This window comes from Crassostrea angulata, chromosome 6 (genome assembly GCF_025612915.1).
Source record: "Crassostrea angulata isolate pt1a10 chromosome 6, ASM2561291v2, whole genome shotgun sequence".
NCBI classification, from domain to species: domain Eukaryota; kingdom Metazoa; phylum Mollusca; class Bivalvia; order Ostreida; family Ostreidae; genus Magallana; species Magallana angulata.
In genome coordinates, this window is record NC_069116.1 from 46,403,324 (window position 1) to 46,470,690 (window position 67,367).

Consider the following 67,367-nt stretch of genomic DNA (forward strand, 5'->3'; position numbering starts at 1 on the left):
AAATCGTGACCATGCCCCTTTAAAATCCAAAACGAAAATCAGAAATTAAAGACAAGTTTTAACCCCCCCCCCCGATTTATGGATAATAATCCCTTCTTTCTCTGTTTTTAGTACACAAAACCAACAATTATATATGAACGATGAAAGAAGATCACATGCTTTATGTTGATAGGTTACATCCCGATTTCATTAGGTGCGTTTATATACATATTATAAGCATGGATAAATATTTTAAAAGGCATGAATGTCTCGAATATTCATATTTCAATAATTAAAAGTATTTTAAAGTATTATTCTTGCAAAACATAATTATTGTAACTTGATTTAAATATAAGTTTACCAGCAAAGCTTTACACAACTGTAATGTTAGTAATTCAAAAACCATATCCTCCCTTTTGCCTTTAGTTTTGTTTATTTAGTATAAGGAACCACAAAACAAACACAATATCGTCTTTTTGTATATCCTAGGTTCATTGAGCAATTCTCCATGCAAGAAAACTTCTGACTGGAGAAACTACCACATCCGCTGTCCCACCTACCACACGATTTATATAACATAGCATGTTCTGTAGAATCATTAAATATTTACATTTATTACACTACCTTAAGTTTATCATATTATTGTTTTAATGTACTTTAAGACATTTTAATCACCAAATTAAAAAAAAAATTAATTGATACTTTAAAGTATGTACATTATGATCATCAAAATTATATTTAGATATAGGCTTACATGTACATCAATATACAGATGATAATGAATTAATGTATTCATGCACATGCAGTCATTGAATCAAACATGTTCAAATTAAAGATGAACAATATCAAGTTGTGAATTCGACATTAAATTTGCTTTACATTCCATCAGTATAAGTATAACAATTTGTTTTACAACTGGTCATACTTTTTTAGTTTTATAATCAATTAAAGCATTGATTTATTTTACATGTATAATGTATTTAATATTTTGCCCTGGCAGAAAAAAAAATATATTTACCTACCTACCTACCCAACTTCGAAATTTAGAGTCGGGTTAGGGGAAACATAGATATTTTTAATGATGGCCTTACTTAGAATTTATTGCAATGTTTTCTGCGTTATACGACCATCCCACCATACTCAAGTACTAATGCAACATTTATGCAACATACGCTGGTATAAAATCTCAGATCAGCTGTTAAAATGAACAATAATTCTACCAGCTGCGCATGTACCAGAGTTGTCTGTACTTGTTTCTCTTCCGGTTTCGGCCCGTGAAATTTCTGGAAGAAATGTGATGGCGATATAAATCTTGGACGCAATATTTCATTGCGTGGACCCTGAGGTCCACGCAGAAAATATATAATGGAGGTTAAACCGGATGCTATGGGGAAAATTCAGCCTGTGCATGAGCTAGCCTGGTTCCTATGCGTAATGGGTAGCTCAGGGAACGAGGCAATCACACGTTTAGCTGAATCGGGATCGGGATTACATGCCATATGCACACATAAGTTCAAAGGCGCTGTAATTGTAAAGTTGTCGGTAAACAGTACAGAAACAAATTATTCCTTTTAAAGAAATGATCGGCTTGTGATATGAACTGTCAGTATTATGAAATAAGATAATGTTATGCCGAATCTACAACATGCAATGCAGCATCAAATAACATATTTGCACTGTTTTGTTGTTTTCCGAATACACATGTAAGTTAACTTTACTTTTATAGTAGGCGAGGCTAGAGTACTCCCCAATTAATTTTTTAAGCATTTAAGTATGATTGAATAATTATGTCACTGTATAAAGGTTTAAATCTAAAAAAAAATGCATCAAAATATGAAATTAACTTACACAAAGCTGTCACTCCATAGTTAACAAAGTAGTGAAAATCGTAATGTGTGTGTGAAAATACTGTAAACCTACTATTATTCGCGACGACTTTATTTCGCAATTTACTTCTGATAAATTGGTTTGCTACGACTAATGTTCGCGACCAAGCCTTCTCCATACCAGTGTTACTATAACAACCATACGACAACGAATGGTTCGCTGCGAGAAATATTCGCGACAACGAGGCCCTCGCGAACCTCGCGGAATTTTTCGCAAGCGAATAAAAGTTGGTTTACAGTAGTAGAATTCGCCGAATGCCTGATACTATACATGCACACTTCATTAATAGATATATCATAATTATCTTAGAAGTATGAACCCTTTAAATATTATGAGATAAAATGTTAGGGCTATACATAATACGTAATACAACGTACAAATTGAGTGGTTAAATGCAGGGGGCTAGAGTGGGGTGGAATTTCTAATAACCTTAAGGCTTTCACGTTTTCGTTGGAGACACATGCAAATGGTCCACGTATTGTAGTCATTTTTTAAAGGACAGCAACTTGTTTAATTTTATTAACTAATCTCAATATTTTCATAGATGATCGGCGCCATTGATTTTGACAGACTTAGGTGATCAGCGCGTTTGGTGTGATTTAATTAATATCATTAAATATTCAAGAGTAGAAAATTTAATTTCTGCCGAAAGTAGTTTCTTTTGTTCATAGTACTGATAGACATTGCGAACTGAACTGATTTATGTTTACAGTATGTATCAAAAGACAAACATTAATTGCACGATCGTCGCGAGCGCTAGACAATGTATACACAAGCAGAGTATACGAATGTCAATCATTTTCTAACATCCAATCTAGGGCTTCAATTTAGTTGATTGACAGGGGTACACTCACCAGTTAAATTTGAAGACAGTGTTTATTTTCTCGGTCTTTAAGCAATATACAAAATGTATTTATTTTGGACAATGTTTTTATGCAAATACTGTGGCCAATGGGTGATTCGTTATGATTAAGAATGTTATATCAAACTAGCATTAGCAATTTATACGTAAACGCACACTTTCAGAATTAGAAAAAAAACTGAAGTAATTCTTAAGCATGAAAAAATAAATATTATGGAAAAAAGTTTGCCCACTATTAAGTTTAGCCTTCCGATGTTGTTGCGCCAAAGGCACTCAAATTTGTAGTTTGTTATATATTCTTGTTTTAAAGTATTATGTTACAAAGCATTGCATTCATAAATTGGGTCAATTTTAATTGTAACTTTCTAATTATTACTCGTTTTTTTTTTTATAGGAAATCATTTATTTCAAAACTAATAAGGTAAAATTCATGTTAAAAACTGACAAAATCAAATTACAAAACCAATCTAATTAGGTCAACAAGTTGTGTAGGCAGTCTGGTTTAAAATAATTTACTTGCATGTTTTGTTTGTTTTATATTGAAATCTGTCATAAAATGCAAAAACAACTAATTAGCTGATCTAAATGTGATGCATGCAGTCACCAAATGTTGATTTGTCACCAGCTATTAAACGAGTGACCATCTATTTATCCAGGCTATGGGAATTCCTGTCATTTGAATGATTTCCACATTACCAATCAATGAATTTACAAAATTACAATAAACGATATGCTGAATTAGATATATATTCAACTTTTAACAAATAATTTAAAAAACTAACAAATCCTTGATTTCAAATTAATCACGAACTTATAAAAAACATGAAAAAGGATTTTTTTCTATCAAATGATATCTGATTTTAGCAATTGAACCATTTTGAAAAAATATTTCAGCAATTGGACCATTTAAAAAAATAAAAGGGGCAATTAAATTCTTTAAGTTCTGAATAAATTTAAAATCCTATCAATTTTAATTCCTTTTACTTTCAGTTCCTATAACTAAACGTTCCTATTTCTTACAGTTCCTATTATTTTAAGTCCTTTTTACTCGAAGTCATGCCTTGGAGTTCTAATGGCCTCTTGAATGACCTCACAATCATCCCGTTGTTAGGATAAGACTTCGTGTTTTAATTAATCAGATAATTACATTTTTATTTTTTGAAATTATTTTTCATACATTATTTTTTTTAAATTTTTCCTACCAGAAGATAGGAAATAAAATGATATTTCAATGAAATTTCACGTTTAATTCCAGAACGAGCACGAGCAATCAGGAAAAAAATATCCACGTAAATTTACTTTTAATCAGTACTAACAAACTGCAATATTATTTTTAATTCGGAGATGTACTTATAAACTTGGTCTAAGAGAAAAAAAACTTCTTAAACATCTTATAAGAAAAGGAAACGTTCTAAAAATATTTCTTTGTAGAAAAACAACATTGCATCATTTGAAGTTAAAATGATACAGATTTATTTAGCCTTTAAACTTAGTTTAGAAGTTCCCTGCTCGGTCAGATAATACAGACATTTCTAGAATACATTCGAAAACAAATTTCTTTGACTTTTTTTTATCTAATTAACATCACTTAATCTTCAACTATATTTTTGAAAAGGAAACGATAACCTATTTATCAAAATTATATGAAAATTTAAGATTACAACAAATTATTAAAAGCAGAATCATTAATCTATTGGTGAGTTTGTATGTGAATACTCTTAGACAACTATTTCCTTTAAAATATCGAAACTTTGATGTTATGTGCAAAATATTGTTGTTTACAGAGAAAATTCAAATTTAAAAAAAGAACTAACTGGTTTCAAACAAATTTAAAGCTACGACACAATCAAACAATGTCCAAATATACGTGGTTTTCATTTGTTTGGTTAAGAGTTTGAACTTCGTTTTGAGTCTGTAATGGCGTGTAAATAGAATAAACCCTTCTCCGTGCGGAGCTTAGCTTGATGGATCTCAATCTGATTCTTTTTCCTCTCGTTTTTCGGAAGAAAATAAAGTACAAGTCGCTCATCTTTATCTTTTATCCTTATTTCGGCTGAGTTATTTTCTGACGTCCTGAAATGAATTTCGTTTAAATCAACAGACTTAAACTATTTATACAGGTTTTCATATCATAAAACATTTGAAACATAAACGATATTTTTGATATTTTCCCATAAATAAATATTTGATGTATGTGTATATTTTTAATATAAATTACATGTATGTCACCTCCGTTTGCAGTAAATCAAAAGTAGGACATGATGGTTATAAGAAGGATCTGTATCCAGTTTAAGATAGCGCCAGATGTAAATAGGTATTTCCAATAAGAGGGACTCACTGAAAAACAGATAAACGTTTAAACGTTAAATAAGAGTAAAACCAGGCGGAAATATAATCCGAATAAAAGGAAAACACTGGAAAAAATTATAATGTATAAACATTACATAATTTAATAAGAGTACATTCTAATAACAGAATAATTGGTCCAAATTTCTAAATTTTAAACTAATCACCTTCACGTGAACATCCAGACGATTTATATTCTCTGTAGATCAACCCATTGTTTTCATCTTTAATAAATGATTCTGTACTCATAGTTGGTGTTAACATACTTTACTAAAAACACAGTTCCTATGTATAGTACAATATCCTGAAAGAAAAAACGAACAGCTTTTATCTTTTTTTTAAAAGGGAGGGTCTTTGTTATTTGGAGGGGGGGGGGGGGGGGGTGGTTGTTTTTTAAATTTTTAATTATTTTGTTTGGGGGGGGGGGGGGGCAAAAAGATTTTATTGTGTTTTTTGGTTTGTCTAATTTTTCTGTTGATTAGATGAATGTGTAAAGTCAACTTCGCATTTACACATTTGTCTGGTTTCTTTGTAAACTACAATTGATTTTGTATAAATATTAATTTAAAATGAATTAAATGTTGAAGATCAATGATAATATCAATTAAGATTTTCCACGATCTGAAAAAAATGGCGTTCACAAAAAAGTTTAAGAATACAGCTTTGAAACATTTTACTACTACTCTCGATACAGCTCGGCTTAGGTTATACGAGCTCGAGGTAATCTCTGCATATATGGGTACGTCTGCGCAATACAAAAGTATTGATAAGGTACATGGTTTTCTTAGCCCCAGCAAACGAGGAAATAGTCAAGCAAGCAAGTAGTGGAAATATTGTCATCGCAGCTTTTCTTTTTACATAATTATCATACTAAACTACTGAGATGCTCCGGTGACTATATCTATTATATTTCAAAGAACAATGACCTACGTTTCCTCTTAAATTCCCCGTACTCTGAAATCTGAATATTAAAAAACTGTACAATATATATATATATATATATATATATATATATATATATATATATATATATATATATATATATATATATATATATATATATCATACGTGTGGTGTATACTACACATTTGTATATCCATGTGATAACCTTTGCCTTATTAAATGTCTTATCCGGTCCAAACGTTTTTGACACATCCTCTCGCTTCAACGCTTCAGGGACCAAGTTTTCGAATATATTCCTATATAAGCCCCATTACTATTTCTCTTACCAAAAATTGATTTAAAATGGATTTTGTCGAAGATTTTAATTTAATATAATTGAGGGAAAACACATATGTATGTAGATGTAGGTGCAAATCACGCTATAAAAGATCCTGACGACGCGATAATAATAGGAACGGTTCAATGGTGTTTCTATACACCAAAACTTATTTTTATTTTTATTACCACTAGTAAGCATCCTTAATTAATCAATATTTTTACCTTACACGAATCATTAGTATTTGCTTTATTTGAGGAATCATTGATTATTATGAGGGGATAACTTTTGTCGGGCGTGGTCAAATCCAATTAAGTTAAGAGGGCTGTATGACAGATTTGATCACGCCACGACAGTGCCTCGCACGACTTCTAAATCTTACCCTCTGGCGAGACCAGTACAGTTCAAAGCACTCTCATCTCCCTGGGGAGCATACAAGCAGTACTGCCAAACTACGGCGCTAATGCTTTACTTTCACATAACCAGATCGTATCATGTGCTAGGTACCCGTTTTAACCCTTGGGTTGAGAGAGTGCACAAGTAGGCTAAAGTAACTTTCCGAGTGTTCCAATGTTACCACGAAAGCAATAGACTTGACTGGAACATTTGGCTACCGTGTCCAAATCAGTCGACGCTATCAAACACAGGATGAATCTCTGCCATTCCGTCAATTGAAAGGTCACTGAAAGGTAACTGAAATGTGACTGAACGGCATAGCTGTGCCATTCAGTCACCTTTCAGACCATTCAGTAATCATTCAGTTGACCGAATAGCAGAGCTTCATCCTGTGAAATGCCCACCTTTCGTAAGTAGGATTAAAACATATCAGTCATAATATAAAAAAAATATTTTTTCCGCATTCTGTAAAGTATAATTCTGTTTCAAATTTTGTACCAGATCAATTGATAAATTATTTCAGTTATTTAGTTTACCTGCATTTCTAAATATAAAATGAAGGATAAAAAGCATTACCTTTACTGAAAACCTTAATCAGAGCCAATCAAGTTTGATCCCTCCTGTTCTTTTATTGTCAGGTTCTCCGCTTGAACAGAGATATCAACATAATATAAACCAACGTCAGTTTGGATTTTATTTTTCTCTTGAAAAAAGATTTTCTTTTTTCCTCATCCACTTTTAGAAATAAATATGGTACTAGAAGTTAATTAATTAGTGGTCAAAAATACTTTTTCACTTTTAATTATTTTGTGTAACTCAAAAATTTCAAACTTTCCATACATTTTTTACGTGAAAAAATTGCTATCGTTGAATTTAATAAGTTGGTTGACAGATATTCCACACGTGTAACAGATCCAGTAAGGTTACAGGAGCACCCTGCGTTCGAAGGTTTCAAATATACAGGTTGAGTAGAATGTTTGTTCTCATTTTGCGTCTTACAGATATCCTTTATCTAAAAATCTACAAATTAGACAACAATTGTTTAGTTCGGAAACCCCACTTTTTCATTGCATGTCTAAGCAACTGATTCCAAAATATCGTCCTTCTTGAGACTGATGTTGATGTTAGTGGGAACACTAACACCATAGTTTTGAGCGTTTCTAACGCTATGTACACCCGAAGGCAGGGAACATTGGTCTGTCAAAACTATCCCTATTGATTTGCGTTTTTATATGAATCGAGTGATTGGCGGAACAGCCGATGTTTGTATTTCATTCCGACGTTTTCTTGAATAGAGAGTTTACCAATATATCTGAATTCCGATAAATTCATAATTAATTGGTCAAATAATTGTCATATGATACAGATACACTCATAATACATTTACACCTTATTATATAATTATAATTCTTAATTGCTTCAACATTTAAAATATATGACCATTTGTTGGTAATATTAAAATATTTTACATAATGAAAATGTTCACAAACTAAAATAAGAAAACAAGCGAAAGGCTTTTTGTTAGCTTATGTGTTAACAATGTAATTAATGAAGGTGGCGGGAACATAATCGTGTCTTTATTAGCGGCAAATATGATGTTATTAAACATATGATGAAAGATACTCAAGAAGAATATGCCCTTGTTCACTTGTGCATTTTTTTCAGGAAAGCTATAATATAGAAAGTTCTTTGGGAGATGTTTGATTTTTGCAAGGTATGGCACGATCAATTCTGATCAAATGGAAAGGAATAACTACTGATTTATTTTCAAATTCTCATTTTGATTGCTCTAAGCAATTTACATAAACTAATACTATGAGTCAAGTCGACTCAAACGACATACTATAGTAAGCTCAGCTGCAGGCATAACTGCGGTCTAATCAAATATGCATCTCCTACAAGTTTCTATATGATTGCTGATTTACCTTTCCATCCCCGGCCAATAAGAACGCTCTCTGGCTAACCATAGGTCTTATCCTTCCCGTGGTGTCATACATCGGCGTGTATTCCTTGCAGTGCGTTTGCTCGATAACTGTGGGACAACCAACTGCCGGAATCTTCTATCATCATGAAAAGCCGTTTTAAACAAGATACTATTAACTATCTTAAGCTTTTTTAAAATCCGTAGATACTTCTGAACCTCTGAAGATTTCTTCTACACATTTCTTCCTCTGGAACGAAAATTGCGTTTCAAGATTTGGACAACTCGACGTACATCCTCATCTTATAACTGCTCATTGCTTGTTGTTTGTGGTGAGAGTGCCGGTAAGGAATGATTCAACACCTCTTAGTGCCATTGATATCATTAAACGTTTCAATTGCAAAGCTTAATGCTTAAAAACTTGTTATATTTAATGGAATTTTTAAAAACTAAAATAGCACCTTTTTATTTCCAATATTTGAACAGATTCTGCATCTATTAAGAGAGATTTCTTTCGATATTATTCATTCTCTCTCTCTCCCTCTCCCTCCCTCTCTCTCTCTCTCTCTGCTTTTCGAAAACTAACTTGTGCTAAAGTTTTTTTACGTTAATATTTTAGGGAATATTGTTTGGTTTACTTTCGTATACATGTAGCATACTGTTCACACCTCTAAACGATTAAAAGGATCGGATACGAGATAATTATGTTCGCACTTAACAAATACTGTAAACTAACTTTTATTCCGAACGACATTATTTTGCGATTTACCGGAGACACATGTAGAATATTTATTTACCAGAACATTAAATGATTGATCCTCTATAAAACAAAAATTCATATAAGAACTTCCACCTGCTCAAATCTATTCAAACTTAAAATAATAACAGCCAATCATTAGTCCAACAACATATCCAAAGTACAGGAAACTCAATTGAGAGAGAGCTGAGGTATGGCACCTACAATAACCCCTATCCTGCAACATCTACTTTCATTTCGGAATATTTTTTTGAACAGTGGCCTCTTTACGCCATTCCTATTGCGGCTTTAAAGATAATTTTTTTCACTTTTTTAGCCAGTATTTTTTTTCAAACCTTCTTCTTTATATTTTCCATCCATGCCCTAAAAAGAACAAAATTCGCACATTTAGCACCCCTGGGAACTTTTGGAAAAAAAATCGTACATTTATAGAATGGAAATACTTGCGTGGTCAATGAGCACGGGATAAAAATAGTGGCATGTGACCTAAAACACAACTTTTGAGCCAAATATTGTAGAAACATCGGATCTCTTGGGATAAAAGCGTCTACCTTGGCCAATCTAAATGACATATAGTTCAAAGGTCAAGGTCACTCGAAAATCTGTGTATTAATGAGTTTTTATATCTCTTTGCAACATAACATACAACTGTTACAATGGTACAACATAACAAAAATGATAAGGTGGAAAGACCTCGAATTGTACGAAAACAATTAGTCTTTTCTTCTTCTTCTTCTTTTTTACCAAGTCGAACAGCCTTTAAGGATATTGCAACCCATTAGAAAAATCAAGTTAAGTAAAAGTGTGTATTCAACAATACTCTACACGTACAACCACTTCAATTGCCTGTATTGCCGTATAAAAATAAAGTTATTAAGATGATAATTAAGAATCTGAAGTGCTTATGAGGATGAACTTCCCGATGTTGTTTAAATACGTAGAGTTTAAGTTTAGAGGTTTGTGTGAAACGTTTCTCTTTGTACGGCTTGGACTAATTGTAACTGTTTTAAAGTAATGTTATCTTTCGATTAAAATTGATATAAGGTAACTGTCAAATTCATTCTTTTCAGAGAGTCGTGATCCCTCATAAAAATATCACAGTCATGATCGCGACAAGGATAAAAACAATACATTTACCACACTATCATCTCACAAGCTGAATAAAGAAAACATTGAATGCAATTACCAATGCAACTTTAGCAACAAGCTTAAACGACAACAATCTTAGAAATGTGATTAAATTGCAATAACATGATTATTACAAGTATTTTTAGTCTAAATCATGCAAGTTTGTTCTCTTAAAATACCATAAGCTCTGTAATCTAAAATAAACCGACGAGTAACTTCACTTTACCTTTGTGTTATACATTTATACCTTGTTTTATTGATGTTTTTCTCCGTTCTTATGCAGGTTTTATTTCATTCTGAAGAAGGTATGGGTCGTCCCAAAAATTTGACAATTAATCTTTACTTTATTGGTCGTGTTGTTTGCTATCTGTGGTAATCTCATTTTTTAATCGTAAATCTTTCAGATTCAACACGTATATATTGGTTTATATATATATATATATATATATATATATATATATATATATATATATATATATATATATATATATATATATATATATATATATATATATATATATCCTAGATGTAAATATCTCTCTTGAAAAAGGATTTCTTTCTACCGACCTGTACAGTAAATTCACTGACAAACATATGTACCTAAATAAAAAAGCCAGCCATCCTGAATCTACAAAAATATCTATACCGTTTGGACTGGGTATCTGTGCGCGCCGAATCTGCTCAACAGATGAGGGATATTTCAAACAACGGGAGAAAATTAAAACTAATTCAAGCAAATGTGGATATTCCAACAAGGAGGTCGAGAATCAACTGGTGAAGGTAGATAAACTCAGCCGCTAGAATTTATTGAACTACAGAAAAAATAACAATGAGTGTAACCGTGTTCCGTTTGTGTTAAATTATTCCAGAGGACTACCAAATATTCATCAAATATTAAAGAAACGTCAAAAAATTCTCGAAAATTCCGACCGCCTTAAATCTTGCGTTTCACAACACACCTATAGTGGCATTTCGAAGAGACAAAAGCTTGATAGACATATTGGTCCATAAGAAACATAATAACCTCTTCTTTTAGAAAGAACACTTATGCGAGCCGTGTGGTGCAAAAAATGTGTTGTGTGTAAATATATTATTTGTTCTGGCCAATTTCAAGATTCTAAGGGCAAAACGTATCAAGTTAAAAATCATATCGATTGCAAGTCAAGTAATGTTGTTTATGAGGTGTTTTGTAAAAAGTGTAACAAAATTTTATATGTTGGGGAAACGGGTTGACTTTATATTAAAGACATGTTTTAAATTTATCACTGATAAGGAGAGAAACTAACGACCCTCTAGCAATGCATTTTTATACTAACGAACATACTGTTGATGTTTATTCTGTAATAGGTATCGAAAAATTGTACAAAGATGAAACTTACAGAAAATTCAGAGAAAATTTGTGGAAGAAAAAATTAAATACTTATATGCCTTTTGGTATCAACAAAATGTAACATTTTTGTCTTCAGACTACATAAATACTAGTTTGTAGAGACACTTCCTATATTTTATGTCCCATTATTTATACATTTTCCATATATTATTTGTTTATGTACTAATTACGGCTATCTATGTGCTAACTATAGACTCTCACCTTTATTTTATATGTTTTTGGCGCAATATTGTTGTATGACGTCACTTGCCAGGCTGTATTCATATATATAAACACAATGGTAATATACACGTGTAGGCACACGTCAATTGTTTGAGTTAAATTTATTTCTAATTTAATTCAACTCAACAGATACAATCTATCTATAACTAATCTGACTTTTCTTGGAAATTCTAAAAATCCTGTTTCTTACAAAAGGTTGGGTTTTTTTCTTTCGTTAACTAATTATATTTATTTTTAACATTAAATCTAAACGACTTGAACATAACAGTACATAGCTTCAAACCAGGAAGTCAAAACGTCTATTATAAAGGGGAACATTTTCTGGAGTAGAAGTCGCCGTCTTAACAAAACAAAATCTGAGTTTGGTGAGTGATAAAACTTTTACGTTCTTTGCATTATTTTTTAGTTATTAGTTTTCCATTATTTATAAATTGGTTTAGGTATTTACAATACTTTAAATGATAATCCTAATTGAATGCCAGGTGTCAGGTTTCAAGCGAGATACAAAGCTTCAAATTCTTTAGTTAGAAACAAGATTCCTGTAATGTTTTTGTTTACTTGTAGATTGTTGAATATAAGATACCATATTTAGGATTAAATGATATGAGACAAGCCCTTACAACTATTTAATTGTGCATAGAACTAATAGAAATAGAAAGAAATGATTATAACGAAGCTTTTACTAATATGCAACACTCGTTAACAAAAACACGATAAGAACCTTGTTTCAATAACATACGAATGTGAATGTTGTATCCCCTTCTTGCTTTACCACTGACATTAAATTTGTTTGGAAACAAATAAGACAAAAAGTCTATTAAAGTGTTGTAAATATTATTAGATGAAAGTTAATAAAACCCGTTACTTCTTTCAAGTCTATATTCAACTGCTACATGCAATTCATGGTTAACTGAAAATGTTAATTTAGCATTGTAGAATATAAACATATGATAAAACTTAATTATACGTAGTGTAGAATATTCGGACCAGAGGTAAACAAAAATTTTAGAAGCAGAGGATCAAACCTTTTTAAAGGGGCATGGTCACGGTTTTGGTCTTAAATTATTTTTTTTCGATGTTAATGTTTACAATGCTTCAGTAAGGCATTTTTAATAGGCAACCACAATTTGAGGGTCATTTGTTGAGTTATAAGCGAGTTGCAGAGCTTACGATTCCTCGCTATGTAAACATTTACATTTTGAATGTTGAAGTGAAAATTCCCGTTTTAGACCTATAATGAATGTACTAATCGTTTATTTATGCTTACAATGAATAAGAAGATGAACAAATCAGCTTGAAACAGATTTTTCTACTTGTATATCGAACCTATATAAACAAAAACAGGACACGAGCCTTGTTTACATGACGAAGAATTGTGAGCCCTGAATCTTGCTTAAAACTCATCGACTGGCACCCAAATTTCATTTGATCATTAGAAATGCATTTCTAAAACATTTTAGATAATAATAACAGGGGAAAAAAAATTGACCAAAATCGTGACCATGCCCCTTTAAAGATCATTTTAAGAAATGTTCATAAAACGTTTAATTTATAGAATTGGCTCATTTTGACGCCTTTCTTATTGGTCAGAATAAGCATATGTGATATTATTGTATATCATATACCTAGTAGTGTATCAGCCCTGATACATGTGTTTTGAACTAGGTGAGACAGCAACTGGAAGCTAGGGCTGTATCGCCCTCGGGGCTGATATTTCTCTGTCTCGGCCCGTCGTCAAGGGGGTGTATTGCCCTCAAATTTTAAAATCGCTTATTCCCAATATCTTTGCTTTAAATTAAGACTAGTTTGTAAAATAACGATAGCATGACAAATAAATAATACAAAGCATCACCCGAAACGTCTGAATGTTTTTATATATTGCTGAAAATTGAAAAATAATATATCAAAAATAGCGCCAAAGAGTGATATGTATCTAAACAAGGGGGGGGGGGGTAACCTACACAACGGTTGTGTTTTCATAACAATAGGACGCGTTATTTAATATCAATCAACATTTAAATTATGGAGGATATAGAGAAGGTTGCAAGGAGACTTAATCTTAGAAAACCAGAGATTAGACTGTGAAAATTAAGTGATTAATGAACGGACGCGCTTATGCACGTTCTCAAACAACTTGTGCTATAACATTATGGATTTTCATGAATGAAATCTGACAGAAAACTTACGAAATCCCTGTGAAGGAATTTGACTCATTACGAAGTGGCGAAGGATGGAAATTTCTCTCTCGATTATTTTGAATTCTAGAAGATAGTGCTTCATTTCAGACGATAGACTCTCTTCTACTGTATTTCAAACGACAATGGTTTGTCAACAAAGTCCAATAACTCTTACAGTTCTAAACACATATAAAAAAGAATAAAATCGAACGAGTTTTGTAAATCCGAAAAAAATTTATAGCTTCTTCATCATAAATAATATTCCTTATTTGGAATTTGAATAAAAGTCTTTGATTTTTAGATAGATGATATAACAACATCACACTGTTGTTTTGATCTCGTCCCTGGTATAAGCCCTCGGATGGTATCGGCCCAAGCCCGAATACCAACCGCTCGGCCCGATACCAGGGCCTAGATCAAAACAACAGTGTGATATTCTATATACCTTAAATATCCTTTAATGAGGTATCCAGAGCCAGGTGACCTTTAACAGTAAATACAATGTTGTAAACTAAAAACTTTATTTTAAGATCCATTCTTTCTCTTGATATTAGACATAAAAACTAGAATAGGTCCATGATACTCAAAATAAAAACAACGTATGCAAACAAAAAGTCGTGTTTCTTATTAACAAGCACCTATGACTGTAATGACCTCTAATGATTCATCCTCTAATAATATAAAATTGCTTTTTAATCATAAAGGTACTAAGTATAACTAACTACTCAGTCATTTATGCACTTTCGGGAGCGGAACCCTCCCCTCCCCCCGGGGGGGGGGGGGAGTCCCTTTTACCTTTCACATTAATGATATCAACTTCTTCTTCTTAGAGATTGTTATATTAAAGTTTTGATTTTGGCAGACTTCGGGGGAGGGGGTCAGTACCCTAATCCACTTTCTAGATCCGTGCAAGACTTTCAAAATTACAGAACATATGGTCATTATTGCTCATTTACAGTTTTCAAATTTTTTCCTGAGCAAGTATTACTTGTTTTACTTTCCGGTGATAGACAACATGCGTTCAATATCCGATACCTCTTATATTTATCATATATTTTATGTATAATATTCACTATCATAACAATGTTTATTATTTTCAATTGTCTATACGACCTTTTTTGTTATTATTTTATCCCATTTGTTTGTTTTTTACTTTCTTTCTCTGTTCTTAATTCTACATAAATTCAAACTTCTTTAATTCTGCAATGACATGTTTCATATATTATAATAAACTTATTATATTATATACCTGGTATATTTATATAATTGAAATGTAATTAAAATATCAGTCGTTACTTTGATCCTTAGGGAGAGGACTAACATAGACACAGCCTGACGTCCAATCCTATTATGTACTTACATGTATTTGCATAATAAAATATTAGTTAAATATGGTCAACATTCTAATAATATCAAATGAAAACTTATGTAGCACATTAATTGTTTCATGATATGGTTTCTATTGTATCAGTTGGTGGACTTGAAACATCATTTGTACCGCTCTATCTACATCTCTGTTGGCTGAAAATAGTGTGTTCGATGGATTATCAACAAAGAAGGCAATTAAACATAAGTATCTTGTTGACAAATAAACGATGAATCCTTCTATTGCATTAGGTCTAGTGGATAGTCTTGTCTAAATTATCCACAGGACAATTCATGCACTTACATGTATGCATGCCACTCTGTCTGCTTCTCGCTCTGTTGGCTAAAAAAGTATTGGATGATTTATTTAAAAATAAAACAATTTAAAAGAGTACATCATTGACGTTATCACTGATAATATACCTGTATATATGTATATCATTAGTCCTAGCGGATGGTGTTGCCTAATGGACGGATTTCAACAACTAATGGTACACTCTTATGTATGCAGAGGTACATGCAAAATTTGATATTATAGTAATAAAGTATACATAATTGTATTGTTAACAGTTGAAGTTAATATCCTCTAATGCAATAAAAGTTTTATTATTAAAGGTCAACAATGTACTTATTTTGCAGTTTTTTCTTACATCATTGATGGACGAGAATTTTGATCCTTAATGATATAATTTCAAAATTGTATCATAAGTGGACGGTTAGGTAGTTCATAATTTGATGAAATTCATTTACTTTCAGAAATCTGACTACTAAGGCGACTTTATATCATTAGTAGATACTGTATAATTATAAATTGCTACATATCATTATTACAATATCCGTATGAAGTTTTTGACCTCTTGGCGTTTTTATCACAAGTATCTGCTACGATCAAAGAGAATATTCCAGTCCTCTGAAATTTCTTCTGCCTTTTTGGTATAGAATTAGGCGGCGTTGAAGAGCCAGATGAGAAAAAAAATTAATCTTATTCGTTCGGACGAATAAGTTATTTGTTCGGACGAATTAGGATTTGTTCGGACGGATTAGGATTCGTTCGGACAAATAAATTATTTGTTCGGACGAATTAAGATTTGTTCGGACGAATTAGCTATTTGTTCGGACAAATAAGTTATTTGTACGAACGTATTAGGATTTGTTCGGACGAACTAGGATTTGTTCGGACAAATAAGTTATTTGTTCAGACGAATTAGCTATTTGTTCGGACAAATAACTTATTTGTTCGGACGAATTAGGATTTGTTCGGACGAATTAGCTATTTGTTTGGACAAATAACTTATTTGTTCGGACGAATTAGGATTTGTTCGGACGAATAAGTTATTAATAGTGGTACATGTATGAGAGAGAGAGAGAGAGAGAGAGAGAGAGAGAGAGAGAGAGAGAGAGAAATGTCATAATCATGGCTACATAAATGTGAAAAGTCTAATCAGTTTACATGATCATGCGCGGATCCAGAAAAATTTACTGGGGTGGTGGTGGTGGTGGGGGGTATGATAGATAGTTTTGTTTGCGGGTGGGGGGCTCTAGATCCGCGTATAGATGTATGCCAACTCTAGGCAGCGCAGGTTTTTTCTTAATTAACTATAAGTTTTATTTCGCGCAATGCCAGCAGAAATGATTCCAATAGTCATAATTATATGATTCCGCAGGTGGATTTCGATTGTCGATGTTTATATTGAAAATATAGTCATTCTCCTGTTTACTTGGGACACTGGACATACGAAATTATCTTTCGCTTTAACTGTATACATATACATGTATACGATCAAAGTTAACTGATATACTTCGTGGAATTGTAATAATCGCACAGTTACTTAAGTGACTTATAAAACAAACTAATTTTTATTTATACTTTATAATATAAAGTCAGCAAAATAACCCAACATCGTAACTATAATGCAAAAAAGTAAAAAAAAATAGAATTTAATGATAAACATACTTATTGTCCGTCAAATAGACCTCTGATGACGTATTTGCATGTTAAAATTATCATATGGCTTTGTAAAGTTTTCCTATGTTTGGAATCTTAGGAGCGCAAATAAAATATTATCAATAATCATAACTGATTGAATATTCATAACTGGTTGAATCAAGTTATGGGGAAAATTAAAATAATTAGACGATTTAAGGTGAAATAAAAGCTTACAAAACAATTGACAATTTTATACAATATTTTCAAAAGGTTGTATCTCATTTTTCTTAACTATTATTGAAAAATATTGTTTTTGAATCATACTATCGTAAACATCTGACGCCTATTTTCATCGGTCGAATGCGGCATCCAGGTTATTAATAGATAAAAACTGCATATTATGAAAACTAACTTTGATTTTGTATCGACGATTTTTGATGCTATGTCTGATTTTAAAAATGAAATAGATTCAAAGTTGACTAATGAGACAACCATTAAGGTTAACATTAGTTTTAGACTATCGAAAACCCATGGCACCATGATAATATAACTCCAATCCTTTAGATAGATAGAGTTTGAAAATTGAGCTTGATAGCACAATATGTCAGATATTGCATACATGTCAGATAGTATCCATGTAACACCTATGTCTATATTATTAGCAATTTATCATTTGAAGGAAAGGGGTGGCTTGACCCCCCCCCCCTTTCATCTACATCATTACCAGAGCAGATACATGTAGTCTAAACATACATGTAGTCTTTATATTATAAAGTATAAGTAAAAACTAGTTTGTTTTATAAGTCACTTAAGTAATTGTGCGATTATTACAATTCCACGAAGTATATCAGTTAACTTTGATCGTATACATGTATATGTATAAAGTTAAGGCGAAAGATAATTTCGTATGTCCAGTGTCCCAAGTAAACAGAAGAATGACTACATTTTCAATATAAACATCGACAATCGAAATCCACCTGCGGAATCATATAATTATGACTATTGGAATCATTTCTTCTGGCATTGCGCGAAAAAAAACTTATAGTTAGCAAAGAAAAAACCTGCGCTGCCTAGAGTTGGCATACATCTATACGCGGATCTAGAGCCGGGGTGGTCGGGGGGCCTTGCATCCCCACCCCGCAAACAAAACTATCTATCATACCCCCCCCCCCCAACAACCACCACCACCACCACCATCCCCGGTAAATTTTTCTGGATCCGCGCATGATCATGTAAACTGATTAGACTTTTCACATTTATGTATCCATGATTATGACATCTCTCTCTCTCTCTCTCTCTCTCTCTCTCTCTCTCTCTCTCATATACATGTACCACTATTAATAACTTGTTCGTCCGAACAAATCCTAATTCATCCGAACAAATCCTAATTCGTCCGAACAAATAAGTTATTTGTCCGAACAAATAAGTTTTTTGTCCGAACAAATATCTAATTCGTCCGTACAAATCATACTTCGACCGAAAAAATCCTAAATCGTCCGAACAAATAACTTATTTGTCCGAACAAATCCTAATTCGTCCGAACAAATCGTAATTCGTCCGAACAAATCCTAATTCGTCCGAACAAATAACTTATTTGTCCGAACAAATCATAATTCGAATGAACAAATCATAATTCGTCCGAACAAATCCTAATTCGTCCGAACAAATCCTAATTCGTCCGAACAAATAACTTATTTGTCCGAACAAATAACTTATTTGTCTGAACAAATAACTTATTCGTCCGAACAAATCCTAATTCTTCCGAACAAATCGTTATTCGTCCGAACAAATAACTAATTCGTCCGAACAAAACGTAATTCGTCCGAACAAATAACTTATTTGTCCGAACAAATAAGAATTTTTTATTTTTTCATCTGGCCCCTCCACGCCGCCGTATAGAACGACTGCATTGGTAAAATAATATGTTCAGTGGACCTAGTCAAATTGCAAAAGTTTACCATTGATAATAATCTAGTATGTTTTCTTGGGCACCACTGTAATACATTATACTACAGGTAAATCTCGATGGCTCGAACTTCGATCGCTCGAAGATCTTGATCGCTCGAAGTGAGTCTAGGGTCCCGATTTTTCCCCTATATAACTCGTAAGCAAATTTACTCTTGATTTCTTGAACTCTTGATCTCTCGAATCCCTCGATCTCTCGAAGTCAAACTACAGTCCCGTTATTCATAATGTATAGTTTTTTACTCTCGATACCTCGAAGTGGTTCTTTATATCCAAGCGTTACCTAATTAACACCTACTTGGTCATTTAAATGGCTCCAGGCGTTAGACGCGGGACCCGTGTCACGGGTTCTTTATTCAGGCGACACTTGTCCTGCAATGTGATAATTGTTTCATAATTGACCATATTGATACCTAATCTATAATTATATATAATTAACACTGACCGTTTTACGATAATTTGGAGATGCGGTGAAAATTAGAAATAAATTCAGACGAAGAGATAATTTTGAGCAATGGTCAAAATTTTAGAATTATTAAACTATAGAAATATGCTTATCAGTATCATTGGGAATATAATGATTATCGCTGAACAAGTTCTCACCGCTGGTGATGAAAGACCCGCACAGTAGGAATGGGTGATCATGTTGACACTTATGTATCTAATTTACGACATGTGGTCTCGCGGGCAACTTGTACTGAGCAATCGGATCATCATAAAATATATAATTATAGTGTATCATGAAACTATTCAATATTTGTTTGTATATAGTTTTAAAAAATATCCAGGTCTGTATATTGAATTGAAAAGAAAACGTTGTTTAAGCACGTGAGGAAGTTTAGCACAAATAAATGGCTTAATCATTACATCCGGTAAGACTTATTTCAAAACCCGTCGGTCAACCCGGAAAATTCCGAACTCTTGAAAGCTCGAACTCTTGACACCTCGAAGTTTTTCCCTGGTCCAATGGACTTCGAGCCATCGAGAGTTACCTGTATGTCAAAAACTTATTTAAGTTTACATAAACTTAATTACGCATTAAGAAAAATCATCATCCGTGGCAACTCTCTCATCCATATGAACTCGCCGAAAATTGCGATTTTAGGGATATGCCATTGCAAAAACAGAAGTCATGTAAAAAAAAAAAATACAAATGTAACTAGTTATTTGTAGTGATATCTATCTATTAAAATCAGTGTTAATGAGCAGTTTTGTTTTATAATTTATTGCAGGAATAAATCAGAAATTTTCGATAATGTTATAGCCGATTGTGTATTTTGTAACATTTTAAAGTTCGTTTATTTAGACTGTATTACATACTCTGCGTGTATATATGATGTTTATCAAAAGGAAACACTTAAAATTCAAAACGGAAATCTAAAAATTCAAGTTAAACGAAATTTTTCCCTCCGATCTATTAATAAAAACCCAACTCTTCTTTCTGTTTTTAGTACATGAAACCAACAATTATGAACGATGAAAGAAGTTTGATCATTTGCTTTATGGTAGTAGGTTTCATCTCAATTTCAATGGGTACGTGTAATGTATTACATAATATCAGCATGATTAAACATTTTAAAAGGCTGGAATGTTTCAAATTGTTTAATTCCAATATTCAATTGCAAGAGATACTTTTTTTTAGATACTTATTGTAACATAATTGTAATATAAGTATACCAAACGACAAAATATCTAATTTCAAAGCTGTAAACAACTGTAAAGTAAGTTATTTAAAAATCCCGTCGTTCGTTTTTGCCTTTATTTTTTTTATTACGTATAAGAAGTCAAATAACAAACTATACATCGTCTTTGTGTACATCCTAGGTTCATTGAACAATTCTCCATGCAAGAAAACGTCTGATTGGAGTAACTACGTCATACGTTGTCCCACCAATCACACTATTTATATCACAAAGCACGTGATTGAGGATGGTTTTAACACACTTCTAACTCCTGCCCTCGGGTGTAGCGCTAGTGATGCTGTATACTGTGGTGCCAAACTACCTATAAACAACACCATGAATCTCAAGAACCATGGCGTTTTTGAATCAGCTGTGAACGCATGCAATGGACGAACTGAATGTTCTTTAAACAAAAATTATTTTCTAAATGTTGAATCATCTGTCAAAATGTCATGCAGTTCCTTACAAGTACATGAGTTAGAAAAAGCGTCGTTTCGACAAAGCATTTACTATGAATGTAACCAAGGTAAAAATTTCGATACATAACATATTTTTCATTTCCAAAGGTTCTGCATATGTTGATATGTTTCTTAGGGCGAGTTACATGAATTAATCCTTTTTTTTTGTAGATTATCTAATAAAAGACACGTGTTTGACGAGCAGTGAGATCAAAAGTCTATATGGTCACTTGTATCTAAAAACTTCCAGCACCAGTTGTTTGTGTCGTATCACTGGCTCTATTGCTCGTTTAAAGATTTTACAAACAGCATTTTTTACTGTGATGATTCAATCCAATGGGACCAACATTTTTGGTATGGTACAGATAAATGTTTCTTTAAAACATCTTTCGAATCATTTTCTCTTAAGAAAATGATAAAAAAAAATCGATAGAATTTTATAAATATAAAATTCCATATAATGCTAATTGATAAGTAAAAATTAATTGACGAAATGTTAGTTATGTCCAAACAGAAAATGTCGTAATGATAATTGTTGATTTAATTTTAAGAACATCAAAATGGTGAAGTTGGTTTATACGGAGTAGATATTCCAATTCAAGCAGAGAACCTGGTCATAATGCTAATAAATGGATCAAATGCCAGCTTTGCTTTATTAAAGGTTTTTGGTATGTGTAACAATATCGTTTATTCAATTAAACAGTTCCATCGATTTAACAAAATTCAATAATATGCGAATTAATTTGAGAGAAAACTTTCATAAAATTTACAAAAATGAGATTTTTTTCTATTTAGGAAATTATTCCGCTATATGTAACAAATATAGTGTATTGAGTACAACTTCCCCGCAAAACATGACCTTTACATCTACACACTTCCCAGTTCATTCAAGTGGTAGAGGTCACACTCATGCTGACATATCTGCAACAAATCAAACCAAGAGATCTACTACCACACAAACAGCCGAGAATATTTTTAGCAGTATGACGGGACGAGAACCTTCCAGCAGCGACCTAATCGAAAATAGTAAGAACATGTTGTTAAACCCTATAAATGTATAGTAAATGTTTGGCTGTTTGAAATCTAAATGTCTTGATTGTAAAACAAGAGTGATTTTGAGGAACTTAGTGGTTAACGTTGATTGGTGCATGCGTGTGTGTTGAAGGTATGTTACCATTATTCTCTACTTAGATGAAAGCATAACAACCTTTAAGTATTATTTTCGTTAAATCATGTGATTTATCTATTTTAGTTACATCCTGGATATATATCGTGGTTGTGATTTTAGCTATTTTTGTTTCGCTTATCATCTTCCTGATCTGTGTTTATTGCATTAAACAAAGGTAAGACATTGTAGAATATGTATTTGCTGTTTTATTGTCATCCTTAGGATCCGTACACTAGAAAAATTCAAATGTAAGACATTATGTTGGTAGTATATTTGTTATTTACAGAAAAGACAGAAATTTGCTGCTGAAAATACTTCAAAGATTAAATGATGGATGTACCAATATAGATGATTCACATTTCAAAACAGCTAAAATCCCTAATAGTCCATCACGGCCGTCCGATGATGATCCAAACTATCAGGAAATTCCAAACAATCTCCACAACAATCCAACAACAAAACAACACACTAATCCAGGGTACGATACAGACTGCCCTAATACAGGATACGATACAGACTGCCCTAATCCAGGATACGATACAGACTGCCCGAAATCAGAAAACACTGGAAAAGGACAAGACGACGCCGAAGTGACGTCACTTGATGGTAATGGTCAATACTTCAAGCTTGAAAAAAGTTACCCGAAAGAGGTGGTTTGAATTGAAAAGAAATTCTGAATATAAAATAAAGATTGCATCGCTTTTGTTGAACGCACACATTTAAAGCATTTCAATAGTTCTAGATACGGTTGCATTCACAACAATTTTGATTTATTTCATTATCACTGCATAATTACATTAAAACAACACAAAATTTCAGTGTGAAAAAAATGTATGGGATGAGTGTACGTGTATGTTTTCTTCATTAGTGTTTATTGAGCAAGAAATTCTTCTGTAATCTTTATTTTATGTAGATTGAACGGAGAACAAATTATTGTAAAGATTCAAGAAAACATATTTGAAGTGCGTATTTGATGACGATTTAATTTGATGTTTGCATGAAGTAAAAATGAATGTAAACATATAACTGCAGTGTTTTGTATTTGATATTGTTCAGCCTTTTACCAATATACTTATTTTAGACATTGTCTTCGTGCATAATTTTTATCAATGTGATGCTGTTATGGGTCATTTGTTATGATAAAGAATGTTATAACTATCAAGCTTACAAGGGTACATTATAAAATATGAATTGAAGTGATTGTTTTATGCATCAAACATTGAATGCTTATGGAAAATTATTTGCACACTATTAATATCAGCGCTCAGACGCGGTTGCGCCAAAACCACTTAAATTTGTAGTGCGCCATTTATTCTCGTTTTACAGTTCTAAAAAAGAGGGAATTGCATCCATAGGTTCGGTCAATTTCAATTGTTACTAATTGTTCATTATATTGATTAATATAATTCGTTTTTAAAATGAAAAAAAAAAATTTCAGCTTTTAAGGAATTGGTTCAATAAATTAACAAATCCTTGATTTTAAAAAAAGCAGATTAATCACGAACGTATAAATGCATTAAGAGGTTTAGAATCTAAATCAAAAGATATCTAATCTCAGCAACGAAACATAATATATAGAAATCAAACTACTGAAAGTACTGTGAAGCAGTTAGCCAAACTTGTTTTCATTGTTTTGTGAAATAAATACATTAATATTTGATTTAAGGACACTATAGATTTCCAACAAAAGTTTCACCATTAATATTTAAGCTTGAAGTTTTTATCGTGAAGTTGTGGTTAGCCCGATAGGATGTACCTCGGCTTTCTACTAAAATAACACCCAATATTCCCAAACGTATCTTGTACTTAATTTGATTTATCCAAATTGAATTTGAAAGGTCCTTTAATCTATATAATGAATTCGGGAGAAAGCTTATTTTGTTACAATTGCTCAAGTCAACGCTGAATAAAAACTCCAACACGAAACAAAAGTTCAATAAGTTGTATTTTAGATGGTGAAGGTACATGGAATTTCAACGTTAAACGAGTCTTATTCCGAGACAACGACTTAATAAGGTGCGGAAGAAGCACGGACAGTCCAAAGTAAGCCACGTCGATATTACTTTTAAAAATCCGACAGAGTTCAACCAACGCCATATACTCCACTATTTTGTGGGGTTCCAGCAGAGTTAGCCCTCATCTCCAACCCCCACCCCCAAGCTCCGAAAAAAACACCCTTAATGTGCAGCTTTATGAATTTACCCAATTACACAACCAACGAAATTACGTCCCCTACCAGAAATTTTAAAATATTGTCTACCCAAAAACGTCGACCACCTCGGATAAAAATAATTCTACATTAACTACGTTCCTAATACTTACATTTCATATTACTTACAATTCCTATTACTTTAAGTTCCTTTCACTTTGAAAAAAGACAAAAAATCGTGAAAATTCTTTTGTTTTCTAATTACATGTAACAAAGACAATTAGTTCAACCTAGTTTTTTAAGGAAACGATAGTTTATGTAACAAAATTGTAAGAAAATATAAAATTATGATAAATTATAAAAATAATTGTTGATAATATATTGATGAGTTTGTGGTTGTAAAATCTTAAACAAACTATTTTCTTTATAAAAGCCAAACTTTCTTATAGTGCAAAAAATATTGTCGTTAAAGCAAAAAAGCACGGGCATATTTTGAACAAAGAATACTAAAGCTACAACATACAACATTAGGCAACGTCCACATATACTGTGTTTTCATTTGTTTGTTTAACAGTCTGAACTTCGTTTTGAGTCTGTAATGACGTCTAGAGAGGATTAACACTTCTCAGTGCGGAGAACATACAGTTAGCTTGATGGATCTCAATATTTCTCTTTTTCTTCCCGTTTTTTGGAAGAAAATTAAGTACAAGTTGCACATTTTTATCTTCTATCCTTATTTCGGCTGAGTCAATTACTGACGTCCTGAAAAAAAGTTCATTAAAATCTTTAGACTTTAAGTTTCTTAACTATTTATACAGGTTTGATATTTGAAAAAAAATATTTTATATTTTATTGATATTTTTGCATTATCTCAAAATCGTTTTACTAAATGAATGCGTGTGTGTGTGTTTTAAGATTTAAATTTTTAAATTATATTACCTCCGTTTGTAGTAAGTTAAAAGTACTAAGACGATTGTGATAAATATTAGAAGAGTCTGTATCCAGTTCAAGACATCGCCTCGCAAAAATGCTTTATTCGAATAAAAAGAAGGGACTGCATATTGATAATTACAAAAAGTTAAATAAGTAATAAAACTGTATGGCTACATTTGTGAATTTTAAACAAATCACCTGTTTGCTCTCTAAGTTCAATAACTTTGATGGTAAATTCATTTTTTGTTGTCAACTCATTTTGTGTAGTAGTCAACTCATTTGAAGTATTGGTCCAAACTTTTATTGCAGTGTGATAACGCATATCTTACTAATTACTAGTAAATTACTGTTGCTAAGTATATTACAATTTCCTGAAATAAAAATCAAACTGTTTTCATCCGTGGTGTTGCTAAAAAAAACCCCGCATTTTTAGCGGTTTTTTTTATTTGTTTTGTTAAAAAAATTGTCGTAAAACTCATCTTTTTCGTGGATGCAGTTGTAAATTTGACGAAAATATATTAATCGTTTTGATTTATATAAAACGTATTAAGCTTATTTAAATTGTTTCAAAGAAATGTTTCAACAATTTTGCATAATTATATATATTGATTTAAAAACACAAATTACAATTAATCGAACGGTATGCTCTTAAGGTTGTATAGCAATATATATTTTAAAACATACGAAAAAAAGTTGAAAAATAAATTTAAAAAATTAATCAGGCAAACACTAGTATAACCATAAAATATTTAAGACATCGAACGTTAGAGCATTTTTGTGTTGAGTTTAGAATTCTTGTAAACCGTACATATATTTCACTGCGCCGTAATTGAAAACAAAAATCGTATGGCTCCGATTGAGCCTCAAATTTTGTTTAATGAGCTTAAGAAACAAAGTAAAAGTCAGCTTTAATTCATTAACTTACCGAAAATTTTCAATACAACTTTGCTTATGTTTTGCGAGGTCAATGGTTGGATAAACAGGAAAACAAAACAAACGTATTTTCAAAGAACAGGATTATCAATTAAACTCAATTAAATTGTCAATTAAACTCAACGAACAAGGAACCAATCAAACAAATGAGAATTTTAAAAAAAAACTAAGTATATACGGAGAGGACTTAAGTTTCCTTACATATTGTATACAATACAAGAGTGTTCACATAAACATCATACTAAAATACCGAGAAGCTTGTGTGGTTATATATTCCAAATATAATTTTAAATAACAGGGACAAACGATTTAGTCCTGTTTAATTCCTCGTACAATGTCATCTCTTACATCAATAATTGTATACTAAAGTATTGTATTTTTAAACTGTTATCGTATACGCTAAACGCTTTACATCATGTAACCAAAACTATTATGCAACCCGACGCCTAGTCAAAGCGCAACCTATGATGAACCTAAGCGTTGAAAATACTGAAAGATGGGTTAGTTGGTGTGTGTAAAAGATGTCAATGCCATGAACAAATCTTTAAAAAGGTTAAACAGTTCCATTGCAGCTGAGCTTGTTAGAAATGGGGGTGGCTACATTAAGTAAATTAAGTATATTAAACCCAATGATGAGCTGTTGTTTGACAGGGATGGTGTTCATTTGTCTGAAAAAGGAACTGAAATATTTTTAAATACAATTTGTGCAGCTATTGAACAATTTAGATATTGATTGCAATTGTTGAAGTTGTAATATTCTTTTTGAGCCATTTGCTAATTTTTTATGTTCCAAATATTTTCTTTGCCGTTAACCGGAAAGAATAAATTTGCACAGTTGGTTGTTTAAAAATTGTAGATTTTTTAGACAATGATGTGTTTTTGACCATACCCATTTGGTGTCAATGCACTAATGGCATTTCCATTGTAAAATTATGATGTAATTTACAAATACTTTATTTACACATATTTTACTCATTGTCTTGAAGCCAAGACCAAACAATGCCACAGAGGGGGGTAGATTACAACACATGAAAACGGATAAATCTGTTGTAAATCTGATTTGGTGTTTTATTTTTATTATTTAGAGTTCAATATGGCATGTTAGAAAATATGGATTGGTTTTATGAGTGCTGACCATGTTGAGTGTTAGCATGCTTCAGGTCTACAATAACTCTGAACTTTTATTTCACAATGATTGTTGAGTAGAACGGCTATTTCTCTTGAATTTTATCTATATGAGTTAAAAAAAATGTTTTGTAGCCCCATTGTGTCTGAATTAAGTTTTTATTTGTATTCTATAAATTGTGTATCTTGTTTAAGATATATCTTGTAATTTTTGGCCTTGAAAAGTTTAGCATCATATTTTTTTTTGAATAGCCTCATAAATTGTCGTATCATCACCTCCGTCTTCCTTTTCGTCCCTATGAAAGCTCACAAAACCACTACAATACTTTCACCTGTTTCCTTTCTGATTGTTTAGCTTTATATTGAGTTGTTTGCCATATTTTGTATGAAATGAAGTTGTTCTCAAAGACTGGTTGTTTTCTTGCATAACACTTTTAGGTGCATTGTATTTTTCCCATCAGGTCATTGAGATAGGTCATTCGCCATATGCTGCATGATATAAAGTTGTTCTCAAAGACTGGTATTTTTCTTGCATAGCATTTAAAACAATTTCACATGAAATGTTTTTTATTTAAAGTATTGTTTTAATTCCATAAAGTTCTTAGATATTTATTGTCATATCAAATGATAAGAAAAAATCATGTATGTACATGTAAAATGATTTTGCAAATTCTATGTCTTTTTTGCAAAATCTCAATTGCATCGCACAAAAAGTCTTTGTTTAGAAACTAAACACGAGATAAGATGTTCATATTATTTTGATAATATCTAACAGTTTCTTGTCAGCATTATTTCATTCTATACATGCATGACTGCGTTAAGGATAATCAGCAACCCTACACTCATATTATTATGGAGATTTATAGATGAGTTGGTTTTAAAAAAAAATGAAAAAATATATAAACATTGATAGAGCGATGTTTGATTAAAAGTATGTAATATGTACAAATGAACGTTTTTTATCTCTCTACATGTAAAACAATCCTTGTAACAGTACCTATTTGCTATTATCTAAAAGATAATTGTGTCATTAATGTAATCAACTATCTACAGTGTACAAACTTTCCAAAATATTAATTACAAATAAAAACACATATCAAACACAATTCATATCGAACCCGTCTAAAATTAGTTATTTTTTCAGCATTGGACGAGAAGGTAATTTATGATATCAAATAACATCAAGATAGTCATTATTGTTACTTGTCTGATTATTAACCTCGACTTCGTTTACAATTTGTAGAGGTGTGTATGGAGAAGCCGTCTCCTTGCGTTCATTGTTGCTGGCACACATACAGTCTGCTTGGTGGATCTCAATACTCGTCTTCTTCTTTTCATCTTTAGGATAACATACAAGTATCAGTTTCTCTTGTTTGTCTTTTATTCTTATTTCGACTGAATTATGACCTGCGGTTCTATAATAACAATTCATGTATAAAATGAAATATTTCTGATATAGTTAAAACCTGTTTGGAAAACCTATAAAGTAAATAATATCAATCTTTCTTTATTTTTCCTCTTTAAAAAACATCAATGTTTTGTGGGTTTTTTCTTTCTTTGGGGGTTTTTTTCATAGCAGTAATTCAAAAGAAAATTTGAACAATCAAGTTTTCTTTAGAAACTCACCTCTTTTTGTAGTAAATAAAAAAAGCAAAGACAGAAAGGAATATTATCGAAAAGGTCTGTATCCAAATTAAAACACCTTGATTAAATGCAACATCGGAACTTTCTACAAGTAAAAGAAAAATCTATTAAAATGTAATTGAGAATCATTTCAATGCACGTTAAATACCCGGTCATTACCGTATTGTTTAAATTTTAACGGCTTTTGATTCAAATTTCATAATTACCTATTTTTTCTTTAAACACAGGTACTTGATCGTCTGAGGTTGTTTCGATAAACATGCCTGTTTTTGACTGTGTGAATAACGAAGTTCCCATTGTCATTTCAATTTGAAATGCTATTCTAGGAGTGTGAACAGTTGACAGTGATCTTTGAAGAATTCTGTTTTTGTAACAGCGTATGTCTAAATTTTCTGTAATAAAACTATATTCTGACATGGTGATATCAGATATTCATATATAGTTATTAGGATTATAAGATAGATCGTGAGGACAATGGTTTTGTTAATTTGTGTTATCGCAATAAGTACTTTACAGTTACCAATTTTGCAATTATTAATTAAACGAAAATTAACTAGGTCTATCATTCAATTGTTAATGGTTTCTTTCGGTTTTATATATTTTCGGATGGTACATGTAATACTATAGGAGGAAAAAGTGTTACCTTTACTGAGAACTGTCATCAGAACAAAGCCGTTGTTTGATCCCTCTTGTATTCTTATGAATAAATTGTCAGCTTGAACAGGAATATCAATACCATACAAACCAACGTTAGTGTTTTGATGCTCTTGAAAAAAAGTCAAAGTTTCAATTAAACCCTTAACACAATTCATTAGTCATTGTAAATGTGGCACTAGAGATTTACTAACTAGTCGTCCAATATTCATATTTTTTGCATTACTCTTTAATGACATTTCACTTGATCAATATCTATATGGCACTGGTTATCTTATTAGTGGACTTATATGCATATTTATTTATGTATAACTCAGATAAACTTAAGACTATCAGATTGTTTGCTCGTACAGGTATATCAAAGTAGTATACACTAACGAGTGTTCATGCTCTGAAAACTTTCAACTACTTTAAAACTACATCCAACTCTTTTAAAATGATCAAAATATTGTTTCTATATTCAAACATCATTTTTTTTACCCAAAAGGTTGCTGTCATTGGATTGAATCAGTATTTTGACAGACTTTGTCTGTAATATCTTAACACGGGACACAGGTCCAGTAAGACTACAGGTACAATTTGCGCCCAAGGCCTTTAAATACACCGGTTGATAAGAATGTCTGCTCTCATTTCCCGTCAAACACATGTCCATGACCTGAGAATCTACAAATATGTAAAATACACAAGATGAATACATCGTAAGAACCAACTCTTGGGATATAAATGTACCGTTTATTAAAACTCAACATATTTGCACACCCTGAATACATTCATAGTCAATGCTCTGTCGAAAAGTCGCATTCTGTAACTCGGGTCGTAGTGAAGCATTACAAAACTTCTTCAGAGCCGCTTCAGCCTTCAGAAAATATTGTTTGGTCAGATTACACTCATTTCGTCTATTGCATGTATGAGCAGCTGAGTCCAAAATGTGGTAGTTTTTAAGATTGATGTTGTTAGTTGGTAGTTCGACACCACAGTAAACAGCATCACGGTCGCTACACCCAAGGGATGGGAAGGCCAGTTTGGTAAATCCATCCTCAATCACGTGCTTTGTGATATAAATCGTGTGATTGGTGGGACAACGGAGGATGTTGTAGTTACTCCAATCAGACGTTTTTGTACATGGCGAGTTTAACAGTACACCTGAATTCAAACACAAATCTTTTTAATATAAATTCAATTTATACGCACATGATATTACTTCAGAATTTTTTTCAGTTTAAAATTACGACAGCATGATCTGTAAGATGGTGGAAAAGACTTTAGATAATTTGCATTTGATTTTGTTTATCAGAATACAAGGAAGCAAACAAAACACATCTCTCCATCTTGCGATTAATAGTCAAAATCATGCTATACCGTAACAGATTACCCATTGTATCAGGAATGAACTGTAATACCACACAGTATAGAATCAAACACCTTTTCATCGTATCTAACAGCAGTGTAAATAAACTGTTCAATGAAAACAAAAACCTTTTATATTCACATACATATTATATCAATATATGATATGAAATATAAACCGTATTAACAGCCTAAAAAGGACTACATTTCATTCCGTCAGTTTTATCAGTAAAGATTGGGTATTTCATTATGAAATAAGAATATTTAATGGATAAAATTGTTGTAACGGTAATTTCTCAAGATAAATATAAATGCATACATTTTTTTGTATTAACTATTATATAGTACTAATTGAACAGCTTACCTAAACCGGATTTTCATTACAAAACAGGGACAATATGTATCCTAGCTCAATTTAACGCATTTCCTTGAAAATCACATAAATATTGTGATGTTAAAGCGTGGTTATTTTTAACATGAAAAACACATACAAGGATATTTATTTTTTAGGACAAGTACATGCATCCCTTTTGACAACATCATGAAAGGTTTTCAAGAAGTATTATTTTGTTAAAAGCATGCCTTTGTGAAACGAAGAAGTTATCGTTCTCTTGATATACTAGTATAATGATGAAATTCACCCCCTCCCCCCCCCCCCAAAAAAAAATAACCATTTCTGCGCACGGATCTAGGAAGTTTTTATGGTAGGGATTTAAGGGAATGAATATATTTTATATTTTTTGGGTATTTTAATAAGAAAATTTAATAAGTTGATTTTTAAAAAAATTACCAGGGTTTCAGAAATTATATACTTTAAATATTTTGTTCAATTTTTGGGGCCAAGTTTTGACACCATGAAACAATATTTCAGTGAAGCACTGAATGCTTATTTTTTGACGTCGTCGGTTGTAAAACACACCAAGGTTTACGCTAACGCGCGGTATACAACTTGTCTGCACAACGTTGGTGTGTTATAAGACAGAGGACATTCAAAAATAGTCATTCAATGCTCAACCCTATTTATATTCATTTTGTTGTTTATTTGTATGAAGTATTTGTGTATCGTCACTTTAAAGCAATTATAAAGTTAACGCTCTTAGTCAGGGATACGAAACATACATGGAACAGTCATATTAACATGTTATTTAGTCGGCTTCCGCAACTATGAATATTGTGCAAGAAATTTTGTCGAGAATAATCTTTTTTATCAACGAATAGACATGATTTAACGATAACATTAGATTTCATCAGTGCACATCAGATTGGTTCTGTGATATTAAAAGTTTCATTTAATCTTACAATAATAAATATATTCGAAACGCGTGTTGACGTTTATTTTTGTGCTCATGCGCCTAAGTGTTTTCAAAGGCAATTGAACTTCACAGATATCCAATGCAATTATAAGGAAATATAAACACGGAATATAAATAAAGTGTATTGATATCACAAATTTTTGCTGAGTATATCCGATGTTTTTGTGCATGGAGAGTTTACCAGTATACCTAAATTCAAACACAAATCATTCGTTTTAATATGAAATCAATTATCTAACTTCAGAATCATAATTGTTGTTAGTTTTTATTAAGGACAGTATAACCTTTAAAATAGTGAACAAAAATTTAAATAATTTGCATATGATTTTGTTCATTAAAACACAAGGGAAGCAAACCGAAACGCATCTCTTTATCTTTCGATTAATAGTCAAAATCATGCTTTATTTTATTATATATTACCCTATGTATCCGGAATGAACTGTAGTACCACCCAGGAAAGGATCAAACACCTTTTCATCGTATTTTACAGTGGTGTAAATAAATTGTAAAATTAAAACAAAACCTTCCTTTTTATTTACATATATATTATATTGATATATCACATGATATATAAACCGTAATAGTACACTAAAATAGCATTTTATTCTCTTCAGTCACTTTAATCAATCAAGAATATGTATATCATTAAAAAATAATGAATGGTAATTTCTCAAGATATATTTATATATAAATACACATTTACATATACATCTTTGAAATCACTATTATAAAGCCACACTATTTGAACAGCCTACCAAAACCGGATTTTCACTAAAAAACGGTAGTACATGTTTCCTAGCTTAATTTAATGAATTTCCTCGATAATCACATATATTAAAGCTTGGTTATTTTTTTATGAAACACACATACAAGGATATTTATCATTTAGAACAAGTACATGCATCCCGTCTGACAACTATCATAAAAGGTTTTCAAAACGTATTATTTTGTGAAAAGCATGATTTTTGACGAGAAAGTTAAGTACAAATATTTTTATTCAGATTTTTTTCAAATTTTTTCATAAGGAAATAAGGAGGTGGTCGTTCCCTTGATATATGAGTAAAATATATTCTAAAAGAAGAATAACTAATGTTAGGCGCGGGTCCAGAAAGTTTCTTTATGTGAGGGTGAGGGATTTCCAGGGGTAACTGTGTTCAAAGTCGTGCTTGGTAATTCATCATAGACAATTTATAAGTTTCTCTATTTTTAATTTTCCAGGAGGGAGTGGGTGGTTCAACTTTTAACCCCTCTACGTCTGTGCATTGTTACAAAGCACTTTTAAAAAAATATTCACCTTGAAAATTTTTGTTAAAAGTGCGTTAATTCCGAGACTAAATCAATGCACTCTGAAAACAAAACATTTCAAAATGCGTTGATATAATCGATATTTACTCATTGTAAAAACGTTACATGGTTTTATTGAAATACTTTTACTTGATGGTTCTAGATATAATGATTTATTATCATAAAATTGTTAAGTTCAATGTGATATATTACAAAAAATTTGATGAATAAGATACGGTATATCACAAGTATTTGTTGTGTTCATATTATTGTGAGATTTTGTACATTTTCGAATTATAGACATGTGTTTGACTAAAAATGAGAGCAAACATTTTAATCAACCCGTGAATTTGAAGATTTCAGACACAAATTGTTCATGTAACCTTCTTTGATCATTGTCACGTATTGAGATATTTCAGAAAATATCGGTATCTGTCAAACTACACATTAAATCTAACGATAACACATCTTTAGATACAAGTGTGAAATTTATCAGAAGTCGAAAGTTTATCCGACATGCACAAAGAGAACGGAGAGGTAACAACTAAGGAAACAGTTCAATTGCCAGCACATTAATTACAGGAGAGAGGTACCACCCCTGATCACTCCTTGCAAAACATATATTCAGCAAAAATTTGCGATATCAATACACTCTATTTACATTCTGTGTATTTATTATTGTAAGATTAAATGAAACTTTCAAAATCACAGAACCAATCTGATGTGTACTGATGAAATCTAATGTTATCGTTAAATCATGTCTATTCGAATTCGTTGATAAAAAAGATTATTCTCGACAAAGTCTCTTGAACATTATTCATAGTTGCGGAAGCCGACTAAATAGCATGTTCATATGACTGTTCCATGTATGTTTCGTATCCCTGACTAAGAGCGTTAACTTAATAATTGCTTTAAAGTGACGATACACAAATACTTCACAAATAAACAACAAAATGAATATAAAAAGGGTTGAGCATTGAATGATTATTTTTGAATGTCCTCTGTCATATAACACACCAACCTTGTGCAGACTAATTGTATACCGCGCGTTAGCGTAAACCTTGGTGTGTTTTACAACCGACGACATCCAAAAATAAGCAATCAGTGCTTCACTGTAATTTTGTTTCATGGTGCCAAAACTTGGCCCCAAAAATTGAACAAAATATTTTTAAAGTATATAATTTCTGAAACCCTGGTAATTTTTTTTAAATAAAACTCATTCAATTTTCTTATTAAAATACCAAAAACAATTTAAAATACATTCAGTCATTGAAATCGCTCCCATAAAAACTTCCTAGATCTGCGCCTGGAAATAAATAGTTATATTTTTTTTTTTGAGGGGGGGGGGGGGGTTCATTATACATGTACTAGTATATCAAGAGAACGATAACTTCCTTATTTCACAAAGGCATGCTTTTAACAAAATAATACTTCTTGAAAACCTTTCATGATGTTGTCAAAAGGGATGCATGTACTTGTTCTAAATGATAAATATCCTTGTATGTGTGTTTCATGTTAAAAATAACCACGCTTTAACATCACAATATTTATGTGATTTTCAAGGAAATGCGTTAAATTGAGCTAGGAAACATGTTGTCCTGTTTTGTTATGAAAATCCGGTTTAGGTAAGCTCTTCAATTAGTACTATATAATAGTTAATACAAAAAAATGTATGCATTTATATTTATCTTGAGAAATTACCGTTTAAACAATGTTCTCCATTAAATGTTCTTATTTCATAATGAAATACCCAATCTTTACTGATAAAACTGACGGAATCAAATTTAGTCCTTTATAGTCTATTAATACGGTTTATATTTCATATTATATATTAATATAATATGTATATGAATAAATAAGGTTTCTTTTTTCATTGTACAGTTTATTTACACTGCTGTTAGATACGATGAAAGGGTGTTTGATTCTACACTGTGTGGTATTACAGTTCATTCCTGATACAATGGGTAATCTGTAACAGTATAGCATGATTTTCACTATAAATCGCAAGATGGAGGGATGTGTTTTGTTTGCTCCTTGTATTATGATAAACAAAATCATATGCAAATTATCTAAAGTTTTTTCTACCATCTTACAGAACATGCTGTCCTAATTTTAAACTAAAAAAAAAATTCTGAAGTAATATCATGTGCGTATTAATTGAATTTATATTAAAATGACCGATTTGTGTTTGAATTCAGGTGTAGTGTTAAACTCTCTATGTACAAAAACGTCTGATTGGGGTAACTACCACATCCTCCGTTGTCCCATTAATCACACGATTTATATCGCAAAGCACGTGATTGAGGATGGATTTACCAAACTGGCCTTCCCATCCCTTGGGTGTAGCGTCCGTGATGCTGTTTACTGTGGTGTCGAACTACCAACTAACAACACCAATATTAAAAACTACCACATTTTGGACTCAGCCGTGAATACATGCAATGGACGAAATGAGTGTAATCTGACCAAACAATATTTTCTGAAGGCTGAAGCGGCTCTGAAGAAGTTCTGTAATGCTTCACTACGACCCGAGTTACAGAAAGCAACTTTTCGACAGAGCATTGACTATAAATGTATTCAGGGTGTGCAAATATGTTGAGTTTTAATAAACGGTACATTTATATCCCAAGAGTTGGTTCTTACGATGTATTCATCTTGTGTATTTTACATATTTGTAGATTCTCAGATTATGAATATGTGTTTGACGGAAAATGAGAGCAGACATCCTAATCAACCCGTGTATATAAAGATGTCGGACGCAAACTGTACCTGTTGTCTTACTGGACCTGTGTCACGTGTTAAGATATTACAGACAATGTCTGTCAAAATACGGATTCAATCAAACGACAGCAACCTTTTTGGTATAAAAAAGATTTCTGATTAAAGGAACGATATCTTAATCATTTTTATGAGTTGGTTGTAGTTAAGAAGTTTGAATGTTTGAACGTTTCCGGAGCATTAACACTCTGTCGTTGGTGTATATTGCGTTGATAAACCTGTTCAAGCAGACACTCTGATAAAAAATTTTAAAATTTTTATGAGTTTTCAAAAATAAATATGTGAAATGGACCTCTAATTATACAATTTCCAGTGATATCTATCAAGTGGAATGTGGTTAGAGAGTAATTAAAACTTTTGATTCTTTTTTTAAGAGCATCAAATCACTAACGTTGGTTTGTACGGTATTGATATTCCTGCTCAAGCAGACAATTTATTAATAAACATACAGAAGGGATCAAACAACGGCTGGGTTCTGATGAAAGTTCTCAGTGAAGGTAGATTTGCTGTTCGACTTTAACATATAAACAAAGTGTCTTAATTCACTTTATGACATGTACATCGTTTACATTACAAACAGTTTGATTTACAAAGAGATATTTGTAACCTATTAATTTAGTATCATACATTGTACTTTCTTTTAGGGAATATCTCAATTCAATGTCATATAAGGGATAGGACTGAGCAAAACAAGGAATATATTACTACAGAATTACAGAAGGTCAATTCAAGAGTCAATTGTCAACCTATAGAAGACACAACACCGTTCCTTACAACAATGAATACACCATTTAATTTCAGCGAAGTTGCAACCAGACAGTTTTTCATGAGCAGTCTTAACAATGCTAAAAAAGAACTCAGTGACCTAGACGGTATACTTTACAACGGTATGTTTCACTAAATGATTAATATAATTTATAATTAATTATTCATAATGGTATAGAATGATTAAATTTAGTTAAAATCTGAATTTTAGTGTTCTGCAATATACAATTATTAGTCGTTTTTAAAAATATAATTAATTCCTTATTGTTTTCCTTAATGTATATATTGTGTTTTATAGTACGTTATAGATGTGAATATTGTTGCATTTTATTTTATGGAGAGAGAGAGAGAGAGAGAGAGAGAGAGAGAGAGAGAGAGAGAGAGAGAGAGAGAGAGAGAGTTAAAGGTGGCCTAGCTCTGTAGGATTTTCTTTTACATAAAATTGTTCTGAGTCTTGTCAATTTTTTATCTTTAATCTAACATTGTTTTTACATCGTCTTATGTCATATTTTGAATTTATTTATATAGTTACTTGCAAGAATATAACAAAATAACTATATTTAAAACTATGACAACTACTAAAAAGTAACATAAGATTGACTTTTTCTCATTTTACTCATATCATTTTTATATTTTAGCGAAATTCTGGATGCAAAGCCTCATAGTGATTACAGCTGTCATCGTTTTGCTGGTCACTTTCATGCTTCTTTTTTCTATATTTAAGCAAAGGTAATGTGAATTTTCAAATCCAGTATATATATGATTATATTAATAAATTTGTTTTAACTACTGAAACAGTATGAATCGCAATCATAGGACTGTTATTCAGTCGACTGAATAGTGACTGAATGGTTTGGAAAGGTGACTGAATGGCAGAGACATGGCATTCAGTCATATTTCAGTCACATTTCGGTTATATTTTACAAATAATCACCTCTCAGTTATATTTCAGTCACAACTCAATTGACTGATTGGCACAGCTTCATCTTGTGAAAATTGCTGTGTAAAATGTACAAGTTTTAAGTTGTGATAACTTTAAATAGATGGATTGGATAACGGGTAGACCTATTTCATACACTAGTTTGTTGTACTCTAGAAGAAATTTGCTTTTTTGAGAAGGTTATAATGATGTCAAATAATAACCCCTTTATCTCTGAATGCGTCGCGCTAACGACGTTATATAATATTTTGATGTAAAACCATTTTCTTTTCTACAGAAAGGACAGAAATTTGCTTTTGACAATTCTACAGAAACTAGATGATAAATGCTCTGACACAGTTAAACAAAACTCTAGAGCAGATTTAAGTCATCCAAGACTGTCAGAAGATGATAAGACTTACCAACAGATTTCCAGTCAGTTCCTCTGTCGTCCAAATACAAAACGATTCACTTGTTCCGTGTACGAAACAGAGTGTATGGTTTTGGAAAACGCTGGAGATGACGTTCGAGGCAATGTGATGTCACTTGAAAGTAATGGTTCACTGTCTATGCCTGAAGACAGCAACCCAAAAGGAGTTTATGAGCTACAAAAGATTATTTGAATCATGTTGAACAATATTACATTATTTTAATTGAAAATAGAAAAAACAATTTCGGATTTTTGCAACCAAGGTGTTGTCCTTACCTTTGAAATAAACATCTTATCCACTACAATTAACTAAACTCTGAAGTTTGTGAAATAGTTCTTGCATATCGTTCTTTTATTGTTGACAATGAACTGTACATGTCTTAATTTGCAGAAAAATCTGTTTTCAATTTGACAATTGTGAAATTGCTAATCAATGCCATTTTTTTTAGTTTCTCATTCCTTTCAAAATGTATGCAAAATAAGATCCGACCCTCTCCTTTCCCGAAAGGTCCCCATGAATTACTGTGATTTGAAAATTCTTGTAACTAATTAGCACCTATCACAAATTAATTTTAAGTAACATTAGAAGAATTTTTTATATACATGTATTTCTATTTAATAAATGGCCCACTTTTATAATTCATTTATGTACTCAATCTTTCATCGGCTCCAACCCCAAAACAACCAACATTATCTCGTTAACTACAAGAATTCTCTTCAATGTGTTTTCGAACTTTGGACCACGGGCGGGTCTTAGTTTTTTTAATCACTTTTCGACAATTCAAATCAACACTATGCGATATATCGTATAAGTCTTATGTGCTTTCATAATAATATCACAAATTAAAGCTTGGTAACTCTTGATAGAAGAGAAGAAATTACTCTCAGTCTTCTTACGTTGAACTTCAGACCCCTCCCGGGATCCAAACTTTTAGTGTTAGGTCATAGTTTCCAACCATGACATCTCAATTTATCTTATGATAATTTAATTTTGATAATAATAGAATATTAGAATATTAGATAACAATAGAACTGCAGTTCTCCAAACGGTTTTGACAAAATTCATCAATTTCAGTCGTGTTGTTCTTTAGAGGAATACTTTTTAAAGACAGATTCCTTAACTTTTTTTTCTATATTGCAATTTGCTTCCTGTCATGTGTTTTTTTTTTTTGCTTAGCAAAAAAGGACGTTAACAAACTTGAATTTACACTATATCACAATAATAGTTTAACAGACTCTGCACCTTTCCTTGGGCTGTAGTCTTTGTTTAAGATTCACAGTTTGAACCACTATTATAGATGTTTGCATCATGAATAGGGCATCGTTTTGCATCAGAAGAAGAGTTTAAAGATTGTATGTTTATTTTTCTAACTTAAACATTGTTCCTTTTTTTGGACCACATTATTGGCTACTAAGGGGCATATTGAAATCAAGTATTATTGCATTGTTGTTTATCGGGAGGTGTAAAAGTCATTTTTAAACAATCGTATTCATGATATTAACTATCTAATTTAACTTAACTAATAATTCAATTAATACTTGTATTACGAGGTTTTTCATCAACTTCTATGAAAATTCATAGTAGCTCTGTATTTAATAAACAGCGTTTAGTACTGCACAGCATTAAAAAAAATCATAATATTATGTTCCAAAAAAATTCTTGATGTATTATTCATATCTTTTTATTTATTTCCATGTGACACAAAATGTAGTGCTCACCCTCTTTCCCTTTTCATAAAAAATTTCATACTCATTGTAAATTTTATAAACTACAGAGAACTTTGTTTGGCTGACTTTTATTATATAAAATATTTAGGAAATAGTTTAATTACGTGACTGACATTTTTAGTATATGAATAGAGATTCTGGTTGGAAAGATCATTCAGATAAAAAATGATTATAAAGTAACACAGTTTTACTAGGGAGATTTAGATTAATCGTCCCACGTGAGAACTTTATTAAGGTCCTCCGTTTCCAACGTGATTGTAGTGTTTCTTCTTATTATTTTCCCCCTATTCTTGTCCAAAACATTTCTCAGAGATGGTTGGATAGGTTTTCTTGAAATTTTTAGGAGTGATAGAAAAATGATAATATCCCGAGGCGTTTTTTTTTTTTCGTTTTTTTTTTCAAAATTCACTTCAGGTCGTCCGTTTCCTGTCTCGCGTCAAAAACCCTTGTTTCCTCGAGATCTCAGAATCAGCATACACTTGAACATCTAAGCTTTGTGGGATGAGAGACCTATATTTGTAGATGTGTTTAAACTATTGTGTATTGTTTGTTGTAGCTTTCGGCCGTCATGGGAAGCACTTCAAATATAATTATTTTTACGAATTAAATTTCTTTTCCATAAAATAAATATATAAGTATAAATCTATACATAAGTTATCTATGCGATGTTATATCAACATATAAATTCTACTTCCGGTGAGTTATCTCAATTATCTCAGGTAGCTTTTTACAAACACATTTTGTACCCACGAGATCTCAGAAACTATAGGTGATCAAAGCACGAAACTTTCATGAATGATAAACATTTGATTGAAAATGCTTTTAACCGGTTTCATTTTGTCTTCCGTCGCTTCCGGTCCACATAGGAAGAGTTCAAACAAATCGAGCTGTTTATCAGTTTAATTTTTTCCTTTGATATTTGTAGTTAGCTCGATGAAGAATAATGTACAAACAGCAAGTATACAAGAAATATTCAATACAATTTACATTATGCACTTCCGTTTGTCCGTTTCCTGTCCCAAGACAAAAAACCTTATTTCTACGAGATCTGTAAAACGGTAATGAATTGAACAACGAAACTTTGTGATGATAGACATGTGTATGTACATGTGTTAACACTATTTTGTTTTATCCGGCGTAACTTCCGGTCGTCACAAGAAGTTCATCAAATTTTCATTTCTTTGAAATTATTTGATTATTTAACATGGAAGTAACTTTTTAGCCATAGAATTACAAAAGATCATCTACAGATGGTAAAAAAACCAAAACATAAGTTCTACCTCCATTGAAACATCTCAAATAACTCAGGTAGACTTCTTTTTTTTTAAAACAAAGTACCCACAAGATCTCAGAAACTGTGAGAGCTTACATGGATAATGGACATTTGATTAAACATGTGTTTATCGGGTTTCATTTAGTCGTACGTCACTTCCGGTTCTCACTCGAAGCGTTTAAACAATAGAAGTTTTTTTTAACTTTATATTTTTTTTTTAAACATTTTACTCAACGTGATTAACAGTAACGTACCTTAGGTAAATGTACTAAAATATCTACTTTCAATTTCTAAAACACTTCCGCCTGTTCGTTTCCGGTCCCGAAACAGAAGCCTTTTCTCAAAGAGATATTGCATGTATAACTAACAAAAACTTGAACATCCGAACTGTGAGGAAAGACAAAACAATGTATGAAGTTATGTTTACTATGTTCTGTATGATACGGCGTAACCTACGGTCGCCACAAAGAGTACTCAATAACTGACATTTTGTCTTTTTGTTTGTTTAACTTAGAAATAATTTCTTTGGAATTCCTTTACAGGATATATTATATCCCTTTTCTTTTCACGAGAGAAACGGATTTTATGTGCAGATTGATACATGAGGAACAGAAGACCTTTTTGTTGATATAGCAACAAGAGTCTAGTTTATTATTTATTTTTTGTACAGTCTCTCATATTCCAATGTGGTTTAAAGCTGGAAAACTTGATAGATTCCTAGAACATCCAATCCAAAACATCTCCATGTAAAATGTTAAAAATCTGAGCTCCACTGAACTGTTCTGAATACTATCTAACAATACACATCGCTAATGGTGTGCAGTTAACATTATAACCAAACTATATGAAAAAGCATATATATTGTCAACTAATATTTTTGTTTTGCTGTGTTGAAAGTTCACTATACGTGATTATGAGATATTGTGTCTTAAGTACGGCCATTTAGTCGGATGTCGCAATCAAGATAATTTGTATGAACAGGATAGTGTACTTTTGGCTCTATTTTCTTTTAAGCGTTTTTCGCGGAAAGCCGCTTCCGCAAAAGAATAGCCACATTCAGAAATACGCTAATTCAAATCTACGCTAGTTTGTTGAAAAATATTTTTCCGCTGAATATTGTACACGCTAGATATAATACGTTTATATAATTAAGATGCAGTTTCCAAAATATAATTATTCCATATTTAGCGGTTGCTAAATCACAGGATGAATGGCCATCTTTAAGTTCTCCTTAAAGATAGCTTAAAGATGCTTAAAGGTAGCTTAAAGACGATCTTTAAGCCACCTTTAAGCTACCTTTAAGCTATATGTGTTGCTTAAAGATGGCTTAAAGAAAGCGTAAAGATGGCTTAAAGGCAGCTTAAAGACTATCTTTAAGCCACCTTTAAGCCACTTTTAAGGACAACTTATAGGTCCTTAATGTCCAAACTTCTTTAAGCCACCTTTAAGCCACCTTTAAGCTACCTTTAAGCCACCTTTAAGCCATTAAAAAAAATTTATTTCAATATTGTGCTTAATTTCCAACAAAATGTATTAACTTTATGAAAGAAAAGGTATTAAAACGGTTTTTGTTCTAGAAAGAAAAATGAAAAAAAAAACAAAAAAAATACCGGCCACGTCGAGAATTGAACCCGGGACCCTTAGTTTACTAGCATCACCACACTTACTCTGCGCCACGGCAACTTACATATATATGAGCGTTTTTATATCCTATATATCAGTGGATATTGAATCACTGTATTGAATGTGTTTACTTCAAAAGATTTTGACAAACCATTCAGTTTGTAACAATTAATAATATCTAATTTATAAATAACGTGCATGCGTGTATTTAGAATGAAATACGGAACTTGGTCTTCAGTGAACAAAAATATATTATACCTAAATGGAAACCGTTAGGTTCACTATAATAGGCTTTCTTAGTTAATAAATTTAAACCGAGTAGATATACGTTCATCTAATTTATAGCTATAAAAATGTAAGAAAGAAAATGAAATCATTTCTTTTATGAAATGCATTGATACTATTAGGGTATTTGTTCAATTTCCCGCAATTTCCCGGTTTTCATGATCGCGGCGCCGTTCCAATATGTTTAAATATTTACATGTAATTGTATGTACATGATTTTTAAACTATCAATTCTATAACAAACAAAATTACCAATTACCGGTGACGTATTTACTGCATGTGGCAATTGCAAATGACTTGTATATACAATTGTATGATGTGCCAGGCCGGGTATATTTGACATATTTACCCTTATACATATATTTGAATAATCAACCCCTATTTATGATCACCGGTACATTAATTAATTAGCCTCAAGATTTTACTCTTACATACATGTATCGTTAATTTGTAGACGTAACATCTTTGAAACCCAGAGCTAGGAAATAATACTTTGAAAATGAATTACAAATGTAAATTAACTTTTATTCAATAGACTTATCGTATGCTCGTACATACTAAGATTCAACGCCTTTAGAAACCCTGACGTGCACCTGGGCACACGACACACCTGTTGTGTATATCTTGTATATTCTGTGTTAGTTCCAGGGGTTTTCTTAAGTTGGACAAACAATAGACTTTAATTAGATATACACAAACATGCACCTGGGCACACGACACAACTGTTGTGTATATCTTGTATATTCTGTGTTAGTTCCAGGGGTTTTCTTAAGTTGGACAAACAATAGACTCTAATTAGATATACACAAACGAACAAAACTATGTCTAGACAAACAAAGCAGTAATATCCTGCCCGATATAACAACGGCAGTTGAAAGTCTTTTCATCTTTAACATGTATCTAGCAGATCTAGAGTTAGAAATAATGAAAATTGAAAAAAAAAATACAAACCTTAAACCGATTATCAAATTAAATCATGCATTTTTGGTTCATTATCTTTATTTGTTTAATAACCGGAGGAACAGAGAGAGAGAGAGAGAGAGAGAGAGAGAGAGAGAGAGAGAGAGAGAGAGAGAGCGAGAGAGAGAGAGAGAGAGAGAGAGAGAGAGAGATTTTTTTCACCGATTAATTTATAATAGGAAACAAACATACTTTAATTAGTTTTATGCACATATTAAGATCATCCCTACAATAATTTTGAAACCCCCCAAAAATTATAAAGAATTTTATAACGGCAATCTGTGTCCATCGGAGCGGTGCTGATGATAGCGATCTGTGTTTAATGGAGCGACGATTAAAACCGCCTGGAACACACCCCCCCTTCCTTTGAAATTATATTATCACTCGGATGACCCCCTCCCATCTCTATAAAAGAGCTTTAGCATTTAATATGTTTTTATTGTTCAGCTTGATCAATATTGACTTAAAGGCCACTTAAAGACAGTGTAAAGGCAGTGTAAAGAGAGCGTAAATGCCACTTAAAGATGCTTAAAGATGGCTTAAAGGTGGCTTAAAGGTGGCTTAAAGAAGTTTGGACATTAAGGACCTATAAGCACTTGCTTAAAGGTGACTTAAAGGCGGCTTAAAGGTTGTATAGCCTTTAAGCTCCTTTAAGTCACCTTTAAGCCGCCTTTAAGGACTTGCTTAAAGATGGTTTTTCGCCCTGTGAATGAGTTAATAAACGATTTTTTATCTCAATTACCATTGTTTAGTTTTTAAGTGACAATATGTCCGCTGATTTTCAGTAGCATAATAAAAATTCAACGATTTGTCTCTATTTGTAAATGTTTAAAGCAGGAAGTTTATTCCTCTTACAAATAATTTCAGTTCTTGCACTTGAGCACTGTTGCATTAGTCTGGTAGTGTAAAGTAATAGTGCAAGAAACTGCGACTGATGCACATTAGTGATTGTAACAATTACTACCTTAAGAGACCCTTGAAATTTTAATGTTCCTTGTCAAGATATTTGGGATGAGTCCCCCCCTTTTTTAAACGGTGCTAGATGCCTGGCAATGATAACATTTCTATTAACAATCTCTTAGAATTCAGTATAAAAACACTCTTGTGTGTTCAGATGGCAAGAGTTGGTTCCTTTACTTATATTTAAGGAAAAAGAGTGTCTGCGTAATGTGCATATAGATGAAGGTACATTTATGATGCTGTATATCAGAGAGACCATGCTGGGTTCAGTATGTCATCACTTACTCACATATTTTGCTATAAGGAAAGCCGTTTTTGGATCTAAATCATATGCATAGTTGGTGTTGTTTTTAGTCTCGAAGTTGTCTACCAGAAACCTTGCTGCTCTGCATTACATTCTTTCTAGCTCTAGTTTGTCAATATTGTTGACTGTTTGAGTATCTTAGACAGGTCAGGCATTTTGTAGCATTGTCCAAAGAGATGTATAGTAGCACTTAAGATTTGATTTGGTCGATAAACTAATTTGAATAGAATTCTCCGAAAGAAGCTGAAACTCCTGTTGGCTTTCTTTGTGATTGCAATGAATTGTAAAATATCCTAAATAATGGTTGTTCTAAGAGACTTGCCCATCAAAATTTTTTCCTGATATTTTGAAAACGTATTTTTAATGTCATGTTTTTAGGCATACAGAAAATGAAATGCTTGACAATTATACATAAATACAAAAATTTTCATTTGTTTGGCACTTGAAATCCAGCGTGAATGGTCTTTCAATTTCAGATAAATATAGCTAATATCGACCATGATTTTAAGACCATGTTGACCCCGACAGCGTGTCGAAATTTTGATCAGTTAGGTAATTAGTGATTGATCATTTATACCATCAATCACAACTTATCAGGCAACGTTGATACAGAATCACCTACAGCGATGTAAGCTCTAATTCCCTCCACGTGTAGTAAACTGTTACCTTAACTTTAACTAACTGTCCTAAACAGCAACTTTAGATTTGCCTACTTCTTAAATGTATTAAAAAGTCGTATCTTTGATAGGATAAAAAATGCATACACATTAATTAGATAAAAACCAAAGCTAATTAGTGCCGGGTGAAATAAAAATATTATTTTATATGCATAGAGTTTGTACTATGTGAGGCAGCAACCGGAAGCTATAGCTGTATCACCCTCAAGGCGCTTTTTTGTCTCGGCACATTGTCCTCAAATATAAAATCCAAAATTCACGATTACCTGTGTTTTCATTCAGATAAGTCTGTGATATATTGATTAGAAAACCTTAAAATAACATATAGCATCACATTGTGCATGCAAGGATACTTTTATTTAATTCTAAAACAAATCAAAAATAGCGTTATACAGTCATATGTACCTAAGTAAGAGGTAAGATCAAGAGAAAGAATTTGAATCATTACGAAGTTGCTTATAGGATGGAAGTTTTTCTCTTGATAATTTTGATTTTTTTTAGATGATCCTTCATTTCAGACGGTAGACTCTCCTCAAATGAACATCAAATGACGACAGTTTGTCAAAGAAGTTCGACAACTCTTACAGTGCGGAACACATATAAAACGAATAAAAACCAGATTAGTTTAAAAAATTTGTAAATTTTAAAACATTGTAAATGTATAGGTTCTCTATGATAAATTATATTGTTACTTTAGACTTAGAATTCGATTTTTAATAAACATTTTGGTTTTAGATAAATGAACCAAACAATATTACACGGTTTAGATTTTTCCCCTGATACCAGCCCTCGGAAGTTGTCATTATAAAAATGTTTGTTTTGCTTTCTTTACGAATTAAGAAATTATCTTGGTAGAGAGTCATACAAATTTAGGGTGACGCAATAAAGATCGGGGCAATTCAAGTATATGTACTTTACTTTTTTCAATAGGATTGATAGAGGATGTTAATCTAATGTAGGAAATTTTTAAAATGCTTTTCTGAAGAGCTTGAGATGGAAGTTTTCATATTCTCAATATTTATTAATATATATATATATTTATTTTGTTAGGAACTTTTTAATTCGGATAAGTCACCACTTACTATATATCAGATAGCATTAAGTTTATAAAACGTGAACATTCAATTTGATTTTATTTTTAATGTGAAGTGAAAGTTAAATTCATTAAAGTATGTCATAATTTTTTGTCTTCAGTCATTCCCATCCCATCAACAAAAATCTTAATCAAAAACCATATTTACTTGCTTGATGCAAAATAAGTAGCCATACAATGTATATTGTTGGCCAACTGTCATCTAAAACTAAAAATATAAGTTTGGTTTTACAAAATGTGCAGCTATTCAAGAACAATATTGTACTCCTTGAAAATATCATTGGTCAAATGGGATTTTAAGAACCATTTGATTCACTATATTTTATGTCCTTTTGTCAAAGCATGGCATTCAATTAAAATTGAATGTGTGTGTGTTAGTATGGTATGCTGTGTAAATGTAATACAATGATTAAACTTAAAAATTAGTGTGTTTGAATTAAGGAAAACAATGAATTATTTATTTTTAAACACAAGAAGAAAATTCTTTTTAGAGAATGTTTTACATATTTATCACTCGTTAAATTAAAACAATTAAGGCAGAATGTTCTTTAAAAAATGTATTATAGAATATGAAAGGTTACAATAATCATCGACATAAAGTGCCGTACAAACACTTCCGTCTTCCTTTTCCTAGCTATAAAAAGTCGATTATTTAGCTGTATGTTAGTTACATGTACGACAGATTCCCATCATGTCTTTTGGAAAGGTCATTAACTATATGCTGTATCATATATAGTGTCTCTCATGGTTTTTTGCATAACATATCAAGCATCATCACGTCCCTTGTATTTCATAAAACATTTTTTTGCTTGCTACGTTCTTAAATAATATTTTGATATAACCAAGAGTGGCATTAATTTTATATGTCCATGATTTAGCATATGTTAAGCCTTCATTTTAACAGAGTGGGACAAATGCAGAAAGTTCTATACATGAATGGTGGTTTAAAAGTTACTCAGTATCCTGACCCTTTTATTTATATAAAGATTGAAAGATCTGTTTATAACAAAAAATGAATATATATATATATATATTTATATATATATATATATATAGAGAGAGAGAGAGAGAGAGAGAGAGAGAGAGATGGTTGAATTATTGTATATAACATGCACACATTAACATTTTTTACTTTTCTATGAATAGCAATCCTTTTAGCAGTGATTTCTTGTTCCATCATCAAAAAGGGTCATTGAGTCAACGAATGAAATCAATCAACTAACTACTGTATACAAACTTTCCAAAATATCAATAACAAAAAAAACACCATAGCAATAATAATTCACATTAAACCAGTCATAATTGTTTTTAAAAAAAAGTTAAACTAGTATTATTTGAACAGCAAGTTGAATATTAAAATTATTCTTAATCAGCACTAGACTTAAAAGATATTTGTGATATGGATAAATAGCGTCAAGATAGTCATTATTGGTACTTGTCTTATATTATTCTCGACATCGTTTACAATTTGTAAAGGTGTGTATGAAGAAGCCGTTTCATTGCCTTTATTGATGCTGGCACACATACGGTCCGCTTGATGGATCTCAATACTCGTCTTTTCATTTAGGATGACAAACAAGCATCAGTTTTTCCTGTTTGTTATTTATTATGATTTTGACTGAATTATGGCCCTGTGGTCCTTGTAATAAAAATACATGTATAAAATGAAATATTCGTAATGCAATCTATGGATAAAACATGTTTGAATAAACTATAAGTTATATGAATATTAATGTTTGTTATTCTACCTCTATATAAAACCGACAGCGGTAATTCATTTTACTTCTTAATTTGATAAGTGTTTAGTAGAAAACTTGGACCATCAAATTGCCTCTTTTTATAGTAAATCAAAAGGACAAAGACAAGAATCAATATTATCAAAATATAGAATATGAAATGTTACAATGAATATCGTCATAAATTGTCATCATTTCCGTTTTCCTTTTCCTAACCATAAAAAGTTGATAAACTTCACATATACACTTCATTATATTCACCTGTTTCCTTTCTGATTATCTCGCTGCTGTATGTTTAGGTACCACTTAGTCCCATCAGGTGTTTGAAAAAGGTCATTTGCCATATGTTGCATGATATATAGTCATTCTCAGAGTTTTTTTGCATAACATTCAAAGCATTATCACATGCCTTGTACTTCATTAAATATTGTTTTTGCCTTATAGAGTTCTTAGACAATAAATTCACATAATTAAGAGTATGCAGTAATTTTATATTTACATGTGCAATGATTCTGCATATGCTAATCCTTTATTTTATCACAGTAGAAAAATTCAGAAGCCTGGCCTACTGCAGTAAACAAAAGAGAACAAAACCACATAAAAATACTCGACAAACCACAAAAAATATGTCTACTGTTTAATTCAAGTTGGGAGTTCAAATATCATATAGCATTGCACTGAGAACTCATTTCAGAAGTTAGAGATAAGATTTCAATATTATGATGATACTACCTAAAATTTTCTTGTCATGTTTTTTTTTCATTTTAATCATGCATGATGGTTTAAAAGTTATTCAAAATCCGATCCTTATATTCGTATAGAGATTGAAAGATGCGTTAATTAAAAAAATATACACGGATATAACGATGGTTGAATTAAAATACCGTTTATCCGGTAATTTTCGCGATGATCTAATTTTCGCTTTGTTCGCGATCTATTTTTAATCACAAAAAATTGAATATGCAGAAATTATAACAAACTTTTTAATTCGCAAAAAATGAATGACGCAAAAAATGTTACAGATATCCCCATTTTCCCAAATTTTGTGACACGCGAAAAAAACCTGATATACGTTGGGGTATGTTATATTTACATATGAACATTATTGATTTTTCTAAGGCAATCTCTCGTAGCGGTAACAACTTGTCCCATCATCGAAAATGATAATTGTGTATAAATGTAATCAAATAACTACAGTGTACACACTCTCCACTAAATATCAATTACAAATAGAACACATAACAATAACATATCACACTGAACAGTCCTGCTGGTCTACAAACACAAATTCACTATATATTGTTTGAGCAGCAGATTAAATTTCAAAACTATAATGAATGTAAAATGATTAAATAACATCAAGATAGTCATTATTGGTACTTGTATGAATATTTCTCTCGACTTCGTTCTCAATTCGTAGAGGTGTATATGCAGAGGCCGTCTCATTGCGTTTATTGTTGCTGGCACACATACAGTCCGCTTGATGGATCTCAATACTCGACTTCTTCTCATTTTTAGGATGCCAAACAAGCATCAGTTTCTCCTGTTTGTCTTTAATTCCTATTTTGACTGAACTATGACCTTCAGTCCTATAATGAAGTACATGTATAAAATGAAATATTCATAACGCATGTATGTGCATTTAAAACCTTTGATTAAAATCTGTCTGTATAACTATATGAATATCAATATTTCTTAGTTTACCTTTTTAAAAAACAGCAGCGATATTTCTTTTTTTTAAAATAATAATAAGTGTTCTGTAGGCGGCTCGAACCTTAAAATTTAGAGGAAATTACCTCTTTTTGTAGTAAATTAAAAAAGCAAAAAGAAGCAGGAATATTATCAAAATGGTCTGTATCCAACTTAAAACACCACCGTCGGTAGTTGCAATTTTGGGACTTTCTACAAATAAAAGAAAAATCTATGAAAATGGAATTAAGAATCAGTACAATATACTCCAAGAACCCAGTCATTACCGTATTGTTTGAATTTTACGGTTATTGATTCAAATCTCATAATTACCTATTTTTTCTTTGTAAACAGGTACTTGGTCGTTTGTGGTTGATTCAATAAAAATGCTTGTTTTTGACTTTGTGAATGATGTTCCAATTGTAGGTTCAATTTTAAAAGCTCTTCTATTATTCAATGACGATGATGCTCGTACAGGTATGTTTTTATCACAGCTGATGGTAAAACCTCCTGTAAAACAAAAACGATATCTTTATTAGGCGATTAGCGTATACGCTTATCCATTTATGCTATGTAACCAAAACTATAATACAAGTAAAGCTTAGTGAAAGAGCTGCATATGCTGAGTTAAAAGATTAAAAGTACTGAAGCTGGACAAATTACTAGATGTGTAAAACATATTTGTTGAAAAAAATGACAAATTGTCTAATTTTAAACATAAATATAGTGATTGTTCATTTTAATTAGGCAAGTTTTTGCTTAGAGTTAAACAAATGACAAAAATTAACTAGTTATGAGTTTAAAAAATCAATGCAGCTATTCCCAACAACTTAACAACAAGCTTGCTTACCGGTTTCCAGTACTTTCAGTAAGTGCTTTGATAATATATCCTTTCATTGTGAGGTCAAATAATCGTATAATGAAACTATCTTATTTATGATTCTGCATTTTGTACGTAACATTTGCCTTTCTGCAGGCAAAGAATAAATAAAATATATTTTAGAATAGACCATGAATTAATGTTAAATGTATTTGATGCATCACTAAATAATTTATTTTAGAATTTACGTTTTACGTTTTTTTTTCCAGAAAGTAATATCATATATAGGAGGGGTTACCTTTCCCTAAAACTTTTATCAGAGTCAAGCTTGCATTTGATCCATTCCGTATTGCTATTATCAGGTTGTCTGCTTGAACAGGAATATCATCGCCGTATAAATTTACACCAGTGTATTGATGTTCTTAAAAAAGAAACCAAAGTTACTTCCTTATCACAATTTACTTGATCTATATTATTATGGCACTTGAAATAACCTAATTAGAGGTCTAAAATTCATATTTATTTTTGTATAACTCAAATAAACTTCCGACTTTTCATCAGATTGTCTGCTTGAACAGGTATCAACCCCGAATAAACTATTGTCAGATTTTTGATTTAACTACAATTAACTTTAAAAAATTGATTAGGATAATGCTCTTATATAAAATCATGTATACCAAAAATGTTGTTATCTTTAGACTGAATCAGTAGTTTGATAGATATTATCTGTAATATCTTAACACGTGTAACAGATCCAGTAAGACTACAGGTACAGTTTGGGTCCGAAGCCGTCAAAAACACAGGTTGATAAAAATGGCTGCTCTCATTTTTCGCCAAACACATGTCCACGATTTGAGAATCTGCAAAATTGCACAATAAGATATAAAACGATGGAAGAATCAACTCTTTGAACATACAAGGGTTGATCTAAAAGTAATGTCACACTGGTACTGTATTGTATAAAATGATACATCAAAATGTTTCGTATCTAAATTCTAAAGAAAAATATTGATTATATTTCGTTGAACACTTAACAAGATATTGATGTTTATAGCCTGATTTATACGTGACATCGCCGCATCATGAATTTACGCATTTTTAAAGGTTTGTTTTTATGTATAGATAACATAATTTCAAAAATTGAAATTGACCCAAATAACACAATATTTTGAAACAGATATATTATAAACTTTTTCTAATTGTTTAAAAAAAAAAATAAGGGGACGTTACCGTCTATTTCGGATATCTACGCAATACTATTTTTCTCTAGATCAAGAAAAAAAAAACTGGACATGCGAAGAGTGATACTAGCCTTTTTTTTTGCTGCAATGGATAGAAATCACTAGAAAATGTACTAGAAATGATATATCAACCTAAAAGTCGTTCACGACTTCTTGAAGAGACCTTCACAAACTCATCACTCATTAAATAATATCCGATATACTACCCCATCGATTACAAAAAGAGTGATTAGTTACTCTGTGAAAAAAGGGGGGGGGGAGGTGTAAAACAGAGCATTGTGGCCAATTGTTATATCTTGTACTAAAATACGAAATTCTACATGTACCAGAACGCCAAAAATCTAGAAATGACGTCGCTACCGTCAGGCGACGATCCTTGCTTCTCACTTTAAAAAAATATATTATCTTCTGATATATTTATTATAATGCATTAACATTTTCAGATCTGAATTTAAATAGATATCTCAAAGCACAAGTTTTTGTCTTTTTACGCAGATTTTACATGATTTTATCGCATCTGTGACATTACTTTTGGATCAACCCTCGTACATTCACCGTATATTAAAACTCAACATGCTTACGTACCTTGAATACATTCATAGTCAATGCTCTGTCGAAAAGTTGCTTTCTGTAACTCGTGTCGAAGTGAGGCGTTACAATACTTCTTCAAAGCCGCTTCAGTCTCCAGAAAATATTGTCTGGACAGAGTACATTCATTTCGTCTGTTACATGCATTAACGGCCGACTCCAAAATGTGGTGGTTTTTAAGGTTGATGTTGTTAGCTGGTAGTTCAACACCACAGTATACAGCATCACTGGCGCTACACCCAAGGGATGGGAACAACAGTCTGTTAAAACCATCTTCAATCACGTGCTTTGTGAATATTTATAAATCGTGTGATTGGTGGGACAAAGGATGTGGTAGTTACTCCAATCCGACGTTTTTGTGCATTTAGAATTGATCAGCACACCTTTTTTAAAAACACCAAATAGCATTAATAGGTCAAAAACTATATGTAATCCAAATAATGCGCAAATTTAATTCCTAATTTATTTCATTATGTTTATCTTCTATTTTTTCAACGTTTAAATAAGAGTAATAAATTAGTTTATTTAAATTTGAAATGTCTGGATAGGAATAACGTAATTTGAGAAAATTACATAAAAACGCGTCTAATCTTTTTAATGATTAAGATACTTTTTTTATTTTCGTAATTCATTACCCATGGTCTCCGGAAAAACCTCTAAAACGACAACCATGTATATGATAAAGTATCCTTGCATCATGTATAATTTAGGCGTTTTAAAATCTAAAATAAGAAAAAACTTACTAATTAAATAGATATTTAACCACAAATATCTGAACGAAAAATGAAGGCAGCAAGTTATCAGCGTGTATGCGCTGATAAATTAAGAAAAAAAATTGATAATTCAAAATTTATCACGACTTCTTAAACGTTTTATAAAAAAATGATTGTCTATAATATTAAGTCAACTGATTTAAGAGGGATTGAGTATTTCATCGATATAAAACCACAACAAACAACCGCTAACGTTTCAGTATCCTTAAACAAAGAATATGAATCAATGTTTCAATTTTATAGCAATTAGATATATATGGTTATACAATGTTGTATATACTCACCGCAGCAAGGAGATTAATTGATGAATACAGTAAAGTCCAAACGAAGAAACCGCTCCGCAGCCTGCATAACCAAATGCCAAGATCTACGGTGTGGTACCTTCCTGTATATCAAAACAGGACAAAAATTCAACTTAAGTGGGAAAGAGTTTACTATCAACAATGACATGTCATGCCATACCAGAAATTTAATTTATGTAATTACATGTTCTGGTTGTGGAGAACTTTATATTGGAGAAACAGGAAAAACATTACGGGAACGAATCCGGATAAATAAACAGCATATTAATTCACCGGAATACCGTAAAATAAAACTCAGTGAACATCTGGACGTATGTGGAAGGAAATCTTGTATCGCATAGCCCCCTAACTCCGTCACTACCCTAACTTCGTCACTTTCGGGAAACTCCTCGCCGTTTGAAATCAAGTGCGATTATGACGTCATTTTTTGCATGTCAAAAATCTTCAATAAAATGTCAACAATTTACAACGGTTAAATTTAAGAGTGTGTTCAAACATAACAAAATTACACCTTGTTCATTTTATGTAGCAATAATTGCGTGAAATCAGTTAACACCTTTTCACAGGTGCACTAAAATAACGATATTTCTGACACGCGGGCCCATTTGATTATTTACGGTGGTCAGTCATTTTCAGAGAGGTCAAGACGAAACATTTCACATGTAATTTAATTTTTATTCAGGTTGTTAATACATTTTTTTCAGTCCGCAATATCGTTTATGCACTACACTTGATGATAACGTCAAATCGCTCATGCCGTAATTTTTGCCTTATACAGGGTTACAGATATATACGGTATGTCGGTATTTAGAATATGCTACATCTATTAAAAATGTAATAAATAAATAATATAATCATTAATATACTCATTATTGATATGATATATTTAAAATATGTAAGGAGAGAAATCAAACGGCATCCATACTTTCTGAAAAGGTCATTGTGATTTTGTTACAACGGCCTATTTTTTAAATTCTGGCGATCATTTCACTTTGATGAAATGATATACAATTTAAATTGTATACACAGATTTTACTTATTATAACTTGGCCTAGATACAAGTTGAGTTTAAACTAAATTGTTAATGTGTCTTCTTTCCCTGGCGTATCATAGATCATGTGGGTGACGGACTTAGGTTCATAAGTTATGATAGCACGTGTGATACACGTCGTATTCAGAGGGCTTTTTTGAATAATAATAAAAATATTTTTGTTAATAATTTTATAAATTATAACGTTTCAGGTTATATTTAGTGATTGCAAATGATAAAACCCGCAAAAAATAATTTGCAGAGAAACGCGGAATGTTTTCTGCTTATGGTGACGGAGTTTGGGTACTCGGGGATACTATTTTCCCCTTTTATAAAATGTGCGAGTCTAATACTTCTGAAAGACGAGAAAAAGAAAAAAAAATTATAAGAACATACAAACCTAAACTGAACAGTTTATCATAACATCTGTGTACCATTTTAATGTTTGTATTAAATTACATTGTTTTTATTTAATTGAAATGTGTAATGCTTAAAAATATACGCCAAAATTGTGACGTCAACACCAGAGACTTTGCTAACGTTTTTATGACGTCACAATAACGTCGTTACCTTGGTTAGTTGTAAAACATCTAAAGATGAAAATATTGGGTGCTTTCCATTTACGTTGCCTCGCCGGAGACGTTATCGGGAAACGGCGACGTTAATGGAACGGTTGGCAACGTCACAATGATCCAACGATGACGATTACAGCTTAAAACTGATATCTATCTTAAAATTTGATCCAAAAATGTTGGCTATTTGCAGTTTTAATGTATTTCAATGTAGTACGACAAATTGTAGTTTTAGAAATACTAGTTTTGTAGAATATGATAACATCGACGCCATATTGTTTCCTAATCAGCAACGGTATATTGCGTTGCCACAATCGCTCGCCGGCGACGCGCGTTCCAGCAATCGGCGACGAAGGCAACACCGGCAAATCCGGCGATGCCGTTTAAATGGAAAGCACCCATTGTACAAATATTGACTGGGGTTGAGGGCAACATTGATTATATTAGCCCCCGAGGGACGAAATATTGCCCGACGCGAAGCCATGTAATAATTGCGTGGACCCTGAGGTCCACGCAGAAAATATATAAGCGAGGTTAAACCGGATGCTATGGGGAAAATTCAGCCTGCGCATGAGCTAGCCTGGTTCCTGTGCGTAATGGGTAGCTCAGGGAACCAGGCTAGCACACGTTTATCTGAATCGGGATCGGGATTCCATGCCATATGCACACATAAGTTCAAAGGCGCTGTTATTGTAAAGTTGTCGGTAAACAGTACAGAAACAAAGTATTCCTTTTAAAGAAATGATCGGCATGTGATATGAACTGTCAATATTATAAAATAAGTTAATGTTATGTCGAAACTACAACATGCATCAAATAGCATAATTTGCAATGTTATGTTGTTTTCCGAATACACATGTAACTTAACTTTACTTTTATAGTAGGCGAGGCTAGAGTACTTCCCGATTAAATGTTTAAGCATTTAAGTATGATTGAATAATTATGTCACTGTATAAAAGTTTAAATCTCAAGAAAGATGCATCAAAATATGAAATTAATTTATACAAAGCTGTCACTGCATAGTTATCAAAGTATTAAAAATCGTAATGTGTGCGCAAATAGTAGAATTCGCCGATTGCCTGATACTATACATGTACATGCAAACTTCATTAATAGATATATCATAATTATCTTAGAAGTATGAACACTTTCAATTCTGAGATAAAAAGTCAGGGATATACATATACGTAATACAACGTACACATTTAGTGGTTAAAAGCATGGGGCTAGAGTGGGTGGAATCTCTGATAATCTTAAGACTTTCTCGTTCTCGTTGAAAACACATGCAAATGGTCCACGTATTGTAGTCATTTTTTAAAGGACAGCAACTTGTCTATATATATATATATCAAATGGTAGAACTTTGCCAAGAGAATATGTAACTACGTTTGGTTTTAGTGTGTCAAACCTAAAAAGTAAAATAAAGCTGTATTTAGTGAACCAAATACATTGGTCCGATTTTTGAATGAAATTAACTGTACAATAAACCATGATTTGACATGGTTTAAACAAGTATGATTTTTTTAAAAAAACTTTGATCTACTTTATGATCAGCAAAAGCGCTCATCGACGTCAAGGAAAAGGAGGAAATAGGACCAACATTATCCGCCTCTATTACTGGCTGATCAAGGAATTTATTATTTAAAAACCTTAATAAAACCCTATTAAGCTGCTGCAAGGAAGCACAATTCTAACGATACACTGGTTTACGTTTAAACATGAGCTAAATTACTAATCGTCCCATTATGACAAATCGCGACAAAATAAAAAAAAAAATAGCCCCCTACTTGAAGTGGAATAACACACCTGGAAAAAGTCACTCAAATTAACAGGAAACTTTTTGATAATGATAGATGTGATAAATTAACTTTACAAATGTCAAATAAGCGAAAAATTTTAGTTTGGGGATAAAATGAACATCTAAAATAATTATTCCAGTGAGTAACAACAAAAGCCCCTGTGGTATTCGAACTCGGGATGTACGGATCACAAGTCCGACACTTTATCCACACGGTTATGGAGTACGTTACATGTTTCAGTCCATAAACTCCTTTTAATAAAACGAAATTTTGTTCCGATCAGCGGTCAGCCATTTTGTGATGATGGGTTATTCCACCTTAAGACAAGCGATGACCTTTCTCTTCCACTTTATGATTTTACCTTGATATTTCTTCATTCGTCGCTACAATCATAGCAAGCATTTAAATCATATAGGAATTTTTTAAATAATTTTTTATATCAGATTTGAGCACGGATCTCCCTTACTTATATTCTTACATGAAGCTTCTCTTGACTCCCTCATTCACCCAGCCCCCCCCCCCCCCCCCCTCAAATGATCGCCTCAACATTTATTTTTAAAAAAAATATTGTTTAACTTAAGAAATAGATGTTATAAATGTATATGCTTATTCAGTTATTGAGTTCTCTGTTAGCATCTTCAGCACACATATATGTTACATTTGTTGACTAAAATAATATTTTTTAAAATCGTGACCCTTATTAAGACCGACTCCGATTTGCTATTATGTTTAATGGCAGTGCCTTCAATTTGTTCAATAGATCCATGTATGTCGAGATTTTCCTTCTACTTTTGAGTTTTTCAGATCAAATAATTACAATAAATTGAACACAATTTCAAAATATTAAAAATACACGAAGATTTTGCTTTAAACATCGTGTATTTACATATTACATATAAGTTTAAATACTGCAGTTTTATTCAGGACGGACGTGTTTTTAAGACACATCATACCATTTGGCATGTTACGTTGCAAATCGTTTTAAATTATCGTAACAGTATTTCCGTTTTCCTTTCATAATCGTGGAATATTGTTAAACTTAACAAACGCACTACAATGTATTCATCTATTTCCTGTTTTGGTTATCTTACTGTACGTTTATTTACGACCGATTCCCACGGCTCTCTGAGAAAAGACCTTTATCATGCCATATAGTCGTCCTCTTAAGGTTTAATTTCACAACATTGGAAATTTCACGTTAACTGTATGTTATCAAACATATTTTCCATCTGCCTCATTACAGTTTGACATTATTATTGACACAACAAAGGGCAGACAGTTAAGTAAAATGATTCTGTTTATTTTAAGTGTTTATTTTACCATAAAAAGACAATTGCAATAAGCTGACAGACACAATGCATTCACATGTTATAACACTAGAACATAATACTACTGTCAATTCATCACAACAAGGACAAATAAATGTATATGTCCCGATCAAAAAAAATGATAAGATTAAATCACATCGCAAAAATATATCTTCATTTACAAAATTAAATTAAATATTCGATAACTCTAAATTATACGGATTTATTTATTCGAACAATAAATCTCCCATTTACATTGACAAATTTCATAAGTCTTCTAGTGTAAATATTATGATGAGTAATTTAACAAAATGCATGGCTTAGAGGGCCCACGGATATCTATTCATATTGGTAAAGAATATCGAGCCAACCCTCTTTTTTTTATTTGATCTCAAAGTGTATATTTGTTCCATAATATCCATTGTGGTTTAATTTGCAATAATTTTGTAAAATGCACGGATATCATCAATAAATTTCTTTTTATTTCATTTATAAAGTTTGAAGAATAAAAAACATTTATATGATGAAAAAAATTATGATGAAGGTCGGAGAACCTTCAAGTGTTTATACCTAAAAATAACCTATTATATCTTAATGCATAAATAGGGATTGAGAAATTATTCATTAACTCGATTCTCATACATGAAGACTGATAGATGACTTGATAAAATGTAATAAACAAAACACACAGATACACTAGTTCACCGATGTTCGAATACACGAAAATCATATCCGACCTTTGTTTTCGTCATTTCTTTAGCAATATTTTGTAAGTGCAATTCCATCATCCACGAGAAGTAGATTTCGATACAAAACATATTTGTAATTCTTATTTGCCACTTCTTTAATTAACCAACAAAAAAAATTAATTTAATCAAAAAATAAATCCCATACACATAACGTTTAAGTCCTTTCTCTACATTAACAAGTCGTGTTCTTGAGCCAGTCCTTTTCTTCAAATAACACCGTACACGTGTATCTATATGTACATATACGAGAACATTTACAACGTTGAAGAATTATTACGAAATTAAGCATATTCAGCAATGGTCTTGATCGAACGATATATGTAATGTGATCATACAACGTCAAGATATTCATTGTTGTTATTTGACTGATTATTATTCTCAACTTCGTTTAGAACATCTAAAGGTGTGTAGGTAGAACTTGTCACATGTTGCTTGTTGGTGGCTTCACACATACAGTCGGCCTGATGGATCTCAATACTTGTTTTCTTTTTTTCATCTTTTGAATAACACATAAAACTCAGTTTCTCCTCTCTGTCTATTAATCTTATTTTGATTGTATTTCTGCCCTCAGTCCTGAAATAAAAGTTAATTCCATGTATGAAGTGTAATATTTGTAATGTCTGTATGTGTATTTACCATTAATCTACAATTTAAACATCTTTGTATAAACTACATGAATTTCATATATCCTATTTTACCATGTATGAAAGCTAGAAGCGATGATTTATTTTATTCAATTTATTCAAATAATGTCTGCTCGTTAAACGACTAAGATTATTCAATTCAAAAAGAAAACATTACCTCTTTTTGTACCAAGAGAATGAAGCAAAGACTAGCAAAATGATGATGAAAAACGTCTGTATCCAACTTAAAACATCGTCGTGCACATGTACTTGGTCGTTTTTTGTTGATTCTATATACATGTTTGGTTTTGCCGGTGTGGAAAACGAAGTCCAACTCGTCTTTTCAATTTGAAATTGTCTTCTAAGAGTCTCATAAGTTGACAATGATATTTGGTAACTGTCACAGTGTATTATTAGGTTTCCTGCATAAAATATGTTTTATCATTTTTTTATCCTGAGAGAGTGACATTGATTAAAATAACGAATTATTTAATTTGAAATATTGTATTTTATACAGTCGTCTTTATGCAGGCAAAGTAGGATTAAAAGGGCACTATCACGATTTTGGTCAAATTCTATTTTTCTGTTTTTATTACTTATTATGCTTTAGGAATGCATTTCTAATGATCAAATAAAATTTGAGAGTCAGTCGTAGAGTTATAAGCAAAATACAGAGCTCTCAATTCTTGATCATGTAAACAAGGTTTGTGCCCCTTCTTTTTTTTACATAGGTCAAATAATACCAGTAAAAAAACTTTTTCTGCTGATTTGTCTATCCTCTTATTGATATTAAGCATAAAGAAACAGTTTCTAACGTTTAAAATATTCATTTTAAGTCTAAAACTGAATATTACTTAACATTCAAAATGAAAACAAAAGCTTTGTTTATATAGCAAAATGTACTTGGTCATTTGTTCAATCATAATCTTAGTCTTTCTGGGTTTTTTAAATTTTCAGAAGGTAATATCATCCGAAAAAAAGTTACCTTTACTTAAAACTTTCATCAGAGACAAGCCTTTGTTTGACCCCTCTTTTATTTCTATTGTCAGGTTTTCTGCTTGAACAGAAATATCTACACCGTATAAACCAACGTCAGTGTTTTGATGCTCTTGAAAAAGAAATCAAAGTTTCAATTACTTCCTTATCATAATTCACTTGATCAATATACATATGGCACTAAAGGTTAACCAATTAGTGGTCCAAAATACATAAAGTAATTTTGTAAAACTCAAATAAACTTCCGACTTTTCATCAAATTGTCTGCTTGAACAGATATATCAAGGTCGTATATGTCGGGTAAACTAACGCTTCTCACTTGATGCTCTTAATGGAAGCTTTCAAATACTTCTTAACTACAATTAACTTTAGAAAAATTAAGGTGTTGTTCTTATATAAAAAAAATCATTTATATACCGAACACGTTGTTAGCATTGGAATGAATCAGTAGTTTTACAGATATTGCCTGTAATATCTCAGCACGTGATACAAATCCAGTTATGTTACAGGAGCATCCTGTGCCCGAAGCCTTCAAGTACACGGGCTGATCAGAATGGCTGCTACATGTATTATCTTCTGTCGAACACATGTCTATGATCTGAAAATCTATAAAATCGCACAAAAATATAAAAACAACAAAACCATCAACTCTCTGAATATACCGTATATCAAAACTTAACATGTTAACATACCTTGAATACATTTATATTCGATGCTTTGTCGAAACGGCGCTCTCTGTATTTCTGGTCGTATTGAGGCATTACAATACTTCTTTAGAGCCATTTCAGAATCCACAAAATATTCCTTGGTCAGAGTACATTCATTTTGTCCATTGCATGTGTTAACGGCTGATTCAAAAATGTCGTAGTTCTTTCGATTTATGGTGTTGTTAATGGGTAGTTCAACGCCACAGTTTAGGGAATGACTGGCGCTACACCCAAGGGCAGGGAAGACCAGTGTGTTAAACGCATTCTCAATCACATGCTTCCGGATATAAATTATGTGATTGGCAGGACAGCGGATGTTGTAATCACTCCAATCTGCCGTTCCCTTACATGGAGAATTGACCAATACACCTATTTTAAAGAAACAAATCACGTACTATACGATACATATATTTAATACAAAGTAAAGCTCATACTTGATTTACAATTCATTACATTATATTTACATCATCAGAGTATTTTCTCCTCTAATTCTAAATGGTGGAGTGACTAAGATGGGAAAAATCACTTTTTTCGACCTTAATGGGCCAGCATACCTCACGGCTAAATGCTATTTTTTCTTAAAGATATCAACCTGTTCGACTTGTTTATCCGATTGTAGTTTTCTCAAATCAAATGTTTATATATATATCACAATTAATGCAAACAAACTAAATATTTCAACGGTTTTTTATGTTATGTAACATCGCTATCAAACATTCTTGTTCTTTATCATTTGATAATCCATTACAATTATTATACTCTTTTTATATAATATTTATTGTTGTCTATTCTTTCGATGCAAATTGATGATTTTAATATTTGTCTTATAAGTAAAACAAACCATGGATCAAATGAAAGTCTTTCCTGAACTGTTTAACACAAGAAGGGTTGTTAAACGTTAACGTTAGGTGAAACCATATTTTATTGCAAGGAGTTAAAAGATTGTATCCACCGATAATGAGGCAACCACACTGATGACTACTTTATAAGAGGTGATAAAATTATAATCAGTAATATACATTGATTCTTAATTTCTAACCTATTTATAACTTGGTCAAAACCTCCAGCAACCTAAAGAAAATCACAAATTGCACGAAATATTCATGATGATGTCATACTAAAGTTCCTTTATAAAACAACTTGGCTATTTCTTTTTTCTAACATACTTATAACATAAATTAAAATTAAAACTTCAATTGATTAATGTGTTAACAGAAAGGTATTAATAAAGAGCAATAAAATGCTTTCTTATATGATTCATGCAGTTACTAAGGTTGCGATAATTGCTGAGAAAAATTGCATTTTTCTGCAATGTCGCTACCTTCATATCCCATATAAATCACCAAAAAGCATTTTACTTTTTAAATAAATGCTTTTTGTTCAACATTAGGAATTATGACTATTCAATTAGTGTACCTTTTTAAATGTGAAATATCTGCATAAGAAAAACAATAGAATGCAGTTGAAAACTTTTGGTAATGGTCAAAATAAATAAATGCTTGTTTCTTTTTTTTCACATTACCCATTGCTTCGGAAATAAGCTCCATGACCATTATGTATATTATAAAGCATCCTGGCATCCTATATATTGCTAGCATTTGCAAGCTAAAATAAGAAAAAAACATGAAATATTTATGAAAAAATGTAAATGCGACCGGCGGGTGTACGTGTTTGTTGGTTTTACATGAATCAATTATTTGAAAAAATAACATTTTGATTTAATTTATAACCTCAAAATATTAAAACCTTAACGATCAATTGCAAAAATTAAAAAAAAAATGTATTTTATATCAAGTCAAGTAAATAAAAAAAATATTCAGAAAAAAGCAATCGTTCACATCTCATAGTTCTTATTTCATAGGATATAAATAAATTTATAAGTTAAAAAATATATTTGTCAATGTTTTTGCTATTACGTATAATATAACACAATGTTTAGTTTGCTTACCTCAACAAGGAGGTTAAATGATAGATATAAAAATATCCGGAAAAATCAATCCGCAATTTATGTTATTTCCTTGGATATCAATTACATACTGTTTTGTAAAATCGCAATCGTTTTTAATAGGAAATACTACGAGAGCCCATTTCATACCTATCATGATATTTTAAAATTGAACAAACAAATTCTCATATACGTTAAAACATACTTTAGCGATAAGGGATTGCAAATTATAGCGTTGGAAAAAGCCATAATACAATTTGCGTTTTAAGTACGAAAAATTTACGTTAAAAAGTGGCTATTTACAACACTAAAAAATTTCTAGAAGAATGGAATCCCCAGATTATTTCACAAGTCTTGCGAAATCCATTAGTTGTCATTATGAAATACATGTTTCCCAATATATCCTGAACATATTCTGAATATACAGTTATATCAATATAATATCCCCTTTACTGATTTTTTTATTTATTATGATTTCCTGTCACCATTTTTAATAAATGACAATTTCTTTCCTGTAATCAATCTTGGTCTTTGTGTGACTTTTTGGATATATGAAATTAGGAGTAGAAATTAAATATAACCACACCAGTGCAAACACGTGAGCGTCAGTGAACTTGTTAATTAATTAAACTAGAGACCATAAATAATCGTATTAGAGGACCAAAAACAATTTGGTCTAATGTATAAACGACATTGACGGTCTGTAGATATATACTGTGATTCGACATGGATTGCAGACGTACTTGAAAAACCTTGGCATTACTTCAAAGTGTTCATCGAAGGGATCTTCAACCACCTCTAAAACTGGCAGCCCTTGTAAAACTGTACAGCTGGTTTTGACCTTCTAGACACCAGGAACTCTTGTGATAAATTGTTTGGTGATATTATGCTTCACTTTGGTTGAAGAAGGAGAAAACATATAAATTGCTTCATATCTACTTAATTTTTTTTGTAAAACCTATGCCGATGTCCAAAATATATATATTTAAAAGTATTTTTCTTAAAAAATTGGTTGAATGGGTTGACATAATTATATCAGCAATAGACACAATTTAGCTTTAATAGTAAATATACAATATTACATATTTATACCTACTTATATAGTTAAAACTTTTGTACAAAATGATTACCGTGTTTGTTGTCTATTTCTTGATGACGAGAAATGTGCCCTGAAACTATTCCTCAGTACCAAGACTTTTCCATTGTTAATGACCTATTCAAGATCTAGTGAAAAAGAACATCAAAAGTTAAAAGGGTGTACTGTTTTTAATCGACATGAGCGCAATTCGTAACCGTCACACATAAACAAACACGGTGTTTAAAAAACAAGTTCGTTGTTTTTCAATGGGTTTAGAATTAAAACATTTCAGCAAAATGCAGCCTACACTATTCAAACAACTGTTGTGTTTAGAGGATACGTATCATACTGGAATTCATGCGCGGATCTAAAGGGGGTCGAGCGTGTCAGGACCCGCTGGAAAATTCATACCTTTCAATTACTATATTAAAATGACCAAAACTGGGCCCCGACTCTCTGGCAAACACAATCCCTTTGACCCTCTTCCCCTGAATTTTTGTTTTTATCTGCATTTGCAATTTATTATTTTTTTTCCAGGAATAATACTTTTCATTATACAATATATATCAAGATAAAGATAACTTCTTCATTTTGTTAACATATGTCAATAAATAAATCAACTATACATATTTAACACTCCATAATTTGAAATTGTACAATATTTCATTTTTTGAAAACCTTTTTATATATTATCATTAGGGATACATGTACACGTGCTCGTCCTCGATGATAAATATCCTTGCATGTGTATTCCATATAAAAAATAACCAACCTTTAACATCACAATATCGATATGATTTTCAAGAGAGTTTACTTAATTGTGCTTGGAAGCATGGTGTCGCATTAAGTAATGAATATCAGGTTTAGGTAACCTATTCACATAGTGTGGTTATATAAAGGTTGTTTCAAAATTAAACATGTATTTATTTCTCTTGAGAAATTACATTTAAGGAATGTAATGAATTGTGGATTTTATGACGAAATATTTAATCCTCATGATTAAATTGACTATAGGAAATTTAGTGGTATTTTAGTGTACTGTAACAGTTTGTATACGATATGATATTTTAAACGCCTAGGTGTATGGTCACAAATTTGGTCAATTTTTTTCCGATTTAAATGTTTACAATGCTTTAGAAAGACATGTTTAAAAGGCAACCAAAAATTTGAGTGTCATTCGTTGAGTTATAAGCGAGTTACAGAGTTTACAATTCTTTCCTATGTAAACAAAGCTTTGTAATGTTGAAGTGAAAATTCCAGTTTCAGACCCAAAATGAATATGTTATACGTTAGAAACTGTTTATTTATGCTTAAAATTAATAAGAAGATAGACAAATCAGCTTGAAATAGATTTTTACTGGTATATTGAACATATGAAAACAAAAA

The 67,367-nt window shown here is 31.6% G+C and overlaps 4 protein-coding genes and 1 pseudogene across 4 annotated transcripts; 2 read left to right on the forward strand and 3 right to left on the reverse strand.

The window, feature by feature from the left end:
• The first annotated feature begins 11,022 nt into the window (after positions 1-11,022).
• LOC128190795 (uncharacterized) lies at positions 11,023-24,757 on the forward strand. Its single transcript, XM_052862990.1, has 8 exons — positions 11,023-12,472; positions 20,993-21,074; positions 21,366-21,749; positions 21,853-22,035; positions 22,233-22,349; positions 22,477-22,707; positions 22,934-23,024; positions 23,136-24,757. Exons 2-8 carry the CDS (start codon positions 20,996-20,998, stop codon positions 23,506-23,508), a joined length of 1,458 nt encoding a protein of 485 aa, XP_052718950.1. The 5' UTR covers positions 11,023-12,472; positions 20,993-20,995; the 3' UTR covers positions 23,509-24,757.
• A 3,830-nt stretch (positions 24,758-28,587) lies between these two features.
• Positions 28,588-31,738, reverse strand: LOC128189772 (uncharacterized). The gene is made up of 7 exons (XM_052861522.1): positions 31,660-31,738; positions 31,047-31,430; positions 30,768-30,950; positions 30,277-30,399; positions 29,840-30,025; positions 29,616-29,718; positions 28,588-29,404 (listed from the first exon to the last, which is right to left on the reverse strand). The coding sequence occupies exons 1-7, from the start codon at positions 31,715-31,717 to the stop codon at positions 29,161-29,163; spliced, it is 1,281 nt and encodes a 426-aa protein (XP_052717482.1). The 5' UTR covers positions 31,718-31,738; the 3' UTR covers positions 28,588-29,160.
• Positions 31,739-35,676: 3,938 nt separating this feature from the next.
• LOC128189769 (uncharacterized) lies at positions 35,677-40,995 on the forward strand. The gene is made up of 8 exons (XM_052861519.1): positions 35,677-35,856; positions 36,113-36,195; positions 36,430-36,813; positions 36,910-37,092; positions 37,384-37,506; positions 37,654-37,896; positions 38,413-38,503; positions 38,992-40,995. The coding sequence occupies exons 1-8, from the start codon at positions 35,822-35,824 to the stop codon at positions 39,314-39,316; spliced, it is 1,467 nt and encodes a 488-aa protein (XP_052717479.1). The 5' UTR covers positions 35,677-35,821; the 3' UTR covers positions 39,317-40,995.
• An 8,631-nt stretch (positions 40,996-49,626) lies between these two features.
• On the reverse strand, positions 49,627-54,796 carry LOC128187550 (uncharacterized; annotated as a pseudogene).
• Positions 54,797-60,013: 5,217 nt separating this feature from the next.
• On the reverse strand, positions 60,014-64,968 carry LOC128189771 (uncharacterized). Its single transcript, XM_052861521.1, has 7 exons — positions 64,907-64,968; positions 64,481-64,563; positions 62,944-63,327; positions 62,669-62,857; positions 62,241-62,363; positions 61,434-61,677; positions 60,014-61,205 (listed from the first exon to the last, which is right to left on the reverse strand). Exons 2-7 carry the CDS (start codon positions 64,554-64,556, stop codon positions 60,962-60,964), a joined length of 1,260 nt encoding a protein of 419 aa, XP_052717481.1. The 5' UTR covers positions 64,557-64,563; positions 64,907-64,968; the 3' UTR covers positions 60,014-60,961.
• Between the last annotated feature and the right edge of the window lie 2,399 nt (positions 64,969-67,367).

Excerpts from the sequence above, each read along its gene's own strand:
- LOC128189772 (XM_052861522.1), bottom strand. The coding sequence starts at position 31,717 with ATGAAAAGGTGTTTGATTCTATACTGTGTGGTATTACAGTTCATTCCT. Across the intron at positions 30,400-30,767 it reads CAATGACAGCAACCTTTTGG|AGCATCAAAACACTAACGTT; the intron begins GTAAAAAAAATG and ends CTTTTTTTCAAG. Across the intron at positions 30,026-30,276 it reads GATGACAGTTCTCAGTAAAG|AAAATTTAGACATACGCTGT; the intron begins GTAACACTTTTT and ends GTTTTATTACAG.
- LOC128189769 (XM_052861519.1), top strand. The coding sequence starts at position 35,822 with ATGTTGTCCTGTTTTGTTATGAAAATCCGGTTTAG. Across the intron at positions 36,196-36,429 it reads GTTCATTCCTGATACAATGG|GTGTAGTGTTAAACTCTCTA; the intron begins GTAATCTGTAAC and ends GTTTGAATTCAG. Across the intron at positions 37,507-37,653 it reads GATGAAAGTTCTCAGTGAAG|GGAATATCTCAATTCAATGT; the intron begins GTAGATTTGCTG and ends ACTTTCTTTTAG.
- LOC128190795 (XM_052862990.1), top strand. The coding sequence starts at position 20,996 with ATGAAACCAACAATTATGAACGATGAAAGAAGTTTGATCATTTGCTTT. Across the intron at positions 21,075-21,365 it reads TTTCATCTCAATTTCAATGG|GTTCATTGAACAATTCTCCA; the intron begins GTACGTGTAATG and ends TGTACATCCTAG. Across the intron at positions 23,025-23,135 it reads GTTTATTGCATTAAACAAAG|AAAAGACAGAAATTTGCTGC; the intron begins GTAAGACATTGT and ends TGTTATTTACAG.
- LOC128189771 (XM_052861521.1), bottom strand. The coding sequence starts at position 64,556 with ATGCTAGCAATATATAGGATGCCAGGATGCTTTATAATATACATAATG. Across the intron at positions 63,328-64,480 it reads GCTTATTTCCGAAGCAATGG|GTGTATTGGTCAATTCTCCA; the intron begins GTAATGTGAAAA and ends TCTTTAAAATAG. Across the intron at positions 62,364-62,668 it reads CAATGCTAACAACGTGTTCG|AGCATCAAAACACTGACGTT; the intron begins GTATATAAATGA and ends TTCTTTTTCAAG.